This window comes from Trachypithecus francoisi, unplaced genomic scaffold (assembly GCF_009764315.1).
Source record: "Trachypithecus francoisi isolate TF-2019V2 unplaced genomic scaffold, Tfra_2.0 Lachesis_group3, whole genome shotgun sequence".
Classification (NCBI taxonomy): Eukaryota; Metazoa; Chordata; class Mammalia; order Primates; family Cercopithecidae; genus Trachypithecus; species Trachypithecus francoisi.
In genome coordinates this window covers 10889036-10961124 of record NW_022681468.1, presented here as the reverse complement: position 1 = coordinate 10961124, position 72089 = coordinate 10889036, and positions in this window count along the sequence as shown.

The following is a 72089-nucleotide window of genomic DNA, read 5'->3' as shown; positions in this document are numbered from 1 at the left end:
TCCTTAATTATGGGCATGACTTGAGAGTTACCTCTCACCAATAAATATGGCAAAGGTAAAATGGTGTCACTTCTGTGATTATGTTACCTAAGACGGTAATGTATTTCTTGCTAACGTGTTTTTTCTTGCTGGCTTGGATGAAGCCAGTGGGCCTGTTGGGGAGGCCCCAGTGACAAGGAATTGGGGGCAGCAGCCTCCAGTCAACAGTCACGTAGGAACTGAAGGGAGCCTCTGGCCAACACCAGCCAACAACAAACTCAGACCTTCGGGCCCATGGGCAACAGCACCCAATTCCGTCAACAGCCATGTGAACTTAGAAGCGGATCCTTCCCCAATGGAGCCTTGAGATGAGACAGGGGCATCTGTTCCCACCTTGATTACAGCTTGCAGATGAGGCCCTGGTGCAGAGGACCCAGCAAAGCTGTACTCAGATTTGTGACCCACAGAAACTGTGAGATAGCAAATGTATGTTTTTGAAGCCACTGAATTTGCGGTAACTTGTTATATAATAGATAAATAACATGAAGGGCATGGCCACTAAAATCCCTGAACCTACATCTCAAGCTTTGGAACCTGGGCAGGGCTGAAAACCAGTTTTTCTCCTTTCCTGTTGAAAATTCCTAATGAAGAGCTTTGATCATCCCAGCTTGTGTCAGGTATCCACACTACTAACCACTGAGGCCAGGGAGGTGGAAATCCGCAGGAGGCAGCAGCCTCTATTCTGGCTGATTGAATTGGATAGATCATTTCCCACGACAAGAGAAAAAGTGCAGTTATGGGCATGCCAAACTGTAGCTGCCCAACGCAAATGGTGAACAATGTACACATGTTCTTTGCCCATGATCAAGAGGCAGGTATACATGAGTTAATTGCCTATTAAAATCAGTTGTTTCTGTGCTGCAGTAAGGGCAGTACAGATCTTGAAGAAGGACATTTACACAAACTTGAGAGTCACGAAAAAAATATCCAGGGAAAGTGAAACTTAAGATAGCAACTGAAAACTGAGTGGGAGTAATCCAGGTAAAAAAGGGACAACTAAGAATGCCTCAGACATGGAAGACATCATGTGAAAAATGCCCAGGCACTAGAGAAAAAAAATGAAGTAGCTGGTTGGTTCCAAACATCTTTAATACACTCAGACCACAGAGTGGAGAGTATGCTAGGAAAGTGCCAAGAAAGAGGCTGAAGAAATTATCCAGGGCTGGGACATAAAATACCTGGTATTAGTCAAAATTCCTAGTGCCATATCACAGACTCCATTCTTAGTTGGCTCACAGGGTTAAGACACCATGCAGTCAGCAACTCTGCAGCCATGGTGATACCCAGCACACCAGAACATCATGGTTGCCCATTCCCACTGTTGGCACCAGTCATCCCACACTGGATAACAAAAGCTCTCCCGGAGAAATTAGATTTCCCACCCTTCTGCCTGGTGGGAGACTATCTCCCAGCTCACCACTGGGTCTGCTGCTTCAGGTAACACTTTGGCATCCAGCTCTCACAGTGGGGGTCTGATTGGAAGAAGCCTGTCTGAGCTTGCCTACGTCCAAGCTGCAAGGAAGGCTGGAACGTGTTATTGTGGATGCTGGGTTTATTCCATCATAAGAATGTGGGAATCATATATGGGAACTGTCAAAGTGTAGAGAGGTTGTTCAAAAGATAAAGACATCCATATATGACAGCTGCCCATGAAAGGCTTCATGAGCCAACTGAGAATTTTGCCTGTCTTGGGGGATGTCATCAAAGGGGTTTGGGTAAGGGAATGGCATGCTTCCTCTTATAGTTTAGGAAGCTCACTTGGTGTAGAGGGTGGAGGATGAATTGGAGGCAAGGAAGTCAGGTGGAAACCTGTTGAGGCACTCAGGTGAGGAAGTCCAAATGCCAGGAATAAAGTTGAGGCAATGGGAATGGAGAGGATACCTCTGGGTGGATCCTAGGAGGCACATAAAAAAGTATTTTCTCCTAAGTAGACAAAAATACTTAATAAATTACCATTCTTTTCTGCACACCCACTCCCCATCCTCCACCCACATCTTAGCAACACTTGGGGATATTCCTGTCTACCTAGGGTTAAATTTGGATTTTTAAATACATTTTCCCAAAGAAATATTACAGTGGTGGGCCATGTGGGAAACCTATCATTTGTAATATAGCTTCTCTGACAAATGTCTTTTAAATATATACTAAGCATGGGATCTTTGTCAAATGAAATCTAATATAAAGTCAGCGAGGGCAGACGTTGGGTGAGTGTTGTGTTTTTTGGTTCAGAACTCTGCCCTCCCTTTCTTTCCAAAACATCAGCCTGGAGGAAGCTCTGCAGAATCCTGGGGTATCATGTTGCATGGTTTGAGAACATGTGCCCCTCGAAAGCGTGTCTTGAGCTTACTCAAAAAGCAGAACTGACTCTCAGTTGCTGTTATCTGCTGCTATAAGTACTAGGTGGATTCACGGGGGAGAGAGAGGAAAAGGAAGACAGCAGCTACCAGAGAAGGTTTCTCGGAGGAAGGTGGCTGGTGCTGAGCCTCCAAGGATAAGAAAGATATGCCAAGGAGGAAGTAGCAATAGGAGTGCTCTATGAAGAGCTGATGCTGGCAAGGGCACCTACTGGAATTAGATGAGTGGTATGGTGGGCAGACTATAAGATGTCCCCACTGGTCCTTGTCTCCTGGGAGTCACACCCTCATATAATCTCCTCTTCTTGAATGTGAGCAAGATCTGCTTTTAACAAATAGAATATAGCAATGGTAATGGGACGTCACCTCTGTCATTAGGTTACATAAGATCTTGGTTTCTGTTTTTCTTGCAGCTCCCTTTTTGGTCTTCTGGCCTTGCACACTTTGATGAAGCAAGCTGCAATACTGGAGAGGCTCATGTGGCAAAGAATTGCCGGTGGCCACTGGCCAGAAGTCATCTAGGAAGTACCCTCAAGGAGCTAAATTGTGTCAACAAGATCCTGAGAAAAGGCCTGCAGTGGACACATCCCCTGTTGAGCCTTCAGATGAGCTCCCAGCCCTGGTTGACACACTGATTTCAGCCTTAAGAGAGACCCTGAGCAGAAAGCTCAACTGAGTTGTGCCCATCTAACTGTGAGATCACAAGTGTGTGTTGTTTTAAGTCACTAAGTGTTGTGAAAGTGTTACACAGCAAAAGATAGCTGATGTAGTGACTTTGGGGATGTTCTTCACAGTCCTGACCCTCAGCTTTCTACTCTGTAAGTGTGGGGGAATATGTGAACCACCTTTCAGGTTTGGTGGAGGGATTATATAAAACAAGACATGGAATGCCAGCATTCTGTAGAGCTAGTTGTAGATGTTCAATAAGCAGTAGCTACAGCCACCACCACTAACATCAACCATGCATAAAGGAGAAATAACCCTCAGTAGATTTTCGCAATCTGTGCCTGTCTGTCACTTACTGGAAGAACCAATATGGCCCTGTGAACCTCTCCCAGAAATCTAGCACTGGAATAAGAGCGAAAGACAAACAAAACATCTCTAGATGCTTTAAACCCCTCAGTTTCTAGGGTTGGCCCTAACGATGCATGCTTCTTGATCACACTGCACCAAGGAAATCCCAGGTTCAGTACCATGGCTGGATCTGTAATACACATTCATGAACTGATCTTATGTCAGGGGAGAGAAGGGCAACATTGTGCTAGTTTTTTAAGGCAGCATTCCCAAGTTAATGTAAAAAAAAGTCCGCATTTTCTTTATCATTCCTCCATCATGTTCAATCCCCAACGAAGATAATAACCTTCAGATATTAGTCACTCTCCAGTTGTAAGAGTTAAGATTAACAGGGTAAACAGATATTCTGTACTGCTTTACCAGAAAAGCTTGGCTGATCCAACAGATTTTTACTCTGTAGGACAGATTTTGCTGTATTTGTGCTTTCCTTTTTTTATTCTGTCTTCCCCAGAGGAGTATTAACTCAAAGTCATCACGAGAAACCCGTCGCTGCTTCCTGCTTTTTATATTATCGCTTGCATCTTTCTCTTTCATAATTTCTCCAGTCATTTGATTAAGCACACACACACGTGCACACACATACACACCCCGAGGATGCCATCCACTTCTAAAATGGCAACAATTTGATTGGAAAATGGAGAGTGTATAAAAGCATTTTCATAGCCACCCATTTCACTTTCATCTACCTTTCCTGGTCTACTCAAGCCAACAGCAGGACTTTGTTCTTTAAATGTAAAAGCTGCTATGGAATGCAGTTAGTGACTGAACTTAGAAAGGAATTAAGAAGACTGAAGTGGGCTGGAAACTAACAGAGAGGTACCCTTTGGACTTGTATTTTCAGTGATCTCTAATAAAAATGTGATGGATTTCAATGATGTTTTAACAAGGTTGCTGATACTTAAATCTTAAATGTTTAGAAAAAAAACAGATAAGAGATGAAAGAACATTTTTTTCTTTGTCCAAAGTAGATATGGTGACTGTGTTTTTGAGGTGGGTGAACTCTGAAAGTAACAGTAATTTGACACACCAGCCATTAAGAAGGCAAAGAGGTAAGTCTGTCAGCCACTGCTTGTTTTGTTAGTCTGAAAAGTGAGAAACTATTTCTTGAAAGTTCTGCATTTTTGTTCATTGATGTGACAGAAGGTGTTGCATTTTATTAGCAATAGCCTTTGCCTAGTCATATATACATATATTTTACTGTTAGCTTTAAATTAATGGCTTCTAACAATTGGAAATATTCATTAGCTAAGTTTGGATCTTTGAAGATTAAAAAATAGCCTTTTCCAGTCATTGCTTTTTCATCTGAAAACTGGGAATCATGATGTGTGCTTGTGGTAGTAGTATGAATTTTATGTAGAAATAATATACATGAAAGGGCCTGGCACAGAATAGAGGCTCAATTAATGCTGCTGCTGATGATAATAATGATGATGACGAAACTAAGCAGAGATGTATAATATCCTGATTATTCCTATGGAAAGCATAAGCTTTCTTTAATCAATGAAATGTCTTTAGACATTGTCCTAGATGGATTATGAATATGGTCACCCTAGCAATTCAACATTCCTGTGTTTCATGAGATATTTGTAAGTCATCAAAAGCCCCTCCTTCCTTATTCATTTAGAGGAATCTAGAGCAAGGGACTCCAGCTGGATTTGGCTTTATGCAGAGCTTCAGACAGGCCAAGTCGGCCTATGGCTGGTTTGTGAGAATAAACAGAAGTTTTAGGAAGGATCTAGATTGGAAAGACAAGATGAGGAGCCCTTTGCCTTCCTCATCATCCATTAAGAGACTCTCCTTCAACGTGACGGAGGCAATCATATGATGGTTTGCTTCAAACTTAGCAGATGACGTGGTTAACTGGTCGGGGGTGGTGGCTCGAGAAATGGTCTCTGATCCTAGTTCAGCTCTGTGGCATGTCATCTCTTAATTACCGTGGCTTCCCTGTCACTGGAGAATATTTGTCAGCTTTTAGAACAATTAACATTATGGAGAGTTGAGACTAAGAGGAAGAATGAGGAACTTCAACAACCTTTACATTTTTAGTAATTTTATAGGTATGTCTATTTTATGGACAGTCTCCCCAGCAGAACTGAATTACTACATTAATATTTATCCTTGGAATAAGGTAATGTGTGCTTGAGTGTACGCGGAGCAATTAATTTAACAATGCTCTCCAATCTTACCTTGGGAGCTGAAACCAAGCATGCTGACATCAAGTAATTATAAATAAAATATATAGGAATCATTTTGTTTGTACTTAACTGGGGACAAAGCTATTACTCTCTTGCCCCCTGTATTGTAAGTTACCATTTAAAAAAAAAAGAAGAACCACCTCTCATTTAGGAATTCAACACTGTCCAAGCTATGGCTGGGGGAGACAGATAAAACAAGGCTAAGGGTGGTGTGTCCTGTGGCCTGGTGGGGAGGTGAAAAGGGAAGATTCAGCTAGAGAGGAGACCTCAGCACTGAGATTAGACAATCTGCGTCACAGGCAAAAATGGGAATAGAAGATGAAGGAGCACTGGGCTGAGGGTATCCCTGTGAATACATGAAACGTCTGTGGCATTTTTATGTGATGCTTCTTTCACGTCGCACCAGGAGGACATCCCTGACATTTTCTGTGCTCTTTTAAAATTCCAAATAAACACAGCCACGACACCAAGACTTCTTCTATCGGGAGAGCAAACATGAGTTTGGTTCAAATAGGTTTTGAGCATGATTAAGTGACTGAGAGTGGATGTGTTAAGGCCTGAATAATATCGGAATGCTTCTCAGGTGAAAACCTCTTAGGGGTATCTGTCTCGCAGCTGGGGAATCCTGCCAATGGCAACCAACCACCTTGATTATCTAACTGTCACCTGCAAACAAAAACAGCAGCAAGAAAAATGTAAAATGTAAAAACGTAAAATGAGTTTGTTGCTGCCGTCTTACTTTGATGGGAGAAAGGAATGAAAACTCAAAGCAATGAGCGCTTTAGAAAAATCAGTGCCTGGAATTCACCATGGTGTGGACTGGATCGAGCCACTCACGATGAGGGAAGCAGTCTTTGCACAAAGACAGTAGAAACAGGAATTAATCAATTTGGCCTTTGCCGATGCTATTCATAAGGGGACATTACTTGTTTCTGGTTGGGAAATCTTGGCTTCAGCATGCAGGCTGTGGATTACTGCATAAGAACATTTTCTTTTGTTTCCATCACATCACGGTGTTTGCAAGACAGTCTGAGATGGGAAAATGGAACCTGTTTGTATTCAATCTGGTTGAGAGAAAGATAACGAAACGGCCACAGCCTTTTTTTTTTTCTAAGAGATGATTTTTATTTATTTATTTTTGTGCCTGTGATCCTACTTGGAAAGAAAGCAAATTTCAGTTAATAACATTGTGCAGTATTGTTACTTTGCTAGATAGATACACCACCGGCTGAGTATATCCCTCCCCCTGCCTTTGGAATCTACCAGGTCCTCATTACATTCTGGCCAAGCTAGGTGGGGCCGAGGTGACCAGCTCCTCAAAGGCAGGTGCTTTGTCCAGCTCAAGGTCTGGCAGCGAATTTGCTGAATGATGTCCCCAGACACACCAACAGAAGCCCAACAAAACTAATTTTGCTGGTACCATACCTCATCCCTTTCAAACACATAGTAATGTATGAGCCACATGGGTATAAAGGTGACCTAGAAATGATCCACGCAGTTATTCATTAATGAGCTTATTCATCAATGAGTGCCTCTTTCGCAGTGGGAGAGGCTTGGGTGTAAAAAGATTTCCAACAGATGTTCACCCTTGAGATTGCCTGGATTTGTACTACATCTATCTTGTCATATTAAACAGGCAGAGAAAGCCACTGCTCACTTTGATGGGCATTGGATACTGGTATGAAAACTGTAGTCCTGAAAGCCTGCGGAGGCTGCTTCATAGATTATTCATTTATAGTTGTGACTATTGTAACAGGCAGACAGCAAAGAAATTTGAATAATTGTCATTAACTGTTGGACTCTTACAATCTCAAAGGGACCTTATAGGTTACTCAGACCCTTTTCAACATCACCGCTTAACAAGGCTTCAGCTTTTGCTTGAATGCCACAAGTGATGGGGAACTCACTACCTACCAAGAGAGCCCATTTGTTATTTATATTGCTGTGAGTTAGGAGTTAGAAAATTGTTTCTGTAAAGGGCTGGATACTAAATGCTTTAGGCTTAGTGGACCATTCAGTCTCTGTAGCAAGTACTCATCTCTGTTCTTGCAGCATAGACAAGACAAAAACGAATGGGTGGGCACTAGAACCTTGTTTACAGAAGTGGTCAGTGAGTTAGATTTGGCCCATGAGCTGTGGTTTGCTGACCACTGTTCTAAGGGTAAAGGTGTTCTTTCTCGTCTTGAAACAAAGCAATTGTCTTCCTGGTGGCCTACTCCAACCTCTTTGGGCCACCTGTAAGAGCTAATCAAGCTCTGTCCTATAAGAAAACCCTGCAGCTATTTGATGGCATCCTCTTTCCAAATCATCTCTTTTGTGTTCGTCACTTCTCTCAGCTCTTCCCAGCTGTCCCAATCTCAATCTTTCACCACCTCCTTGGTGTGGTCAGTTGATGATCTCATTTCGATAATCTCTCGATATGGGTGTTGCACAGCAAGATTTCCGACCTGAAAGCCGATCCTAAACAAATGTTTGAGTCCTCTTCACTTCATTTCACCTGTGCTTTATGGTGCTCTTCACTCAGGCCCTGCCACTCACATAGGCTGTTCTACTCGCGTGAATGCAAATGAGTTAAACTGCTGCTCAGCCCAGAGGCTGCAGTCTGTCAAGCCCAGCCAGTCACCCTCCTGGCCTCCTGCTAACCAGGGGGCTCTGCTGGATAGACGCTGCCCCTCCCTGGATTAGCATTTTCTTCCTTCGAAGCTGGAGATGCTGACAGAGTCAAGTGAGCTCAGGAAGAAGGACATGCATTGTGAACTGTAAAGAGCGATGTGCAAGTATTAAAAATTAACAGGACCAGGTTGGGGGCGGTGGCTCATGTCCGTAATCCCAGCACTTTGGGAGGCCGAGGTGGGCAGATCACAAGGTCAGGAGATCGAGACCATCCTGGCTAATGTGGTGAAACCCCGTCTCTACTAAAAATACAAAAAATTAGCCAGGCGCAGTGGTGGGGGCCTGTAGTTCCAGCTACTCGGGAGGCTGAGGCAGGAGACTGGCGTGAACCCGGGAGGCGGAGTTTGCAGTGAGCCAAGATTGTGCCACTGCACTCCAGCCTGGGTGACAGAGTGAGACTCTGTCTCAAAAAAAAAAAAAAAAAAAAAATTAGCAGGGCCAGACCACCCAGGAGGAAGCCCTGGGTTCAAGTCACAGGGTCTGTCAGGTATCAGCTTTGAGACTGAGGAATCCTCCAGACCAAACCCCCATATATATGATGAGAGCCAATGAAATGTGGGAAATGAGAGGTTTTGAACACCTCAGAGCACCATAAAAAAATAAAACATCATTAACAGTATAGATACTGATTTTTAGAAAGGAAAGATGCTTCTAATCTTTGCTGAGCCATTTCTAAGGAAGTCCTTTCTCCCTCTTGGGTCCTACTATCCCCAACCCCATATCATACACTTATCTGACTACACTTCACGTAGTGTTTCTTCTCTAAAGGGAACAACTAGGTTTGACCTCTCTCCGTGGGCTCTATTTTTCAGTATTTGAAAGTCTTTGCAAGCGCTGCTCCTGGACTTGAAATACTTCTGCTCCCTAACCCCCAAACCATTTTCCTTTCATTTGACTGACTCCCACTTATCTTCCAGACTCATCTTAGAAATCTCCCTCACCCCAGGAAGGCTTCCTCAATCTCCTAGATCCAAGGAAGGGCCTCTTTTTTGTGCAACCACATGACCTAATAAGTGCTCAATTAAACACTTATTAAATGAATGAATGCATAAATGAAGGAATAGATTGTGGATCCAATAGGCTAATATCTGCAAAAAGCTGGGAACAGATGTACTATTTATGTGTCTCATGCAAACAATACACTCATTACAGACTGCCAAGCCCTCTCACACAGAAGGACCTGTGAAGTGTACTGTGTGCCTCGCCATGTCCCTGCAAAGTGTGGAGGCTGGTAGGGATCAGGACCCCATTGTCCTTATGAATGATGGGAGGAGCCTCAGTCAAGCACAGCCACTAAGTCTTGGCCTGGGTGGCTGTCTGGAGGCTGGATCCTCTTACAGCTACCTGCTCCACTGTCTCACACTCACCACCCCATAGGCCAGACTCAGCAGATGGCCTTGCCTGCTCCTTCAGGGAGGAAACCAGCATTGACAGGAGGCATGGGCTCCCCTAGCTCCCTCTCTGCTTGCTTCCCTGAGAGCTCAAAAGAAGGGCAGTACCTGCACAGTTTCGAAACTTTTCTTCCACCTGTGTCCTTCAGCATCCCTAGGACTTGCTCCATGTCTTCAACTTCTTGTCTACCTGCCTCGGGTCTCTTTCTCTCAGCTCCTGCACACGAGAGCTGCTTGTTACCAGCTCTGTGATTTCCCCTGCATATTCTTCCTGATTAGCTTGTTCTTGCTTCTGCCTTATCACTTGCCCAATATTTACAGATCCTTGGGGACCCAACTCATATGCCACCTCCTCTGGGCAGCCAGCTGCAGTCCCTGCAGACAGGTATAGTCACTTTCCTCTATGCCTCCAAGAATAGTATTTGGTAACCTCTATAAGATAGAGCATAACAATTCACAACAACTATGAGGGTCTAATGATGATAATAACTATCTTTTTATCAACAGCTCACTTTGTTCCAGGAACTATGCTGGAGACTCCACACACACATCTCATTGGCAATCCTAAGTCTCAAGCAGGCACTAGCTATGTTACTATTGTTCTTTTTTTCATTTAGCCTGGCAGACAGTATAGGAAGTTAGGAACTTGGGCTTGGGGTTAGGAAGACTGGATTACAAATCCCCAAGTCCATCATCGGCCAGCTGCATGACTTTAGGGAACTTACATCACCTTTTCGAGCTTCCCTTCTTAAGCAAAGATAATAGACCCACTTTACAGGGTTTGGTGAGATTAAAATGAGCTTTCCTAGATAAAACTTGTGGTACCTGGAATTCCTGACATGGTTTAAGCCCTCAATAAAAGCACCTATGAGGATCCGGAAGACAGAAGACTTATCTAAGTCATTTTTGCATCCCTGGTGCCTAACACTGTGCCTGACTTCAGTAGATACTCCTTACAAAGTCAGGGAGATGTTCTTCCACTGCATTGCTAAGGAACAATCCCTGTGTGGCCATAGGGATCATGGGCTTCCTCAATCCTGGCTTTCCTGTGCACTCCCTACTTCCTATTATTTGAGAAAAACAGGAAGAATGACTATGTAATGTAGGAGTCTTCCCTGCTCCCCTTTTCCCCACGCATACATACACCAATAAAAGATGTATGTGCCAGCTTTTGCTGTGCTCAGACAACATTTTTCAAATCTCCGCAAACCATGAATGAGACATTTGTGCCATCAAATCGCACTTCCTTACAGGCTGCTTTGTTTCCTGGAATAGTGGGACGCATGGAATCCAAGCTCGGAGGTTTCATTTATTGTAAGCACTGGGCTTCCTGACAAATTCGGTATCAAACTCTACCTGCAGATTGGGAAACTGGGGCTGAAGAAAGAGTCGGCTGCCAATTTGGCACCAAGAAATAGTCCAGCTCCCTGTCTGCAACTACCCATAGTAACTGGTTGGGAAATTCAGAGATATTGCTCCCAATTTCACTGGAAAATGTTGGAATGCAACTGTTATACACAGGCTGGGATGCAAAGTGCTTTTCTCAGAAAAGTGTGGCCTTTGGACCCTGATTTCTTAAGACACAAGGTTTCTGTTTCGATACACTTGCAGGGTTTTTCAACAGGAGTTACTGGCATCTCAATAATAATAATAATTGGAGGAAATGTCTTGTCACTAAGCCAACAAAAATCACTCAGACTCTGCTGTTTCCCAAAGCCCCTCATGGAGGTACTCTCTCCTGTAGAGCTGCAGGGCTAGGGTGTGGGTGTTCCTGGGCAGGCCTGATTCCCCTAAATCTCTGCAGAGTCTGTCCTCTGCATCTTTCTCCCCACATCCATACCAGAGAGGAAGACAGAAAGGCCAGCTAGGGAGGGTATGGGTTGGTCTTGTGGGTGAGGTGGCAGGTGATTCCTATTCTGTAGCAGGAATGGGAAGGAAGCCGCCTTTTGGTAGGCAGGAGGATCTTCTGGAAAGTAGGGGCAGAAGGTTCCTTGCACCATCCAACTGGGGAAGGGGCACAGCGGTGGGCCCTGGTAACCTGCTAACCAGGATGTCTGGGTTCTTCCCCTAGCTCTGCTTCTGAGGCACCCAGCGGACCTGGGCAATTTGTCCCCCTTGTCGTGTTTCCCGGCACTTGCCTTACCTCCCTGGAGGTTGGGGTGGATTTTGGTGAGGTCCCAGAGAATCAGGAGACAGGCTGCTTATCTTCTAGAAAATCATGTTCACATTCATGGAAGGCCTTGGGTACTAGTACTTAGCTATGACCTTTGGAGACAAGGACTCGATCTTCCTGAAGACGGTAAAAACGTCCTGCGTACTGCAAGCAATTGGAGGGGCCTGGATTTGAACCCCAGTCTGTGTCAGAGGTCCTAAGTCCTGAAAGCAGAAGGCGCCCTGAGGCAGGTTATAGGGCCTACGAGTCGGGCAACTGGACACGGGGGTGGGTTGGGGAGGGGCCAAAGGGCGGCAGGGGTTGGGGGTGTAGTGGTTTGACCACGACATAACTACCTTCAGCTGCCAGGCCATCCTCCTGTTCCGTGGAAGATAGGAGGAGCTGGAGTGGGGAACGGAGCAACCTGGGCTTCCATAATGAAGAAAGAGCGCAGGAGCAAAATGTCCAGGAAGGAGGGAGGGAGGGAGACCAGAGGAAGGAGGAGGCGCCTCTTTCACCCGCGTCCCCAGGTCCCCATGTATGCCACGTGAGTAGGAGCGTGTCCCACACATCCACGCACCCGCCGGGGCCGGGCTCACCGCGCGCCTCTGGGTGCCCAGCCTCCACAGGCCACGTAGCCGCCACCTGCTGCTGCATCCCCACTGCGGGGACAGGAGCACTTAGTGGCTCCCTCCGTTCCCCCGCCCCGCGCAGGCCTCCCATCCTCCAGGGCCAGGCGGAGGCCACGTCTTTCCCGGGCCCCCTCCCCAACGCGGAGAGGGAGGCGGAGGGAGGAGCTCGGCCCGCAGCCGCCAGCCCTCTCGGCACTGGAGCTCCCCCTCCCCTCCTTCCCCGCCCCTCGGCTGCCGCAGCCCGGCTCGACGCGCGCGTCAGCGTGGGCTCCCCGGAGCAAGTCGCTAGGTAACGGGGCTGGCTCCGCAGACCCGGGGCCAGGGAAGCCCGCGCGCGTTGTCAGCAGCGGCGCCTTGGGGCGGGGGGCGCGCAGATCCTCCCCCATCCCGGCCTGCCGAACCCCGCTCGCGCGTAGCCCCCGCGCAGGATGCCTTAACCCCTGGCGATCGCTGCCGCCGAGGTGCCCCTCCCCAGCAGAGACCCCGACGCAGCCAGCCCCTTCCTCCTTCCCCGCAGGTGCGCACTGCTCTGCGTGCGGCGGGTGGGCGCCCCGCCGCTGCGGTCGCGGTCGCGGTCGCCGCTGGTAAGCTGCGCTCTGGGGCTGGGGCAGGAAGCAGTGGGGGGCGCTCGAAGAGCAGGGCAGCTTCGGCCACCGCGGCCGCCGGACCGGCCATGTGCTAAAGTTTCTGGGGCTCGGCGCCCCGCTGGGCGCGCAGCGCGGGGCGCAGAGGCGCGGTGGGTGGGGCAGCACGGTCCTCCTGGCGCCCGCCCGCCCCCGGCCCCTGCGGGGCGCAGCTCTGCGTGTTCTCATGCCGACCCTCTCTCTTTCCTTCCTCGCTGCCTCCCCGAGGTCCTCCCTCCGAGCCCCGGCGCGGGGCATGAGGAGCCCCCGGGTGCCGCCCAAAGACGAGCCGGCTGCGCGCACACCTCGCCAGCGGCAGACGGGGACATGAGCAGCGCGCACAGGGTCCCGAGCCCGGCGGCCAGCCCCATCCGGCGGCGGCCCGCGGGTCAACGCTGCCGGGGAGAATGAGGCAGGAGCCGGCGGCAGCCTCCTTTTTTTCCTCCTCTTCGCCTTCCTGCGGCTCTGGCGCTCCGGACCCGGGCCGAGCTTTGGCTCTGCTGCGTGCCCCGCGCGCCCCCCAACCGGCTCCGGATGCGCTTCTCGGTAAGCCAGGCCCTCCGCCTCGCGAACAAAGCTCCCTTTGCAGGGCCCGGAGGCCGCCTCTGGGCCCCTGTCCTACCCTCCTTCCCCACTTAGAGCCTGGAAACATTCGGGGCTTCCGATTGAATCTTTCAGTTTCCCCTGCCCAAAACCCCGCCTGGAGGCTGAACTGCCGGGGCAGACCTGGTGCTTTCCTCTGCCTTCTGGAGAAAGATGCGGGCTTGACATGCAAGCTGGAGACCTGTCTGGTCTGGATAATGGCATGTGTATGCAGCTGGGTTCAGACTTAGCATTTGGGGGCAACAACTCTTATTTAGTGGGTGTCCAGGCCGTGCCGGGCAGTGCGCCTCAAAATCGCTCTGGGAAATAGGTTCCTGTTTCTCCTTGGCCCCGATGAGGAAACTGAGGCTCAGAGAGGTTGAATGACTTAATCAAGGTCACAAGGTTAGGAAGTGGGAGACCAGGATTGGAAACCAGGGTACTCTACTTCCCTGCCAGACTGTTCCCTTTGTAACAAACACACCTGTCTCCTTTCTTCTACTGACTGCTTCCGTCTCAAGAGTCATTGCATGTGTGTGAATATACTTGCTCCAATGAGTATCTGTTCTGATGAAATAAATTGCCGGTAGCATGCACTTTTTGTTCATCCTGCCATCACGTTGCTGCCAACCCCTAATGTGTACTCCAAGTATAAAGCTAATTTTTAGTTCAGGTGAGAGGATAATATGTTTTCCTAGGTGTTCTCTTTCGTGGGGTTCTGTTTTCCCAGTCCTCTTGAAGGATGGGAAAGACAGTGGTTCCTCCTGTGTGCCCAGCACATGCTAGGCCTCAGAACTGCATCCTAAACCTTTCCCTGGGGGCAGGGCTCATCAAGGTTACCTGCCCCTGGTTTTGTAAATCTTGGAGATGGTTACTTAATGGGAGCGGGGGCTGATCCCAGAGGGCCACTGTGCAGGGGCTGGCCCAGCGTTGGCTCATATTTGCCAGCCCTCAGTGTCAGCAGAACTTCACACTTCTGAGCCCAAAAGAAAGGGAGTTTTAATGCAGATCCGCTGCCTGATGCATGCCCCCAGTTCTCTGGCTTGCCGCTGTTAACTGTTTGCTTAAGTACATTTAGTTCAGTCCTGAAGCGGGAAGCCACATGGAATCAATTGATCCTGGTCTGAGGGGCTTGTTCCAATGGTGGAGTCACAGTGTTGAGCTCAGCTGTCTACACGTACATTTGTGTTGGTGCAGAGCAAGTCTCTTAGTAGTAGGGGCCTCTGTGTCTCTGTTAGTCAAGAGCAACTGTGGACTGACCGGCCCCTCAGACCCCCTTCAATTAAGTGATTCTATGAGTGAAAGAACTAGTAAGTACAGGCTTGAACTAGGGTGTCTTAGTCCAGTGATTTGGACAAACGTTCTACACTGAATGGGTTGTTGATTTCCAAGAAGAGTACTTGGTTTCCAGGGAGCTGCGAGATTCAGGTTCAGCCCAAAAGAGGTGAAGCTGAAGCTGTGCTTAATAGATTATTTATTGGGCTAACACATAGTGGCTATAAAATGTTCCAAGCTACCAGATTGGGGTTATGGGACAGGTTAGGCCTTTCAGTAGGAGAGATGACATTAACTCCTAAGAACTGATGACATATAATGCATTAACAAGATGCCCAGCAGGCTACAAAGCAGCAAGCTGGTGAGCTTTTCCTGCCCTTCCCAAAAAGAATCAATCTTATTTGCATAGGTAAAGCATTCCCAACGCAGACAATTACTGCAAATAAATAAAGTGATTTTTTTTTTAGACTCTCCCAACTCCATTTTTTGCTGAGTATATTAGGGAAGCCTGGAGCCTGCCTGAGCTTGGCTATAGAGGGGCTGGGGCAGGGAAGGTGGGCCGCAAGGGTATTCAGACTCTGAGTTAGTTTTTGGCTGTGGATTAGAGCTAAATCCATCACTTTGACCTATGGGCTGTTAATGGGGTTGTCATGGGTCTTTTTAAGATATGGATTAATGAACCTCTTAAAGTGTTGCCGAATCCCAAATGAAACGGGAGTGTCCCACCTTTTTCCCAGAAACTCAGCTCTCAGCGGGTTTTGTGACTGTTTTAAATTCACAAAACCAGAGCAAAGCTTTCATTTTTCACAGGCTCATACAGTCTGCAAAGGAAAAATATTGCATCTTGTGTGGGGATATTAATCTCCTAGCATTGTGTGTTTTAGCTTCTCATGATTAACTGGTAAGGGTTTGAATAAAAATGAATGCAGAGAAACAATCTTCATTAAGTTGCTTTTGAAAATGCTGAGGTAATTATGAAATAACGATTTTTGTGTCATAGATCATACTACTCAGAGCCAAAGCTGGATTACATCACAAAACATTACTCTTGTTACTGATATTTATTTTTTAATTCATTAGTTTTCTCATATTTTTTGCTTTTTTTCTCCCAGTGTGAAAATAAGCAATCAAGAATAAATTTTTCCTTTCCAGTTTTTCTTTGTCTTAAACTCAGGGTTTTTTTTTTTTTTTTTTTCTGTGAGATCCCTAAAGCTGAACTCTGCCACACCATGCATATTATGGCCTCATGTTAAAATATGTTTTAAGGGCCTCAGATTTCTTTTGGGAGAACAAGAGGGTTATGTGTAATAAGTAAATAACAACGATGAGACATTTCCCTTGTTTGCTTACTATTCTAAGTCAGAGGTTGAGACCATGCCCTCATGATTGCAGCAGCCACACTTAGCATCATGAGGACACAGCCTGAGTGCTGTGGCATTTCTGCCTCAGTGAAGAGGCACAGCTGGACTGATCGGAGTGTGGAGGAAAAGAGCAGCTTCCAAAGGCCAGGAAACCTGGGATTTATTCCTGACTCAGTTGTTAATTGGCTTTGTGGCCATGGACAAATTATTTCAGTTTGCTGGATCTGGGTTTATATATATGCAATGGGTGTGTACATTTGCATGTATATGTGTGTGTATTGGTACCAGCCATCACCCTCCAACTCTAAGTTTGAAGAATCCTCAAAATTTGGATATATCTGGTTATTAATAGCTCCAGAATGCTCCGTACTTTAAGGTTACATAACATCCCGATTAGACATTGTTATAAACAATAAGAAATTGGTGATTATCGAAGATATGCTGTTTATTACCCTACATGGAGACTCTGCACCCTGAATATGTGAAGGAGGATGGAGCTTTGATCTTAAAGGTGATTATGCCGGCTTCCCTATCAGAGTCCCCTTGCATGGTAGAGGCTCAGCACAAATCTGAGAGCACTAGAATGAGCATGACCCTCTCTAGGATCCACGTGGCAGAAGATGCAAGAACCATTATGTAATTTGGGTCAATGGGGTAAGAAGACTATGACATTCTATCTGTGTAGCTTTAGGGTTCAGGGGACTTGAAGATTTCGCCTCAATCTCAGGCTGTTCCTGGAAGGTAAGGAGGGGAAGTATGGAATTACTGTTTGCAGTTGTTTTGAAAATGGAGAGTACTTTAGTTAGAGCCTTGAACTCAGCTGAAGCTGGGAAATGGTGAGGAAGAAGTGTCAATTTGGCTGGTATTTTTGCCAGGTTTTGTGCGCAGGCTTCCTTGTAACATCTAAGGAAGTGTGTTGTCTGAGGTAGTCTCCCTGGCGAAGCTGCAGTCATTTTCAGATAGAGAGGGCACGAGAAAGGAACCACCAGCCCTTAAACATTTTGTCCTTGCGACTCTGCAAAGTAGACACTATGAACCCCGTGTTCTAGGTGAGGAGCCCAGGCTCAGAGAGCTGACGTGTCTTTCTCATTCTCTGATAATTATCGAATGGCAGAACCAAGCAATGTTTTAAATGGACTCTGCTGGGGTTTAAATCAACCCGTGCTGGACCTCATTTCCACTGTTGCTGCAGTGTGTCTGTCTGGCAACCAAATTGTGTCCTTCTTCCCCAGTTTCTAGATAACCATGGCACTAAAAAAAGCATGCAGATGATTTGACAGAAGTAACACATGGAGGTGATTTTGCTGTCAATAAACCTCTAAATTCACCAGGATTTTTGTTAATACATTAGATTTCTTTTAGCTACACGATATCAAACATGTCTATTTCCAGAAAGATCCCTAAATAAGCCAAGTGTAACCCTAAAAGCATTAGTGCTGGTGATTCTTTGGGAAAAGCTAAAGAATTCCTCTGTGTCCCACACTCATCCCCCTGGGGTTCTGTGGGAAGTGAACACGAACTGACATAGGCAACATCAGTCTGAGAAGTTGTCACTAGGCTGCACCTCCTGAAAAAGGGACACAATAAAAGTTATGTAACAGAAGCTTTCAAAAGAACTGTTTCTCCTCCTCCAGGATGCCCATGAGTTAAATCCTCCCCCAAACAACAGACTAGAGAAGGTATTCAGAGGAACATATGTAAGACCTTCACGGTTCATCTGCAGCTCTTAGGAGTTTCTGGGACTCGAGAGGAAAGGTAGGTGTCAAAGAACTTTTCACATTACGGAGTAGAGATGCCGTCGTAGCTGATGTTGGGGACGGCCTTCGGAAGGTCACCCATGTGAGTATAGCAGCTGCTGTTCTTCGTTGTAAGTATGTAGAGCTGGCCAAGCATCCACCGTTCCCAGGACTGGAGATTCCAGAGTCCTGTCTGTAACACTCAATTTACAAAGAGCAAAGGAAAATCCCTGAAATACTGTGTCGTCCCATCGCGTGGCTTTACATTCTGGTAATGATACTCAGGCTGGGTTTCTTCCCCAGCAGTTGAAAATGCTTCCGTCTCTGATGCTGGCCTTGCCTGTGTCATGCGAGTGACGTCTTCACCAATAGACCCCTCCTTCATCTCCCTTGGATCACTGAGCTACTTATATGACAAAAGCTTCAAGTTTCTTGATAGGTGATGAAGGAGGAAAAGCAGACAGAATGAGTTAGAAAGCTTGACTATGTTTCATCTACAATCTGCAAAATACTGACCACATCTCAGCAGTCAGCACAAATTTTTGTTTTGGTAAATGAGTAATAACATTGCGTGTCCTCAGTGTGGCCCATGGAATCTGCATCTTCTGCCCCCAAACTTTAAGAGAACAGGTGCCCCGTGGCTTCAGCTTTGGGCTAGATTTCTAATATGTGTAGTTATTAAAAAGTAGAAAACGCAAGAGTAGCTTTGCAGAGTCACCAGAGAGGATGAGATAAGAGGACAGAGAAGTTCATGGCCTCTGATACGTGATTACTGCAAACACTTATTTGGGGCGTGATAGTAGAAGCGATTTCACACTTGTTTCCAGCAACAAGAATCACAGGATACATTCACTAAGAAATTTAGGTGTGTTTCTTGTTGTCTTTGTATGTGGCTTATGACAAGTGCAGATGGCACTTCGTGTGGTTAAAAACCTCCACCTTCCCAAGTCCTTCGGGGTGGCTAAGAGAGGCTAGGCTAAATGCCTCGGCGGACCCAAATTTTTGAAACCTGAATCCCAAGGTCAGGTGGTGGTCTTGGTGAGGGTCAATGTATTTCCAGGTGCTTCTGTTTCTTAATAATCTATGATGAGCTGCTGTATGTACCTCATTTAGCATCACCAAGCAAAAGAGCAAACAGAGAATGCCCAGGGCATTTTCCCAGCCTGCCACGTTTCTCCACCTCTATCTGCTAATATGGTCTCGGGATCCCGATCCACTTCTTGATTCTTTTAATTCAGCAAATGGATGATAACGACAGTCATTTTTAAATTATCAGTATTGATAAGTCTTATATTTTTAAATAAAGTGAATACCCCGGAGAGCATCACGTGCAAGTTTAAAATGATTTATGAATGGATACAGTATCCTTGCTCAGAGGGCTTTATTGAATACTTCTAAAACAGTACGCCCAGTTTTTCAGTGTTAAGTCTAAAGGTAGAAGTGAAAGCCACATTCTGTGTTCTTCATCTGAAAAGGAGGAGTGGAAAAATACACCCGGCTTCTGAAAGGGAATGTTGAGACTGTTCCTCTATCAGTTTTACTGACAAGACAACATTGCTTCGGTCTGAAAACTCTCTGTAGGTGCAGCTTCTATACCAGGGCTGGTTGTCCTCGAGTCTGTTCGAGGACATCCCTGTGGCGGTTGAGAGTGGCTCTGTCCATCTGTGCAGGCATGGAGCCATCTCCTCCACAGAGCATGCCTCTCTCAGGTCCTGTCTGATTGCTAGGATCCACCCCCTACACACACCGTCATTCTTTCCTCAGTCAGGGGCAACGGTTTAGCAAACAGTTATGGAGCACTAGCTCTGGCTGAGGCACTGCTAGGCATTGAGGCTGCCGTGGTGGACACAGACAGCTGTAGTGTGTCATAGGCTGCTACTATCATAGGTTGCTAGTGGGGCGTCACCCTCTGCCCTTTTTAAGGGGTCTGTTCAGAATCTGGAGGACTTAGCTGTTGCAGACTTGGAGGCACACGAGGACTGGTGGGGAGAGCCCAGGCTGGGAGGCAGGGGGCCTTCTCTCTCCTCTCACCTTTGTGCCTAGGGCCAAGCCACCCCCCACTCTGACCCTTCTCTGGTTTCAAGTGCAAAGATTGGGCCACTGTAGGTTTTTTCCAAGTGTGATCCAGGGACCACTTCCGTGGAAACACCAGGTGAGCTTATTAAAATGCATACGGGTGGACCTTGCTGCAGACTTGCTGAATTAGAACTCCTGGGATGGGGGGCCCAGAATCTATATTTTTAACACACTTCCAGGTCACTCTCATCTCAGGCACAGTGGTGTTCGAGAATCACTGGTTCTCACAGGTGACGGATCAGTAATGCCCCTCCCTGCTTTAAAGGACTCAGAATGTGCCACTCACCCCCACCCCCGCTGGCCACTCTTCCCACCTTCACCCACCGCTGTGCTGTCCGAGTCACTTGACCCTCTTCACGGTGCTTCCCACTCCTCCTCCTCTGCGCACTACCGTTTCTTTCCCATATGGTAGCCAGGATGGGCCTTTTAAAGGATCTCATTTCTCCTCGACTGGGAGAGCTTCAGTGCCCCCTGTGCCCAATAGCCAGGGACCTTAAGGTGACCCTCAGGGCCCTGCATGATCTGGCCCTCCATCTCACCTCCTCTCCCACCACCTCCCTCCTTGCTTCCCTCTTCGTGCCACAGCGCTAGAACCCACCCAGTTGCCAGGCATTCACTCCAAGGAGCCACAGGACCTGGGGACTGGCAAGGCAGGGTGCCAGCCCCGGTAGGTGGGGCACAGCCCTGTGAAGCTCTGTTTTCCATCCCGCCACCACACTGAAAACCGCTGCAGACTGATACTCTTAAGCCCAATTGGGCAAATCTGTTTCTGGGCCTGCCCACCACCATAGTAAAAATAAATTGCAAAGGAGCTCTTTAATTCCGGCACCGTATTACAGGGTGACTCATCATGGGACTGCATTGTCAAAGTGGCTCTAGAACTTTTTTTCAGAGGAAGTTTCTGGGTATAGACTGCAGCCCTCTTGGGCTGAACTGTTAACTCAGCCACTTTTGATCCCAGGGCCCTGTCATCCCTCCTCCTCTTCTTTCCACAAATATTCACAAGACACCTGCTACATCCAGGCACTGCGGTCCTCGCATTATGTGTCTGCGTGGTTGTATCTCCGACTGCCGCTCTTGCTTACAGATGAAACTGTGGTCTGGAAAGTATTTCTCTGGCCTTTGTTTCCCCTCCTACCGAGAAATAGTTGCTCTGGCCTGTGTATCAACAGCAGCCCTTTTGGGGCCTAGGTTAAGCAAACTGCACTCGAAAGTATCAATCCCTTGGCAAGTAGGGAAAGATGGACCGTGTTGTGGGATTCCCCTCCGAGGTGAGCTGAGCGCGACACTGGAAGATCCGTGGGGTCTCTCAGATGGGACGCGTGCTCAGCGTGTGGGGCCGGGGCTTGGTTTTCTGAAGGCCAGCCTGCCCAGCAGTGCAGACAAGTGAAAAAGGCCGGGACAACTTCAGACCCTTTTGGGTCTGACGTTGCAGATGCTTTACCTTGAATCGTAAGGAGGGAAGCATTTTCATTCTCAGCATCGGTCTTTGGGATGCTTTCTGTGGACACGTTGACCAAGCCTTCACTGAGAGGCCATTAGCAAAGTGGGGTGGAGGATGAAGGTAGAGATATTCCCTGCCTTTTATGGATTCAGAGACAGTTGGGGAAAACATGTTACGTAACTACCTGTAGCTAATTAGAGTGATTGACATGCTCCGAGAAGGCAGAGATGGGAAAGATGGGTTTGGCCAGGGGAGGGTGGAGGCGTTCGACTGGAGTCCCGGGAGATGAGAAGGAATTTCTTGAGCAGAGATGAGCGGGAAAGGCACTCTAGGTAGGAGGGCAAGTGTGAGCAGAAGCACAGAGCCCTGTTTATCAGGGAGAGGGGACTGTGTTGTAGGTCTGTAGAGTCAGGCTGAGGCCACGAGGCAGAGACAAGGCTGGGTCACTCCTGCTTAGATGGGAGTGGGTCTTGAATGCTAGATTAAGGAGGGTTCCACGTCTTACAGGTGACAGGGAGCTGTGGGAGGGGTTTGACTGAGGATTTGCATTAAAAAGATAGCTGGTAGCCCTGTTTATGGCCCCCCATACCCTCTATATTATAGGAAAGTGAAGATGTGTAAAATGTTCAAGAAGAAATACTGTGCGGGAACGAGCATGCTTGTCCCGGGTGTAACCTCAGGCACCGTTTCTCTGATTGCAGTGTCTCTGCTTGTCTGTATCTATTGACTGATCCTCTGGGCCCTGCTGCCCAGACCCCAGCCCGCCAACTCTGCTGAGGCTCGGAAGGAAAGCAAGGTAGCCACTGGCTTCAGCACTTGCTGCCCAGCTATTGTGGACTCTAGCCAACAGGAAATGGAGCAGGCAGTGTCCCAGCCTGATTCACCGAGCCGTGGGTCTCCCTGTGCCTCTGCAAATGCATTCAGGCTGCTCCTGGCCTAAAAACAATGCTCCCAGACTTACATCCACAGCTGAGAGAATCCAGGGCACACACTGGCTGGTCAGCTTCCCTGAGCTTCCCCCAGCAGTGGGCTCAGTGGGTAGGAAAGGGGGTCACAGTCAGGAATTAAGGCGTGTGCCACTCAGTGACCATTTTCTTTGAAATCCACATGCTTGGCAGGGCTGGTGACTTTTGTAGAGCTGGCTGGACAAAGGGAACATGAAGAAGGGAAGAGTGTCTCAGGGTCATGGGTGGTTTACTACCCTTGACCTTCACTTTCTTATTGCTAAGGAGGAGAGAGAGAGAAAGAGAAAAGCATGTTCCACAAGCCGGTGGGCAAATTCTTAGCTGGTTTCTCTGGAGTGTGGGCCTGGCAGAGAGCCCTCTTCATTACTGGCTGACTGCCAGATGGTGCCAAGGGCAGGGCATCCTGGGCAGTCAGCCTCCTGGTGAAGATTGCCACCCTCTGGAGGGTTCCTCACCCCAGGACGTGGGCCCGGGAAGGGAATGCAGCTCCATTCTCCATGGGTCCCATTTACAGGTCAACAAATTGAGGCCAAGAGAAGTGAAGCGGAATTGTGGCCGAGCAGGACATGAAATCATTCTGGAGTCGGTCATGATCCTTGAAGCCGGCCAGTGCCCAGTGCCCACTGCTGGCAGAGTCCACCTGGAAATGGACAGTTTGTCTTCACACTGTCTTGCTGCCCACCAGGCACGGAGGACGTGGCTTTCTCCTTGTTCATCTGTCTTCCCTCTTGGAACCCAGGCCCAGAGCCATGGGGCTGGGCAAGAACCCTAGATGTCTGGCCCTTTGTTTCTTGGTTTCTGAAGCTCGTGTGGAAGTTGAATGCAAGCAGAGAAAGGAATTCAGTAGCAAGTTATCAGAGCAGATTAGAATGGTTGTCAGGATCTGGGCATGGAAGTCGATGGGGCTGAGTTCTCTGTTTGGAGCTCTAAGGCTCCTGAAATGCAGCATCAGGTCCTGGGAAAGCCTTTCATCCTGGTTCTCAGAGCCCCTCGTGCACACGTGAGATCATCATCGCTGGCCCCTTCTCCTTCTCTCAACTATCTGTTCCCCGGATCCTCAGTACCTGGGGCGAACCTTGCTTGGCACCTGGAAGTTACTCCTGGCCTGTTAGTGACTGGACAGAGCATGCATTGTGCAAAGGGACTTGTGCAGCGGTCAGTCTGGCTGAGATTTTGGGGCAGCCTGGCGCTCCTGACTGTGTCTCACCTTACCAAGTAGGTTCTCCTAAATGCATGAGAAGCTGATGACAGCCTTGCTGGCTGACTTCAAACAATAAAACCTTCAGGGCTTTATTAGGCAGATCTATAAGTACAGTTCCTGCTCATAAAATGCATCCATTACAGCCCCGTGGGACATCAAGGAATTGTTTGCAAACTTTCCCAGGTTGTTACCCCCAAACTTAGTAAATATATGTATTGGATAAATAATCTTGGGAGGCCCATAAATTATTGCAGTTTCGGACAGAACTAATCTACCTGTTGGCACATTTCATAGGTTTCGCCACCTTATTGACTCTCATTTTAATGAAAGAGGAGAGCAAAGCTATAAAAACTATCCTCTTGGGTTGGGGACCCGACCAGATGATGGATGACAAAACAGTGTAGAAAATGTATGAGTTCTGTGTGGTGATTCAGGGTAATTATTATTAAGACATTTTGAGCATCTGACCTCAGTTCCTTTTGTTTTCCTGGGCAAGGACCTAGTACCTCCCAGATTCTGCTGCACTTGGCTGGCGACTCTCTGTGCCTACAGTCTCACCATTGGAATGGCAGTTCTTCAACAGGATTTTGATGGCTGTCACAGTCACTTTGGGGGACATGCACCTTTTATTTGAAGCTGTTCTTCGAGTCAGATTGTGAGGCACTGGACAGACCTGGATTGAAAGCTGAGCTTATCCTCTAACTCCCTGTATGATTCTTGGACAATTTTCTTCAGCCTTTGTGAGTCCTGTTTTTTCTTCTGAAAAATGGGCATAATAACAACAATTAATGGTAATCCCAGCTTTGATTAATGTTTACTGGGTGCTTACTGGGGTGGGGACCCAGTGCAATAAGTCCTTTCCATGGACTCGTTCACTGAATATGTACAACAGCTTGATAAAGGAGTTACTTTTATTATTCCCATTTTACAGATGAAAATACTAAGCCTTCAAGTATGTATTGGTGCATACAAAAACACCTCAGATAGTGGTTTTGAACATGGGTCATCACTTATTTCGCTCAGCTAGGTGGCCTTGCTGCGGGCCTCATGTGAGGTTGCAGTCAGACTGGCTGGGCTGGAATCACCTGCGAGGCTTCCTCACTCAGATGTCTGGTGCCTAAGTGAGAAGGGGGCACAGCCTAAGGGTGGGAGTGGGGAGGCTGGCACAGCTGAGACTCTCCATCGCTCTGTGGATGCTCCGTGTGGCTGGGTAGCTGTACTGCCTACCTGTAGCCTAGGGCTCCATTGCCCCAAGAGAGAGCAGGCAGTTGTAGGAAGTGGGGGTGTCTGTATCCTCTTTGGTGATCAAGCCTCAGAAGTCACATAGTATCACTTCTGACAGATTCTTGGAAGCAAGTCCCTAAGGCCAGCCCATATTCGAGGGGATGGGGGACAGTGAGACTCCATCCTCTAATGGGAGGGGTACCGAAGGGTGCCAGTACATTTTAAGCCACCACGGAGTGCTCAGTTGCTTTACACAAGGTAGACCATTGCAAGACAGCAGAGTGGGGTTTCAGATCCTGAGCATGGCCGTCGCCCCTCTGCAGTGTAAAGTGTGAAGCACCACAGGCCCCGTGAAATGGGACCTCTGTAAGCATGTGAGCTGTTTCCCCTTTGGATGTCCTTTCTGAAGAAGGAAGCAGAGCTGTGTGCGGGTCCAGCTGCGGCTCCTCAGCTTCAAAGAGGCCCTTGGCACCAACCCTTGGGGCAGACCATCTCCCCTCCCCTGCTGTCCCTGGCCTCCCTTCTCTTCACCCGGAGCCACGTTCTCACTTTCCTGGGTCCTGGGCAATTCTATTTTCATGGGCCTCTTCCTCCATAAGAAGAAAAATTAAAAATTATTTCTTAGGACTGAGCTGATATTAAAGATGAACATATTAATGTTATATATTAAAACATTTTCTTCTACCCAGAAGTTCATTGTTTTCCTTCTGATTTTAAATTGGAACATTTCTGTGGGCCCTGGGCACTGTGCCTGCTGCATCTGAAGGAGAATTTGGCTTCCCCTTCCCCCTCCACCCCCACCGCCTCCTCTCCCTCCCCCTTTTCATCTTCCGCCTCCACTATTAACTTTTCCGCCCGGCCACCACTTAGCAGGCTGCTGTTCTCTCCTACGCTGTGAACTTTCAGGTTCTCCGAACCCCGGGCAAGCCCCGTGACTGGGAGCTGACTGTTCCCAGTAACTCTGGCTTTCCTGTTTCCTTGTCCTTCACCAAGAGTAGACCTCCCTTGTGAGGAGGAACTTAAGCAGAAACTCATCTTCCCTGTAAGCCCACAGAGCTGTCACCCCTGTCTGGCTTCTGGCTGGTCTCTCAAAGCAGAGCACCAGAAGGGCCTCCCTGTGCACCTGCAGGGGTGGTGGCAGCGCAGAGATGGCTGCTCTCCTGGCTCTTGTGTCTGACGCCCCAGCCAGCCCATCCATCCATGAGTCCTCCACTCAACCATTTAGGAGACAGCTTTTTACTGGTGAGCATTTCATGAGGCCTATCTTGTCTTCTTCCTCATGGAATTTAGAGGGACACAAACTAAAAAAAAAAAAAAAAAAGAAAACCAAAAAACCTGACACATGATTCTAAGCAATGGGAGATTTTTTCCCCCAAGGGGTGGGGTCTCACTCTGTTGCCCAGGCTGGAGGGCAGTGGCTATTCACAGGCGCAATCTTTGCACACTAGAGCCTTGAATTCCTAGGCTCAAGCAATTTTCCTTTTTTAGCTTCTCAGCAATGGGAGATTTTTTGTAAGAAATTGACGTTTCATGGAAATTGAAGCAGGAAATGCATTCTGGCTTGTGAAGGAGAAATGAAGCCATCAGTGACCAGAATGTCTTCCTTCCTGTCTGTCTGGAGCCCCAGGTCTCACCATCTGGTACCCTTTGTTTCTAACTTTGGTTTTCAACTTTGGGTTTTTCTTCTTGTCCTCTGAGCATATGGCCAAATAATGGTCACCCCAATATGGCAGTCCCAACCCTACATTTGTGTGGCCTTAAAGCTCACTGTGTCTCCCCAGGCCTAAATTCCCAGGAGAGAAGTAGAGTGGCCTGGCTTGGTGAGGAGCCCTCTGCTCTAAACAGCTGTGGCTGGGAGGTGGTGTCACATGGTAGGGAAAGCTGTCCCTCGAGGCTGTCACTGAGATAGGTTCCCCAGGTAGGGTGTGCCGGAGGGGAGAGAGAAATAGCGCATTCCCCACGCCTTTGTCTCAAAGCCAATTCCTGGTTTAGGGTGGTGGTTGCCAGCCTTTTGATGTCCACAGAAGAGGATATTTGTTTAGTTGGGAAACTGGTATAAGATTGCCCAGTTTTAATCTGCCTTCTCTCATCAGCATGTGATAAATAATTTAGAAAACAGGAAGACCTTAATATTAGAATTGTAAAAGTATTTTAAATTTATTCTTTAATCAAATTAATCAAGTGTAATTAAATTAATCAGAGGGTATTGTTCTTGGTTTTCCCATTTCACCACTGACAGTTGAGACTTTGGTCATAGAGCTGAACCGGTCTGTGGGCTTACGCCAGGCCCCACAGCACTCGGAGTCCTCAGAGATCATTTTTAACAATAATAATGCCACCCAGACAGGAGCAAAAAGAGTCGACCTGTGTCTGGAGCCTGCTGAAGTTGGGGGACAGGGAAGCGACATGATCTAGTCTGTGATTTAGAAAGAGCCCTTCGGCCATGGGGAGGTTGAACTAACATTCACCAATTAGAAATCTGTGCTGGCAAACACTTTTAAACAGAGCAAATGTTTGGCATATGCAGACACACTCAAATTGACTGATTTCTGAAAGCGCATCCCTGTTCAGAAGCTAGAGCCAAGGTCCCACCTCCTTGGGGGTTTTCCCTGGAGCTTGAGAGGAACCTGTCACGTGCCCACCTCCGAGTCTGAAGACAGAGGCCGGCAGCAGTCGTGTTCATGACGTCAGCTTTGACAGTTGATTCCTTTTTTGGAGAAAACCACTGGCTTTTGGAATAATTTTCGCCCTCTCTCCACAAGAGCCCTGCGATTCATGTAAGTTCTGTTTATAAAGCCCCTTCATGGGCACAGGTCAAATTTAACAAGTCTGGAATAGGTGGGCAAGGCTTACTGGCCCAAAATGGCAGATGAGGAAAAAGGCTCAGACTCCCTCAGGAGCCTGCCCAGGGCCACACAGCTCCGAAGAGATGGAGCAGGAATTGGACCAGAATCTCTGCTGCCAAGTTCATCTCCCTATTACTATACACTCGCTACACATGCTGCTGAGAGGCTGTTCCTGATCTTGGCTCTGTTGTCTGTTATGTGTCCTAGCTGGGTGCTTAGTCTCTTAGGGTTGCCATAACAATACCAAAAGCTGGGTGGATTAAGACAACAGAAATGTATGGCCTTGTAGTTCTGAAGATGGGAAGCCTGAAGTCCATGTGTCAGCAGGGCTGTGCTCCATCAGAAAGCTCCAGGGGAGGGTCCCTGTCTCTTCCTGGTTGCTGGTGGTTACCCACAATCCTTGGCATTCTTGGCTTGTAGCTGCACCACTCCAGCCTCTGCCCCTGTCTTCGCATGACCTTCTCCCTGTGTGTCTATTTGTCTGTGTCCAGATCCTCTCTTTTTCTGTTATGAAGACATTAGTCATTGGGTTTACTCACCCTGACTCATGTGACCAGATTTTAACTTGATTCCATCAGCAACGATGCCATTTCCAAATGAAGTCACAGGTACTAGCAGTTAGGACTTGAGCATATCTTTTTGGGGGACACAGGTCCGCTATGACACTGAGACACTGCCAGGGGGCCCCTAGTGGACCACGCTCTTACCCAGAAGGTTCTGTGCCTGGTCAGTGTTCTTCCCTCCCTGGGTTCTCCTCAGTCCCCTGCTCAGGCCCATGAGGTGCTTCCAGTAGGGGCTGTGCTCATGAGTCCCTCTGCCAGGAGGGGCATGAAGTCAGCTGCTGCCAGCCTGGGGACGGGTTGTGCCGCTTTCGCATGTGTTTGAGATGCTGCCAGTGCGTGGCCTCAATGAGTGGGTGGCAGTGCGAGCACATTGTGTGTTCTGGGGAGCGGGGCCACCTCTGGCTGGAGGTGTTGACTTCCTCAGGGCTCCTGGCAGCACCTGGTGCATTACTGGTCAGGGTATCATTTTGACCTCAGAGTGGCTGAGGGAGCTATGTTTAGGGAAGTGGCATGGAGCTTAGACATTCGAGCTGGCCTGGTTCTTTTTCCCCCACCAGATGACAAGCGTCTCTAGGGCAGGGATGCCTGGCCATCTCTATTTCCCCTCCAGCAGTTTCGGGCTCATGGGAGCTGCCATGTTTCTGCAGCTTTAGTCCCACATTGCTGTGACCCTGTGAGGCTCCCCTGGGCAAGTCTCTTCACTCTCTGAGCACCCTGCAGGGCTGCTGTGGGCTTCCATGAGACGATGCATATTAAAACCATGCACGACTTGAAAGGCCTCCAAGTCCACAGCTTTCCTTATTATCTGGGAGATGCCTCAGGATGAAGTGGCAAGACCTGATTGAAGAATACGGTTGAAGACAGCACCTCGATATGTCTGGTGGTGCAGGGATAGGTGGCCATGTAGCCCCAGTAAGAGCCAGTGATAGGAAAAGGTGGTAGATTTGGGCAAGGAGGTGGCCCCTCCGAAAACTTGTTGCAGTTTCAAGTGAATTTCTGAAGACACATCAAGTTTTAGATGTGCTGAGTCTGCAGTGACCATGGCCAATGGGATGGGAAAATTTTCTCACTAGAGACCAGTGAGAGGGAACGTGGACTCTCCAGAGAGTTTCATGAGTGTCCCTGCCAAGGACTAGTGGAAACCCAAGCGGGTGAGGACAGGGATAGTGGGAGAGGTGGGAGGCCACCTGCGATCTTGGAAAAGAGGAAACTTCCTTTTGGCAGTGTGGGAAGCAGGCTGGGAAAGTCAGGGTTGCAGGATGGGAATCCAGGGTTTTAGCAGACAGGAACCTGGAACAACCTGGCTGGGCAGTGCTGTCAGCAGACCTAAGAATATTGACTGTTTGGCCTATAAAGGAAAAGTTTGTTGCAAAGTGGAATCGAAAGTGGCCAGGGGCCAAGAAGGAAGGGGCCGCCCTCACTCCTTATGGCTCTGAGGGGTTGGGTCTGTCCTCAAGTCCTGTGTGTGGCCCTGATTCCTAAAGCTACCTGGCTACTCCCTGAGAGCAGGAGCTGCTTTCTGAAAGACCATGGATCCTCCCCCACCCCACCCCCCCACCCCCGGCAAGCAGCCAGCGGAGTGCCAGGGGCATAGCACGTGCTCAGTTAACGAGAACCGACAAGACCCGTTGCCAGAGGCGGCTTTTGCTCCAGTGCTGGAGTTCTCAACCCAGCTGTCTATGAGAATAACCTTTCCAGGAGCATTTGAAAAGTACTCATGCCCAGGCCTCCTCACTCTGTATTAATGTTGCAGTTGATCTGAGCTGGAGCCTGGCACCAGGCATTTTCAAAGCTGCTCATGGATGCTGTATTCATTATTAAGATTCACCACCAGCTCCGAATTGTGGCTGCATTATGTGGGCACATGCCCAGTCTTTCTGGGCCTGTTCAGTCATTTGCAAATAGCCTTGCAGAAATATACATGGTGGGTCCCATGTGTGCCTGGCACACAGAGGCACACTGGCTAATGCTGATTCAGAGTCGCAAGACGATTTTGCCCTGTTTTGGTGGGTAGCTGCCCTGTGGAGATGACTGCTCAGGGAAGCTGGCAGCTTTCCAGAAGAGAGAAGAGGAACAACCATTGCTGATTAGATCATCCAAGCTGGGTTAGCATCTGTCTGGCTTTGAGCACTGGTTTAAGGTGAGCGTTAAGGTCCCGTGGGATGTCAAGAGTGTTTGAGGAGAAAGAACACATCTTCTTGGTCTAGGTCGCCTTTCAATGAAAAAATGCCATTTTGTCAGAAATTCCCCTCTTTGGGGTTCAGGCCATGCATTTGATGTTAACGAGCTCTCGTGGAACACACGCTATGTGCTGCATCTGTGCAAGGGCTTGGGGACCCCTAAATGAATTTGACAAATTAGACAAAGTCATGCCCTGTTGGAGCTCAGCAGCTTTCGGGTTCCCCTTCCCCAGGCACCTTAACCCAGGACAGCCACACTAGCAGGAGGAGGGCGGGAGGGAGAGATTCACACATGAGGGTCAGGATTTGAAACGCTGATGAAGAACGGGATTTGCGGGGCCCTTGTCAACAGTTCTGCTCATCGAAACATTTTTTTCTTGGTATAAACTGTTGCCAATCGACTGAGAAAGGTGATTTGGAACCAGGCCCATGACCTTCTGCAGGTGCTGTGCTATAGGGTCTGTAGATTGTTGGGATGTTACATAAAACAAAAAGCCCCTAAGGCCATGCCTGGAAGAGCAGGCTTTCCCACAGGCCAGCCTCCTTCTCTGCATATTGCAGAGCTTCAGGAGATCTTAAAAGAAAGGACTCTTTTAAGCAAGGGTCAGATGGGATAAGGATGACGCACAGGGAAGGTGCAGATGCGGTTGCAGTGAAAGAGAGAGTGAGGACCCAGAGACCTCCTGTCCTCAGCCACAGGCAGCTTCCTCTTGGAGTCCGTGGCACGTGCATATTGGTGCTGGGCACTGCGGGATGGAGTGTTCATCCCAGCCACACGTTCCTGCTGGGCACCACCTCTCTCCTGGTGATAAGTTGGAGCTGAGGGCACAGAAATGGCCAAGGCGGGGAGTCAAGCCAGACAGCCAGCATCTCCAGAGAATGGTGACAGATGTTGTCTGCCGGGTAAGTGCAGGAAGTGCAGAACCAGCCTTGAAGCTGGACGAGGGTCATACAAGGTGTCCCAGAGAGGGGACATCTGAGCTGCACCTTAAAGGAAGAGTAGTAGTTGGCCATGTGCAGAAGGGTAGTCTAGGCAGGAAGAACAGATGTGTCTAACCCAGGAGGACAGCATGGGCCAGTGGGAGGAGAGCATGGGCCAGTGGGAAGGGCAGGAAGCTAGGACTGGGCAAGATAGAAAGATGTGCCTGCTGGTTTGATAGGGTGAGGGAAGTGTGGGGCCCCGTTTTAGCCCAGTAGTCAAAGACCTGAGTTCCAGCAAAGCACACATGTGTGCATGTTCTTAGAGTGTGTGTGCTGCGTGTGTGTGTGTGTGCATGTGTGCATGCATGGGAGGAAAGGGAGCGGAGAGTTGTCAAATGAGGCAAGCCAAAACTCAGGCAGTGGGATGGTCATGTTAATATCTTTTACAAGGGAGTTCCTGACGCATCCTCCAGGATCATGGTTCACTCAACCTCACATTGCTGCAAAGCGGGAATTTTACCAATGATTTAAAGCCCTTTCAAGGGTGTCTGATCTTCCTGGCATAACTCTCTGGCATCTCCCTCACCCTCAGTGCCCTGTGCCCCAGACCTCAGGAAGGTGTTTCAGGCCCAGTTTTTTCTTCCTTTGAGCCAGGGCACGTGCTGTTGCTTCCACTGGAACACTCTCCCACTTCTGTTCCTCCTTCAGATCTTAACCCGCAGTTGCAGTCTCTCTGACCCTGGTCCCTCCCACTGCAGGCTGTGCTCCTGTGTCTCTGGGCTGCTCCACCACACGGTGCCTGCCCATCATAGCATCCACCACCAGGTGGCCTTTTCCTTGGTAGGTTCCTTACAAGCATGCAACATGCTTTGTGCACCTCTCAAATCTTCAACACCTTGCATGGTACCTGGCCCCAGGTGGGCACTTGGTCGAGTATTTGTTAAATTATTGAATCCTTTAGAAAGCCCAAGCTCAGCAAGGTTAAGAAACGTTTCTGTCAGTGAGTAACAGAGTGGACATTCAAACCGGCCTTCTTGCTGGTCCCACTCCTGTGCACCTCTCACTGCGCCTACCCAGTTGCTGCCTTTCTTACCGATCTCAACGATTATGCAGTCAGCTGTGGGAGAAATGGGGCTCAGAGTCCAGTCTTCTAGAAGATGGAGTGAACCAGGCAGGGTGTCAGTGTTCAGGCTCAGTGGGGAAACTGAGGCAGAGCCCCAGAAATAGAGATTGGGCCGTTCCAGTTAAGTAGGGGGAGTGCACAGGCATGACCCTGTACCCACTGGAGACTTCATTTGTGGCAACAAGACTCACTGCAGCCCCACCTCCTAGGGCAAAGCACCTCCTGCCCCGTTTTGCGTGGAATAAAGCTGGGACTTCCATGAAGGGACTGGGCCAGGTGTGACCGGCCAGCCAGGAGCTGCACCACACCCTCTGGAACTCTAGAGGCCATTCCAAGCCTCACTTGTTTTTCTTTTCGCAAAAACGGAAGCAGAAAGCCTCTGCTCTGTTTGCCTTACTCTGCAAATAAAAATGGAATCAGGAGAGTAGCAGTTTGAATCCCACTTGCAAGCAGTTTGTAAAAAGTGCCCAGGTGCCCCAAAGGGTGGAAACATTTATTTTCCATTTGCAAAAAATAACACTTTGTTATGTCGATATCATGTGGCAGTAGAGTACTCTGCAGTTTGCAATTTGGGAGTGCAAAGGGCAGGGTCTTCTTGCAGGCCTGGCTCTGGGAAGCCTCCTCACCATAGCCCTCCATGTTTTCTGTGACACTCTCCAGCTCCCAGAGCGGGCTGCCTTGCCTGCTTAGCAGGCTCTAAAATCGTACTTTACAGTTCATGCCGTGATTCGGGCTTGCATCGGAATTTGTTCTTTCAGATAGCTCTGTTTGGCGTATCTTTTTATTTCACAGTAAAACCATTTTTAAAAATTAACACGTGCACATTGTCAGAAATCAAATTGTATAGGCTAGTGTATCATGAAAGCCCTGACAAATCCTGAATGCTTGCTTTGTGCCAGGCACTGTTCTGGGGATGTTTTTCCTGTAAACTCATTTAATCCTCATCACAACCTTGTCCCCACTTTGTTTGATCCAGGATTTGCATCCAGACAGCACATTGATCGTCTTTGGACCCCAGTCATGGACTTCCTGATGTGGAAGAGGAAGCCATGCCATACTACTGGCTCTTTCTCCTCCTCTCAGTTTCATCTGTGCTTATTAAAGTGCTTCTATCTGTTGCTTTTTAATCTTTAGATACATTTTTCTCCAGCACCCTTGCACAGTGCGTCTGTCTCCTTGTTTCGTAAGGTGAGGTTGTTAATCCATGTTGTTTCTTTTGTCTTTCCTCTCAAGCTTCGGTGCCACCCACCTACTACCTTCAGGCTGACATTCCTTCAAGATTGCTGAAGTTTGCATCCCGTCCTGAACGCCCTAGCATATGCATTGTCCATAGCTTGACTCTGAATGTTGAGAACAGTAGGTGACATTGCTGTAATCATTGCTACATTAGAGGTGTCTAATGCTGGGTTCGCTCATGCGCTGGGATGACCTTTTCTTCTCCAGAGATCAGTGTCAGAACCCCTAGACCACTCAAAGCAGAATGGCCCAGAACAGACTCGAGTGGGTTCTGCCGCCTACACAATGTCAGTTGCTTGGAAGCATGCCATATTGTAGTTTGCTTCATCTTTGGATCATGACTTCATTGTGCAGGATATTTTTTCTGGGATTTCTGGTTGCCTTTCTTTTTTTCTTCTTGCTTTATGTGCCTTTTTCATACTCTCCCTTTTTTCATACCACCTGTTCCATTGAGCCTTTCCCCATTGTTTTGTTTTGTTTTGTTTTGTTTATTTCTGGAGAGCTAACCCCTTTCAGGATGCTCACCCCTGCTCTACCCAGGGTACTGTATCCTCCCCAGGACTGCTGCCCCCAGGTCATCTTGGGCTCGCCATCATTGCTTTCCTGGGTTGGAGGCTCTGTTTGCTCAAGTTACTTCCTTAGAAAAGGTACATGGAAAGTAAACTGTCTGAAAATGTCTGTATTTTATGCTCACACTGAGGGTCGATTACCAGGTTCTAAATCACTCGTCTTTAGAATTTTGAAGACTTTAGAGTTTTCTTTTTTTCATTTGCTGATGAGAAGTCTGATTCCTGGTTCTTATAGATTATTTATTTTCTGTTTTTCTCGTCCAGAAGATTTTAAGAATTCTTCTTCATTCATGGGGTTCATGTATTACGTGAGGATAGTCTCCAGGGTGGGTCTTCATTTATTCATTGTTCTGGTCATCCAGTGGACCCCTTTCATCTGAAAGCCCACGTCCTTCAGCTCTGGGAGATTCTAATGGAACTGATTGTTTAAAAATCTTCATTTGTTTTCCGTTCTCCATATCTGAGCCCCTTACTTGTCAGCTCTAAAATCTTCCAGAATGAGATTGTATTCTTCTACATTTTTCTCATTTCTTTGCCTTTTTGCTCTTTATTCTAGATTTTGTTGACTTCATTTTCCAGTTTGTCATTTTGATTTTTTTTAACTCTTAAAAAACATGTTGGCACTAACATTTTTAACCTCTGAGAGCTTTTTCTTGTCTCTGATCATTTCTTTTCCTAGAATCTATTTTTGTTTTATAGCTACTAGTACACTGAGTGCTGGAATAGTAATTAGAACATTTTGTTTGTTTGTTTGCTTTAGTCCATGAATTATTTCTGTCTCCTCTGTGGTCAGTTTTTGATTGTTTTGACCCTGCTCTTCCTGCTGCTTACTTTCTCATATGCCTTTTTGTTCTGAGTTGAAAAAAGTCTAGCAGCTGTTGTGAGATTCTTCTTTGGCCAATGAGTAAACAGGCTGAGAAAGACTGGGTAACTGACCAGGGTCACGCAGGTAGAAATGTGTAGCTGGTAACCAAACCCCAGCCTTCTGATTTCTACTCTGCTTCTCTTCCCCCCAAAACTTGATTGATTTCAAGTAGATTTTAGGCCAAGACTTGTCCCACTTTGCTGAATGCATAGAGGCTGGCATCTCTTGGTTACTGGGGCCATGGGAGAAGCTGACTTTCCCATCACTGGTCTGTGACTCATCCGTGGTATGCTGGAGGCCCCAGGAGCTCTATGGTTGTCAGGAGACCATGCAGCCACATCTGGGATGGCTGGTAGCTTCTCACTGGCCTGATGTCCTTTGTCAAAGATGAGGCCCCAGAATCCACTCCCAGGTATCCCACAGCCCCCACAAAAAGCTCAGGCTTCTCTCTCTCAGAACAGGAGACCTCTGCTCTGAGATGGGGACCACAGTGGAGCAGCACCCACTAGAAGGACTCCTGGGTCCCCCAGGCTTGGTTAGAAGTAAATCTTCACCTGCATGCGGAAGAATTCAGGGGGGTGTTTGACTGCAGGCGGGCTGCATGTCTTAGTCCATTTGGGCTGCTATAACAAAATAGCATAAATTGAGTGGCTTCTAAACTACACACATTTATTTCTCACAGTTCTGGAAGCTGGGGATTCTAAGATCAAGTTGCCAGTAGATTGAGTGCCTGGAGAGGGCCCGCTCCACGGTTTACAGATGACCTTCTTCATGCTGCCTCCTCGCCTCTAGTGGAGGGAGATGTGGAGAGCTGTCTGGGGTCCTTTTTATAAGGACATTAATTCTATTCATGAGGGCTCCACCCTCATGACCTAATCTCATTCCAAAGGCCCTACTTCCTAATACCATCACCTTGAGGGTGAAGATTTCAACATATGAATTTTGGGGGGGCACATTTAGATCACAGCAGTGCAAAATTAGGAAAATGTGAAAGAAACCATTAAACCATAGATACTTTAGCTCATGTCACCCTCATCTTCTGCTCCTGCAACTTTCTCCTATAGAATATTCCGACTTGCAGAGAGAAACAGTGAAATCATTCAAAGGAATTTCTCGGCCCTCCAGCTTTGGGATGCTCCTTAGATCACATGGAATCTGAGACTGAACCAATTATTGGGAGCTTTTCTTTATTCCTTTATTTTTTTTCCATTTATTCAGCAGATGTATATGAAATCTTCCTGTAAGCATAAAACGGTGCTTAAATACAAGAGGTGAGAAGGGTGCAGAGTCAATTAAGATGCGGTGTCTGTCCTCAAGGGCCCTGCAGCTCAGAGGGAGAGACAAACGTGTGAACAGGTGCACTGTGAGGCGGAGGGAAGGCCGCGCTGCTGAGAGGTACAGTTAGTGGGCTGCGTGATTGCGGGGAAAGGAGTGATGAATTGTGCTCAGGGGAACTGAGGCAGACTGGTGCAGAGACGGCACCAGGGCCGGTCTGGACAGAAAGTTGAGTGTTATTAGATGGAACCAGTAAAGGGGGCAAGGCACGGTTTGAACAAGAGCCAGGAATCAGAGGCTCACAAGTGCCAGGCCTGTCCCAGGGCTGCTGGCTCCAGTTGGTGGGAGTCCAGGGCAGCAAAGGACTTGGCCATGTGAAGGTTTGGGTTTCTTGTCTGGTGAGGGCACAGTGCTTCCTTCTTAGGTCTGTGCTGGGGAGTAAATGAGCCAGCCGGGGCAGGAGGTGGGCTCCATACTGGTTGCATAGTAAGCCTTAATCCAAGTTAGCTGTCATTGCTTATGACAAGGTGGCCAACGGTTCCACCTGGCCTTGGAGTGCATACTAGTTTGGAGAGCAAGTGGTGCCAGGTTTCAAAGAACTGTGGGCATTAAAAACAGTTCATGGCAAAAGGGGAGAAGCAGATGCCCTTAGAAGGGGTGCAGCCACCTTCTCCACATCACCATTTTGTGGACAGGCAAACAGAGGCTCGTAAAGGAAAGATGTAGCCCATTTATGTGCAGTGAGACAGGACTGAAGGCATGTGATTTATAGATGCCTTTTACTTCTTTTTTGTTTATTTAGTTGGTTAGTTATTTTGCTCCCTTTACCTATTTTTTAAGAGCATATTTTTGCCTGCTTTTTGTTTCAGTACTCATGTATAGATTTCTTTCTTTTATTTTCTAGCATAATGTTTGAGATGGGTAAGAGACAGTCCAGGCAATAGCTTCAGAAGGTGTGTATTTAACAGAGAAGCAAGCAAGTGCTGTTGTCTGGCTCGGCGTAAGAGCTTTCTGACTAGCAGAGCTGACAGGAGCCATTGCTTATGGACTGCTTTGGGAGGTGATTCATGCAGCCCCGGAAATGCTCAAGCAGAAATCTGGGCAACCATCTGGTGAAACTAGTAGAGAAGGGAATGAGGGTTCAATGAGTGGTCAGACTGGAAAAGCCTGAACATTCTCTTCCTCACCAGAGAGTTGGGGACCAGGGATTCTGCTCATGTATTCAGACCCTCCTGCTGTAAGCATTTTGTGAGCCTCTCCTGGGTGCCAGGTCTCATATAGATGCCAGTAATAAGGATGTTAAGGGACAGAGGCAGGAGAAGTAAATTTTCTAATGTAGAGCACAGGAGTTAATCTTGTGGATTTGGGCTCAGGACAGTCCCAAGGGTTGACAGCCCTGGCGCCTAGCAGTGCCATCGTGGACAAATTACTTAACCCCAGGGAACCACAGCTTTCTTTTCTGGAAAATGGGCAGATATTTATTCATTGAGCCTCTGCCGTACAGCATTGTTCTTGGCACAGGGGCTGCAGTGAAGGACATGATTGTTGTCAAGTGGCTTCTCTTCAAAGTAGGGAGGAGAAATGAAAAAATAGCATACTTTGGAGTAGGGGATCCTACTTTTTTCGGTACTTCGATGAAATGAAGTAGGGCACATAGCTGAAGAGCGATGGGAATAGGGGACCTTTATAGGCAGGGTATCCTGGAAGACTTTTGCTGCAGGGACACGGTGTCTGAGCAATCTGAATGCTGTGATGGAGCCAGCCAGTGCAAAAGTTTGGGCAAAGTGTGTTCCAGTAGAGGAGACAGCCAGTGTAAAGGCCCTGGGGTAGTATTTTCCAAAAAGATCAAGGATGTTCAGTCCTTTAGTTGTGATGGGATTGACAGAGAGGGAAGAGTAGCAGGAATTTAGATAGCTAGGCAGCAGTAGTATCATGCATATTTTTCCAGTGTAGCACCTTATAGCAAAGTCGTTTTTTTTAAGTCTTTTTTTTTTTTAATTCCTGTTAGTCTGGACATGTATTGGATCAAAATTGTAAGCTTGACATCTCCCTGCATGTTAGCTGCAGTTTCTTCAAAAAGTTATCATTCAGAAGGATGCTATTTCCAGCCTGGACAAAACACAGTTGGAGAGATCCATATGCAGAGATGAGAATTTTTGTATCTCAGAGGATGGTAAAACCCACCCAGCTGTCTAGTCATGTCGGAAAAAATCACATTAAAATGCAAATGCTCCTGAGTAAGTGAAATGTAGATGGGTGCAGCCCGCCAAAGAAATATATTCTGAAATACAGGCTGTTGATCCATGGCTAGCATGGGCCAAGCCATTTGCTCAGCAAGACCTGAGTGCTAGGAAATCGCAATTATGGGAGCTGTTCTGTGCCCTTAGCAAACCCTGATCTCCCCAGGGGCAGTTGGAAATGGGGACGCTCAGGTGCTGGGTAATCATGGGATGGGGTGGGGGAGCCTGCTTCGTAAAAGGACAGTCTGACCACATCCCTTTCCTCGTCTGTTTGAACCTCTCAGCATGTACCTTGGGGACAAAGACTAGAGACAGTGTCACCTCCACCTTCCCAAGAGGAGGGGATCTGCATTTCCCTGCATTGTTTAACTTCTATTTCTGATCCTATCAGGGACTCTAAGCTGGAATTCCTTAAAAAGCATTCTCCTTTCATGGGTGGGTCTTTGAAAAAGCATTGAGAACATAGATTTTCTTAGTAAATATCTGTTATTTGCAACTTTGAGCCATAAAACATAGCAGTGGAGAGAGAGAGAAAAATGTGTACCAAACAAGATGACTGTTTCCCATTGAATCCATGCAGCAGTAATCAGGTGGGCGTTATTATTCCATTTTGTAGACAGGGAAACTGAGGCTCAGAAACAATAGAGTGGGGCCGTTCAAAAGATGGCCTTGGTGAAAATGAGAGAATCCCAGCTCTCTCACACCCTGAGAAATGGGGAGACGTTTCTCCCACTCACTGACTCCACTTTGCCCATTTATAAAATGTGATCGTAGTGCCTTCCTCTCTTCTGTTGTTGCAAGGATTAAAATTGTTGATGGATATAAAGTGCTTAGAACATTACCTGGCCCCTGGGAAGCCGTCAGCAATGCTAGGGGCTCTGCTGACTGCTTTAAATGTGACCACGGTCACTCAGCAAGCAGGAAGTAAGAGGTGATGACATCAGCATGACTGTCCCTGTGCAGGAAGACCACGCTCGAAGCCCAGAGACCCCCTGAGATCACCCGCGACAAACATTCAACACAGATCACAAACGAGCATTGTCCTGCTCACACAGTTCTTGCTCAGTTACCTGTGGAATTATTCTCCCCACTTTACAGATGAAAAAAATGACATTCATAAAAAAAAAAAAAAACCTTCTTTTCCTTAAGGATTGCAAACAAAAGCCTCTTTCAGCCAGTGTTCTCGTTACCTACTGCTGTGTAACAAGCCAGCCTCAAACTTGTGGCTTGAAACAGAAGGTTGTTGTTATCTCGTGGGGTTCTGTGGGTTGACTGGACTCAGCTGGTGGTTCTCATTTTGGGTCTCCTGGGTATTGTGGGCAGATGGTGCCTGGGGCTGGAGCCACTGGCTGGCAACTGGGCTGGGCTGGCCGGCAGAACCAGGGCTGTAGGTCTTCTCTGCCCCCGTTTCTCTCCACCTGGCTAGCTGGGGCTTCCTCACAGCAGGTGGCCTCAGGGGAGTTGGATTCTGACATGGCAGCCAGCTTCCGAAGAGGGAGTGTTCCAAGACACAGGAAATGGAAGCTGCTGGGCTGTAAGGCTGGCCCAGGAACCTACTTGGGCTCTCACCCAAGGGGAGGGAGCATGGACCCCTGTCTCATGACTGGAAGCAGGGAGTGGCCATCTGTAATCCCCCATCGCTGGGCAAGGTGGATTTTGCAGATCCTGGAGGGCTACATATGTGTAATAGTTCACTCCCCTGTAACATAGGTTCTGCTAGGTCCCTCAGCACAAACCTGGAGCCTTGCTTGATCCTGCTGGAGACAGAGGCCATCACTGACTCCTGGTAGGGGGCCTGGGTGGTTGACTTAGACCAGAACCTGCCTCTTTGGGGATCTGGGAAAAGGTCATTCTGGCAGACAGACTGAACCCAGGCAAGCAGTCAGCATTCAAGGCCTGTGGAGGACATGCTGGTGACAGGCAGAGCACGGTGGGAGGGAGTGGGAGAGTATAAGCGGGCCCTGGAAAGATTCAGGAAGGCAGGCAGGCCGACCTGCAGGCCTCAGGAGCACAGCCAAAGCCACCGGGCAGGCGCAGGGCAGACCACTCTGTCTGGCGGGTGAGGGACAGGCATGAAAGTCAATAACCCAGGCCAGGGTCACCAAGCAGGTTCCTGGGACAGGAGCTCAGCCAGAGGCCGAGTCCTAAGAGGTGGGCCACAGCTGTGTACTGGTAAAGCCCAGGTGTCATCTCTGAAACACAGAAGCTGGTGTTCCCAGAACCCAGAGCCCTTGAGGCTCAGCCCCAGAGAGGTGAGGAGTCCTTTCCAGGCCTCGGGCCCTGATTGCTTCTGAGAACCAAGGCAGGTAAGGTCTGCAGAGAAAAGTCCAGGAGGTGGAGGGGCTGCCCGGGCTGGGTACTGCACAGTGCCTGTGTTTATATCCTTCCCCTCAGGACACCAGCCCCGTTTGAGGACCTGTGCAGGATGTTCCAGAGCTCCCTTCAGTTCTGGGATTTTCTGTAACCAAAGACTGACCCAGAGCCTGTCACCAAAACCAGCTCATTCCACCAGGGCTCTGGAAGCTCTGGTTCAAATCCAGCACTCCTTAGCCTCTGTTCCCTACATCTTCTAGAGGGATTGATACTGGAGCAAATTCTTAAGTAGGACTTAGCAAAGACCCTGGTGGTTTGGCCTAAGTGTTTGTGAAATCATTGAATAAGGGACTTAAGTATTACCCCTTTTTAAAATTTTGAGCTAATGTAGAAGTAGCTTTTGCACCCAGTGTCCCCTCCAGTGAACATCTTATATAACCCGAGTGTAATCAGCAAATTCAGGAAGTTACCAATGTGCAATACTATTAATTCAATTGCACACCGATTCAGATTGCACCAACTTTCCCATGAATGTCCTTCCGTTCCGGGATCCCGTTCCAGATCCCACACTGCTCAGTCACCATGTCTTCTTATTCCCCTCCAATCTGAGGCAGGTTTTCAGTCTTTCTTTGTCTTCCATGACCCTAACACTTCGAAAGAACACTTGTCAGTTATTTTGCTGAATGTCCCTCAGTTTAAGTTTGTCTGAATCACTTTTTTGGACTGAGGTTGTGCATTTTTGGCAAGAATCCTACAGAGCTGATGTTGTGATCTCCTTGGTGCCCTATATCAGGATTCATGGTGTGGACATCACTGGTGACATTGACCTCGATCACTGGGTTAAAGGGATGTCTGCCAGGCTTCACTGTAAAGTTACTGTCTTTTCTTCATAATTGATAAATACTTTGGAGGAAATACTTTGAGACCATGTGAATCTCTTTCTCCTCAAACATGAGCTCATTAGTTTTAGCATCTATCGGTAGATCTTGTCCACAATAATTATTACTGTCATGAGTGCCTCCTGGTGATTTTTCTGTTTCTCTCTCTTTGTATTCCTACATTTATTTATTGGAACTCTACTGTAAGAAAGAACTGGTTTTTCGCCCCCATTTATTTATGTGATTATTTATTTATGTCAATGAAAACTCATAGACATTTCTTTTATCCTATGATTTATAATCTAAGACTGTATTTATTTATTTTCTTGCTCAAATTGTCCCAGCTTTGGCCATTAGAAGTTCCTTCAGGTTTGCTCCTGTGTTTTCAACCAGCCCCTCCACCCCCACCTGTTTTTGGAACACTTCCTTAACTTTCTGGTATCACAAGATGTTCAAGGCTTATCTTTCTTGTATGTTCCCTTCCTCAGCTCTGGAATCAGCCACTTCTCCAAGGAGCCCAGGTTGATTTTATTGGAGAATGGCATAGAGAACCAAAGTTTGGGTGCCAGGTATGTTTATTGCTACTGAGCTGTCATTGCTTTTAGGCCTTTTAGGGGACATCACTGGGAATGACATGGACAGGCACTAATCCACACGTGCACACTCATCTGTATTTCTGTGTCTGCCTACCTGGATGTATATTAAAAACCATGTGTTTATATTGGTATCTCTAGTTCTAGTCCAACATCACAAGGCTCATTTTAACTTTTTCCCTTTCTTGAAACTTTTTTATCCAACAACAAGAAACCCAGCTTTTGTTAGCTAAAATATATTTATTTAATTCTAGTATACACTAAAGTAGTTTCAGATTTGTTAACCCATGCCCCCATGAGAAGCACATTTACCCAATTACTGAGTAGGTGATAGTGTTTGTGTACAGTCTTTTTGTCTTCAGCCTTATGCTATCCAATCAAAATACTGTTTTCCAAAATTACTTAGGTAAGTTCTTTTCTTTCCCACCCCCTTCAGTGTGGTAATACTATTTATATGTAATAGTTTGGTCCATTTATTAATGTTTACATTCCTTTCTGGGTTTCCTTAAGGTCTTGGTTGGTTTGAATTGTTTTGTGTGGACATATGAAAGACATGCTAAACATCTCAATGCTCCTGAGTCAGATCTATAGCAAAAGATACACTCAGAGAAGCATTACTTCCTCCCCATCCTCGCCATTGTGATCCTATCCCCCTCTTCTCTGCATCCCTTTCTCTCCCACCTCCTCTAGTCTCTTTAATTTCTAGTTTACCTTTCCTATATTTCTTTTGCACAAGTGAGCAGATGCATGCATGCATTGTTGTAGCCCCTTTCTTCCATGAGGTATAGCATGCACTTTGACACTTTGCTTTTCTAAGTTAACATTGGGTGCTTGAAATCTCTCCAAGTCCATTCATAGGGTCCTTCCTCCTTCCTTTTTGCCACCACATCATACTCTATGTGTGGACGTGCCGTAGTTTTTTCAGCCCTTCTCCTATATCTCAGCATTTAGGTTGCTTTTCATATTTTTGCATTTATAAATGATGCTGCATTGGATGAACTTGCATGTGTGTTTTCATAGCATTGGAGGTTATCTTCAGGGTAGAGTCTAAAAAGTGGAGTTGCATAGTTGGAAGGGAAATGTATATGTGGTTTTGTTAAGTGTTGTCAATTTTGTTTCCAGAAAGCTTTGCTTTCAAGGATTAGAAAATATTTGTTTCTTGTTGGAAGTCAACGGTAAGCATAAGGGGCAAGGTGGGGGTATTGCTACTCTTGTTACGGGATCTTTAGGATGTTGCTTTTCTAGCCAGAAATCTCTGTGGCCAGTGGTGCCTTTGCCCAAGTTCTTGTCCCAATGAGGTGTGCAGACAAGTGGACGGTGAGCAAGATGAAGAGGTGCTTTACTGAGTGTTACAACAGCTCAGGGGAAATCTGCAATGGGTAGCTCCTTTCTGTAGGCAGGTCATCCCGTTGAGTGTTCAGCTCTCAGCAGAGAAGAGGCCCTGGAGTGAGTGGCTCCTTTATGCCAGCAGGTTGTCCCACCGTTTCTTCAGCTCTCAGCTGAGAGGAGGCCCTGGAGAGGGTGACTCCTCTTTGCAACTGAGTCTCGACATCTCTGCAGATCTCTGAAGCCCTCAGCAGACAGCATAGATCCTCTCTGCAGTTGGTCCTCCTGTGGTCTCTCTGTCCTCTCCATCCTCTGCCCTGCTCTGGCTGACCCTGGGGCTTTTATGGACCTCAGAGGAGAGGAAGTGTGTGCCAGGTGGTCCATGGGCAGTCGTGGGTGGGCCTGGAAAAGGCACCACAAGTCCCCAGTTCGATCTGCAGGACTGGCAGCCTGGTCCCCAGCCTTCAGGCTCTCCCTGGCCTTAAGGTGGAGCCTTCCTAGGGACCCACCTCCTTCTGCTCAGGAATCTGTCTGCCTCCTGATGCTGTTCATGGTACCCAGGCCGGGTCCCAATTTTGCTCTGAGATCAGAGCAGATGCCAACAGCAGGGAGAAGTCAGACAGTGGGAAGAGGCACTTCCAAGGCTGTGAGGCCAGGGGTGACTTCCCAGGTCCCCAGGAGTGCAGGGAGGCCTGAGTCTGCAGCCATGGTTTGGGCAGCTGCAGCAGCACCCAGTGGGCTGGGGCTCCTGGCTACTCAGCCGCTCCAGATGGTCTGCCACTGCCGTCACTCTGATGGAGGCTCTTTCTCACCAGGCAATGATCTGTCAGGCAAAGTGCGTCCTCCCATCTGTCCTCTCAGCATAGGAAGGGCAGATGCTGGTCTCTCCCTGACAGCTTACTGAGGGCTCTCCTATACGCCGCCTTGTTTTGTCCTCTAACAACCTCATGAAGAATCTGGGCTTACTCTACTGTTGGCTCCATTTTAGAGGCAAAGAAACTGAGGCTAAGAGAAGTTAAGAGATGTTCCCTTGGTCACAGAGTTAGTTGGGATCACAAGAGTCTCAAATTTAGTTTTCTCAGATTATGGCCTTTTTCCCCTCTCCATGTACACTATTGGAACCATAAGAGGCCTTGGCTATCACCCAATTTGAGCCCATCATGAATCCATTACAGATGAGGACCAGAGAGGGAGGTTGATGTATTTTAGATGACACAGCTCATTGAGGGCCATACCTGGAACCCAAATCCCTAGGTCCTTCCCCTACTCCCTGTTAGTCCTGGGAATTGGAGGTAGAGTCCCCCTGGCAAGTGGGGTCCATGGCCTGGTGGAAGTGGCAGGCAGGTGGCGGGTGACGTTGCTAGGGTGGAGGTCTGCTCCATAGGCCTGTGTCTCATCTCCACTGTTGAAGCATCCTTGCCTCAGAGATACCTGGTGACTTGTGTTCCTCAGGGAAGTCTAGACTAACAGAATTAACCTTTCCCACAACTGAAAAACGTGTTCTCATTGAGCAAAGGAATTACTAATTAATTTACCCTTAAGTGTCAGTACAGGGAGCTGTTTTTTCTCTCTTTAGATCAGTGTTTAAACTTTTCTCACTCAACACACAGTAAACTAATCCCTCCTTTCCATCAGACTTCAGGGGGAGAAAGAAAATAAACAAGGTTATCCTTGCTGCCATCTCTTTTTTTTTTTTTTTTTTTGAGATGAAGTCTCACTTTGTCACCCAGGCTGGGGTTCAGTGGTATGATCTTGGCTCACTGCAACCTCCTCCTCCTGGGTTCAAGTGATTCTCCTGCCTCAGCCTCTCAAGTGGCTGGGACTACAGGTGTGTGCTACCACGCCTGGCTAATTTTTTGTATTTTTAGTGGAGATGGGGTTTCACTGTGTTAGCCAGGATGGTCTCAATCTCCTGACCTCGTGATCCACCTGCCTCGTCCTCCCAAAGTGCTGGGATTACAGGCATGAGCCACCACGCCCGGCCGCTGCCATCTCTTTATAGAGAAGTCCAGCTTGGAGGGCTGGGCTAGGCTGTCCCTGCCCCCCATCTCAGCTGCCTCTCAGAGTGAGCCAATGCATGCACTCACTCTCAATACAGAACACCGTGGCTGCCCCAGGCCGGGCTCAGGGGCCAAAGAACATGGAGGTGAATCAGACCCACCCAGGCCTGACCCTCCAAAGGAGCTCAGTTTAGTGGGGGAAAGACCCAAATCAAGAGATGGTCACAGGATAAGGCAGGAGTTGCCCAGACATCCGAAGACGGGGTCCTAGGAGATGCTACCAATGGAATTGAGCCTCAGAGGGCCAGCAGTAGTTATCCAAGCCAAGAAGAGCATGTGAACAAACGCACAGAGGTTAGAGCCGCAGCAGGCGGTGGTGGGACAGGAATGTGGTGGGCATTTGAGGGCAGGCAGGAGATGGGCAATACCTGAGAGTCATGTCGGCTGCGTGATTTAAGTCGCAACTTAGTTTATGATCATTTCTTTACTTTTTTCACTGCCATATCCCTAGTACCTACAAACTTCCTGGAATGTTACAGAGGTTCACTAATTATTTTAAGACTCAATTCCTTATCTCTAAAATGCAGATAATGCTTATTTTTGTCTGTGCTGTTGCAGTGTCTCTAGAATAGGGTCTTGGCTGGGCATGGTGGCTCACTCCTATAATCCCAACATTTGGTGGAGGTGGGCAGATCACTTGAGCCCAAGAGTTTGAGACCAGCCTGGGCAGCAGAGTGAGACCTCATCTCTACAAAACAAAATAGAATGGGGCCAGCATAGAGTAAGTACTAAATAAATATTTGTTGAGTGGGTGGATGGATGGAGGAACTGTGTATTTACTAATTAGTAGCTATGACTTTTATCATCATGTGTGGCTGGATAGTAGCTAAGTAGCTACTAGCTCCATCATGACAGATATCAAGTACAAAGCCAGATCCAGCAACATCTTAGCAATTAGGGAGGGGAAGCACTGTAATTAATGCTAATCATTGTGAACCTTCGTTGATCAGACTAAATGCTTTACAGATGTTTTATCTCTTCAGTGGTCCTTTGGAACTCTTGGGAGTAATTCCTATCACCAGGGATGGCCTGGCTGCCGTCTCCCTTGAGTGGCCGTCTGATGACAGCCAGGCCATTCTGTGGCTGCCTGTGCTAGGCATGGGCACATGTGGAGGAGTTTGTCCTTTGGAAAATTCTTGCCCAGCCCCTGATGAAGACCTTGCCTGGGTTCAGACTCTGTCACTCAGAGACTCCCAGCTCATTTCCTAAAAGCCTGGAAGGCAACTGTGGAATGTTGCCAGAGCTGGCAGCCACCCTGTCCAGACATTTAGTCCTGGAGAGCCGGTTACCCATTTTACTTTCTGTGGTTTGATTTTAGGAGCCAAGTGAATTTCAAAAATTCAGTATAAAGTATCTAATGCATACAAGAGTATACATAGTGTATATGTGTGATTGAGAAAATAAACAGGAATTGAACATCCATGTACCCATTGCATCTAATGAATAAATTCCACAAGTGCCTTGCATGACTTACAAGGGCCTCTGTTCTAGTCCCTGCTTCCCCCTCCAGCCTCAGCTCTTAGGACAACCCCCTCACCATGCTGCTGCGCCAGTCCTCCTCGATGCAGCATTCCATACTTGCACATTTTCTTGGCATCTGCCAGTCCCCTGCCTCTGCCCTTCTCCCACCATCATCTGAGATGGTCCTACTGGCCTTTGATGTCTCCACTCAGACCTTTTATCTTCTGGGGACAGTTCACTGCATGCCCTCTCTGCAGTGCCCTGAGCCCTCATCACCATAGTGATCAATTTGTGTTTTCCCCTCCCTGGGCTATGAGCTCGTTGAAGGCCAGAGCTGTTGTCTTCCGTTTGTATATGCCCATTGCTATGGGCGGCTGTGTTTCAGGTGACCACTGAGGTCTCTTCCTCGAGGGGAGAAGTTGATACTTCCTCTGTGCCCTGGCCTTATCTGCTAGATTTGTCAAACAGCGATGCTCAATTTCCAGGCAGGAGCTTGTTCTTGTAGATAGGATCAGCGTGAACCTTCCCCGCTCCAAAATATGGAAATGTTCTCAAGATGGAGAAACACTTGGAATTACAATTGAGCCTGAGCCACTCCATTGAAAGCAGGCAGCAAGCGATGGAAAGAATTTGGATAGAATAGTCCCTGTCTTTCTTTTCCGGAATGTCTGGTACCTTTTAGCACATCAGGGAGCACAGATTTAGTTCTGAGACTGACATTATTTTGACAAACAAGTTGGTACTAGAATTAAATGACACAAAAGCCAACTCCCATTCAGCCTGAACATCTCTGCTGTATTATAGAAAAGCTGTCAGAACCTCTCTCATTTGTCATTTTTCACATATAGCAACGACCCCTTTTGGTTTTCAAATTCCAGCCTCTCAAGCAGAGAGATACTGACACCAAGATTTCTCCTTGCACGCTGGAATTGTTCTCGTCACTTGGCTGGTGAGGTTCTTCGAGGATTGTTGGAAAACAGAAGCACTCGTAGTCTTCGTAGTTTTATTTATTTATATATTGATTGCTTTGAATGTGATTAAAGTAAATTAACATAATCAACTATGTTATAGAACATTTCTGATTTTTCCCCCAGCGTGTTTTTCCTAGACAAGCTAAGTTTTAAAAATCTTACTTGCACTATATTGTACTTTGTATTTTTACTTTAGTCCCTGTAATCATGTTGAATTTATGTGATCATTGACTTTATTTAATATGGAAAAGCTAGTTTCTTCTTAAATTTACATTATCTAATATTCTCACTAGCTACATTCTGCATTCCACACTGCCTTTTATTGTAATATTGTCTAAATAGATGCAGAAAAATGGAATTTTCTCTATTAAAGTATTTTACATTTGAAGTATAAAAGAACTAGATAACATTTTTCTGTTCAAATGTGTTTATTTTAACATTGTTTGGTTAAAAAGATAGATGAAGTTCCAGTCAACCACTTTTTCCCCCTGAAATTTCAAGATAATGCTGTACTAACTGTTCTAGATCTAACATTAGCTTATCCTTCCCTCTGATAACATTGTTTGAACTTACTGAGAAAATATTCCCATCATTAACAAAAATAAACTATTTAAATAATTTTACAAAATTATTTGCAGTCGTAAGTAGAACTGAATTTTAATATCTTGTGTTTTTCCCCTTATCACATCATGGACATCTTCCTTTTGTTTTTGAGACAGTCTCACTGTCTGGCCCAGGCGGGAGTGCAGTGGTGCGATCTCGGCTCAATCCAAGCTCTGCCTCCCAGGTTCACACCATTCTCCTGCCTCAGTTTCCCGAGTAGCTGGGACTACAGGCGCCTGCCACCACACACAGCTGATTTTTTAGTATTTTTAGCAGAGACGAGGTTTCACTGTGTTAGCCAGGATGGTCTCGATCTCCTGACCTCGTGATCCACCCACCTTGGCCTCCCAGAGTGCTGGGATTACAGGCATGAGCCACCTTGCCTAGCCAGGCATCTTCCTTTTTTTACCACATGGTCTCTGTCACCATCCTTTTCTTTCTTTCTTTTCTTTTTTAAATTTTACTTTCAGTTCTGTGATACATGTGCAGAACCTGCAGGTTATTTACATAGGTATACATGTACCATAGTGGTTTGCTGCACCTGTCAACTCATCATCTAGGTTTTAAGCCCCACATGCATTAGGTATTTGTCTTAATGCTCTCTCTCCCTTTGTCCCCAACTCCCCGACAGGCCCTGGTGTGTGATGTTCCCCTCCCTGTGTCCATATGTTCTCATTGTTCAGCTCCCACTTATGAGTGAGAACATGCGGTGTTTGGTTTTCTGTTCCTGTGTTAGTTTGCTGAAAATGGTCACCATCATTTTCAACTGCCAGGTAATGCATCAATGAGTCGTAATCACACGAATTTTTCTTTCTTTTTTTTTTTTTTGAGACGGAGTCTTGCTCTGTCGCCTGGGCTGGAGTACAGTGGCCGGATCTCAGCTCACTGCAAGCTCCGCCTCCCGGGTTCACGCCATTCTCCTGCCTCAGCCTCCCGAGTAGCTGGGACTACAGGCGCCCGCCACCTCGCCCAGCTAGTTTTCTGTATTTTTAGTAAAGACGGGGTTTCACTGTGTTAGCCAGGATGGTCTCGATCTCCTGACCTCGTGATCTGCCCGTCTCGGCCTCCCAAAGTGCTGGGATTACAGGCTTGAGCCACCGCGCCCGGCCCTCACACGAATTTTTCATTCCCCAGTTTACTATTGATCACTGAGTGGCTTGGCAAAGGACGAACTCCAATTCTTAGAATTGGCTCTGAGAAATTGGTCTAGAGAAGTAATAAAGAGGAAACTTCACCAGCAAATAGAGGCTGCAGAGAGTGCCAGGACCCAGCATCTTGGATATCGCTCAGCCATGGTCTGTCCAGCAGGGTCACTAACCTAGCAACCTCTAAGTCCTAGATGGAATTTTTTTTTTCTTTTGAGACAGAGTCTCAGTCTGCCACCAGGCTGGAGTGCAGTGGTGCGATCTTGGCTCACTGCAGTCTCTGCCTCCTGGGTTCAAGTAATTCTCCTGCCTCAGCCTCCTGAGTAACTGGGACTACAGGTGTAGGCCGCCACACCCAGCTAATTTTTGTATTTATAGTAGAGATGAGGTTTCACCCTGTTGGCAAGGATGATCTCGATCACTTGACCTCGTGATCCGCCCACCTTCACCTCCCAAAGTGCTGGGATTACAGGCATGAGCCACCATGCCCGGCCGCTAGGTGGACTTTATAACAACCTTGGAGAAATGTCGGCTGGAGGAGAAGGCAAATAGTAACCAATTGACAGCCTTGGAAGACTGCTAACGAGCTAGTTGGTATCAAGCTGGAAACCTAGTCAAAAACTGGAAGGTGAGTCATTTAGACAGCTGTATGGAGAGTGTGCACATCCTGTGTGTGGATGATCTGAAGCTGGGAGGAGAGTGACTATGTAGGAAGACAATCATCTGGGAACCAAGGTGAACTCAACAGATTGGCACAGTGGGCAGAGGTCAGCCCCTTGGACTGTAATGTAAATACTAAGTCCTATTCTTGGGTTAAAAATGCTCACCTTCCATGAACAGGAGGGAGCAATTTGGCTTTGCAGCTTCATGAGTCACGGCATGCTGTGGGGGCCCCAAAGTGAAGTGGTTCTTATTAGCATCCATGGATGTGCCACATCCAGGAGGGAGAGGACAATCCTGCCCAGTTTGGGCTCAAAAAACTTTCCCTGGAATAGTGTTTTCCTTGTGCGTGCTGTGATTTTTAGGGTGGGCCTTCCCAGGAGAAGGGATCATGATTAGGGGTGGCTGTGTGGGCAAGTAGGGAATAGAAGGTGCTTAGCTGGACAAAAGGGCTTGTGAAGTCATGAGAATGAGCCTGTCATCATCATTGTCGTCATCATCATCATCACCACTTAATCGTGGTGGCTGCCATTCATCAAGCTAGGAGACTTACACCTAATATCTTTAATCCTACAAGCTATTATCCCTACTTTATAGATGAGGAAACTGAAGCTCAGAGAATGAAGCAGCTTGCCCCAGTCACATAGCTGATAAACCACTGAGACAAGGTTGGATCCCAGCTATATCTGAAACCAGAGTTGTCATTCCTTCAGTATCAGTTTTTCAAAAACCGTGGTGCGACCTTGCAGAGGATAACAAGGACTTGCTTTTGTTTAGTTCCTGGTTATAAAAGTAGTTCCAGTGGGTGCAAGCTAAGCAAGAATATTTTGTTGTAAAGTAAAGGGCTTTCCTGACTGAGCTATCAGCTGGTAGAATATACTTCCTGAGAGGTGGTAAATTCCAGAATGATGGGAAGTCTTCAAGAGGAGGCTTGGTTAGCATTGAGTATTCTTCTAGGGGGAATTCAAAGAAGCCAACAAAATAAACTTGAATACCCCTTCTGTACAAGTAAAAGCTCATTGGTTGCATGCAACAGATACTGGTAAGAAATGGGTTCCAGCTGCCTTAAGCAAAAACAGTTTTGTTGCAGGGATATGGGGTAGTTCATGGGATAGAAGGAAATGGTGAACTGAGCTTTAGAAAGGGCAAAAGTCAGCCTGGCTCCAGGCATCCAGGCGGCAGCAGCTAATGGAACCTCATTTCAGCACCGTGGCTAGGATGAGTCAGTGTTTACGGTTAACCCACCTGCTATCACCCTACCTAAGACTAATTTCCAGAGAGAGAGCATCTTATAGGCTTAGCTAGGATCCAGACCTATCCCCGTGGCAGCTTGATTGACAGCCTCCATTGGAAAGGGTAATTTTCCAGAGGAAAATCAAGACTCTGATCCCAAAAGAAAGACCATGGATGCTGGGCAGACCCAGTGAGCCATGACCTTGGTGCCTTCTAGCCCTGACTGGCTGGGATTCCACACTGAACCCTGAGTCCCCCTGCAGGGCTCTCCCCAGCTGCCCTGCAGCCTCTGGGCCCAGACCACGCACAGCACTGTGTCACTGTATATTCATGTGGTTTATTTTCCAAGACATGCATCCTAATTAAGCAAATGATTAAAAACTCTCAAGTGTGCTCATTGGAAGCAGCCCGGCAGAGGACTGGCTTGCTGAGAACTGTGCTTGAAAGTGAGTTGCCCATCGCCTTGGCACAGTAGGGGTGCTCATGAGGAGCACTATGTCTTTCCAGAAAAGTGGCTCCCTTCCTGGTTACCATGCAGGGCTTCTTTTGGCATTCAGCACAGCACTTAATATGCCCAGTCTTTAAAACCCTGTGTTTTTTTAAAAAATGGTTTTTGCTAATTAGTTATTTGTTTTAATATCAGTATTGTTTTATTGTTAATCATGTAGTTAACTAATAAGTATTAAATCAGCAATTGACTTATTAAATATGGAATAGATATGAGAAGCATATTTAGAATGGAAGTATAAAGAGCAAGCGCTCATGTATCCACCACCAGCTTGAGAAATATTACCAGTGGCTTAGAGAGTCCCTGAGCATCCTCTCCATCCTGTCCACTCAGTGGGAACCACTACACTAGCTTTGGGGTTTATTATTCTCTTGCTTTTCTTTGTGTTTTTATCACACTTGTATCTCCATATAAAATATTGTTAGATTCTCCCTGTTTCTGAACTTCCCACCTAAGTGGGAACATCCTTTCTGTGGTCTTCTGCAACATGCTTTTTCACTCGGTATTGTATTTGCAATTCATCCATGCGATGGCACATTCCAGCATTTCATTTTTTCCTCAACGCTTTGTGTTATTCCAGCATGAGAACCTACAACAGTAGATCCAGGCCACTGCGGATGGCCATTGATGCTGGATTCAGCATTTCGCTTATGCTGACATTGCTGTCTTTAAATGCTCTTATCCATGTACCCTGCTGCGCATTTGCAGGTGTACTTGGTGTGTATCTCAAGGTGGCATGGCTGGATCACTGGGGTGTGAGTATGTTTGGCTTTATAAGATAATGCCATCCTGTTTTCCAAAGTGTCAGTATCCACTGATACTCCTGCAATAGGTATCTGGAGAGTCCCTGCTACTCTACAGACTCTGTCAGTGTTCAGTGGTCTTGTCAGATGTTTTAGTTCTTGCCAATCTTATGGCTGTTTGATGGTAGCTCACTGTGTTTTAATTGGCATTTCTCTGATACTGAGGTTTAGGTTCTTTATGGCTATATACTTTTTTGAGAAATGCCTGGACACGGTTTTGCCCAGTTTTCTACTGGATATTTATCATTTTCTTACTCATTTGAGACTAGAATGATGTGTAGTATATATCCCAGTTTGTGGCTTAACTTTCTGCTTTTGATGATACTTTATTTTTTGATAAACAGATATTGAATTTAAGGTTGTCGAATTTCCTTATAGTTTGAGCTTTTATGTCTTGTTAAGATACCATTCTCTACCCCAAGGTCATACAGATATTCCTTTATATTGCCTTGTAAAAATTTTGAAGTGTTCTCTTTCTATTCTTATCTATAATCCATCTGGAATGGATGAGCTACTAGTTTGACTTCATTTATCCTTTCATACAGATACTCAGTTATTCCAACATTGCTCATCAAAGACCCATTTCCCCCTGTGGATCAGCAGTGTCCATGTATGTGTGACTTTGTTTTTGTTTCTTTGGCCTATTTGTCTAAGGCTTGTATAAGCCTTAGACACTAAGACATATTGATGTTTTATGAGGCAGATTTCCCTACCTTATTCTTTAGTAAACATATTGGCTGTTATTATCCATTTGCTCTTTGATAGACATTTTAGAACCTACTTATCAAATGACACCAAAAAGCCAGTAGACATTTTCACTGGAACTACAACAAACCTATAGAACACTTTAGGAAAAACTGATGTTTTTAGGATATTGAATCTTGCATATTGAAGCTGGCATTCCATGAAGATGGTATATCTTCCTTTTCATGTTGGTCTGCTTTTATGTCTTTCAGTAAAGTTTACAATATTCTTTATAAAAATTCACACGTCTTTGTTAGATTTATTTCTGGGCACTTTATATTTCAGATTATATTGCAAATACTGTTTTTAAAAAATGAACATCTTGATTGAGATATAATTCACAAACCACAAAATTCATCTATTGGAAGTGTACAGTTTCATGACTTTAGTATATTGAGTGTATTTAGAGTTGTGCAACCATCACTAAAAATCTAAGTTTAGAATATTGTTATTACTCCAAAAAGAGATGCCTTTACTATTATCAGCCAATCCCCACTTCCCCCTCCACCCAGCCCCTGGCAGGAAGAAATGAGTAAATGACTGAGTCAATAAATGAATGTATATACCTTTTAGCAGACGTTATGTCAGACATTGACTGGCCCCAGCCTTTGCTTGTTTTTTTTTTAATTTTTTTACTTTTATTTTTTAAGTTTTAATTTTTGTGGCTACAAAGTGGGTGTATATATTTATGGGGTACTGGAGATGTTTTGATACAGGCACACAGTGTGAAATAACACATCATGAAGAATGGGGTATCCATTCCCTCAAACATCTATCCATTGAGTTACAAACATTCTCATTACACTGTCTAATTCATTTTAAAATGTGCAGTTATTTTTATACTTGTTGCTTATTGTTTCTGTTTTCCTTTCCCATCTCTATCATTGCTCTGGTTTCTAGGCTAATCTCCTGGATTCTGTGAGTCTCCTCCATCACTCTTCATCCTTCAGATCCTGGCCAGACAACTTTTTCCAAAGAAAACAATATTCTAACCACTCCATTTAAGGAAGCCCTCAGTAACTCCCCGGGGAATCAAGCCACACTCCCAACATGGTGTCTACAAGGGAATTCAAGTTTCCAAGTTGACGACTTAAGCAACTTGGAAACAGATGCTTGAGATGCAACTCTTCTGTGAGTCGGAGAAGGTCTCTTCTAGGTCTTTGTTTGCTTCAGAGTCCTCAGAAAGTAAACACAGCTGACCTGATTATTCCCCTCCACTTCCTCCTGAGTCAGAGTTATCTCGGGTTAACTCAGGAAAGAGGCTAAATTAAGCCTTGAAACGAAGCAGCCTCCATGACAGGCACTTTGTTTTGCTTGACTGACTGTGATGATGGGTCTTTGGTTATAAAGGCAACATTAATTGCATCTTCTTAAACCAACCCTGGCCATCTATTCCCTGGCCTGCAGAGACTGGGAGATGCCAGGTTGCCCCAGAGCACCCACTCATTCATTCAGTCACTCATTCATTCACTCATTCAATTTTCTTAAGTTCCTGCTCCATGCCCGGCACTACGCTTGGAGGTGGGGATTCAAAAGTCCTTCCTCCAAGGGCTTGCAGTCTTTCTAAGAAGATGAATGATAAACCAGAGACTCCATTAAAGAAATGACTAGTGCTTGGATAGACATCTGTCCAGGGCAGTAAAGGGAGTGGATTTCTAAGGTTCTTACGACCAACTTCTCATGACTTTGTGCAAAGTTTGAGCCATGGAGTCGCCAAAATAAAAATAGGGGATCCACTAACACCTACAAAGTAGCAAACAGACACAACCACTTTGAAAAGCTGTTTAGCAGTATCCACTACCGTCAAACATATGCATACCCTGTACCTGGCAGCTCTTTTTCTAGGTATGTATGTAGTCAATAGGAAATGCACATGTGAATTTTACATTAAAAGAGAAAACTGTAAATAAATACTGAACTGTAGTTAAAACATGCAGCATGCTTCTGTGTTTAAGGGCAAGTGAAATAATATCTGCAATTTAGGCTAAGCATGGTGGCTCACACTTATGATCCCAGCACTTAGGGAAGCTGAGGCAGGAGGAGGATTGCTTGAGCCCAGGAGTTCAAGACCAGCCTAGCAACATAGTGGGACCCAGTCTCTACAAAAAGAAATTTTATTAGGTGGGCATAGTGGTGCACACTTGTGGTACCAACTGCTCGTGAGGCTGAGGCAGGAGGATCATTTGAGCCCAGGCAGTCAAGGCTGCAGTGAGCCGTGATCACACCACTGCACTCCAGCCTAGGCAAAAGAACAAGAGCCTGTCTTAAAATAATAATGATAATAATAATAGTAATAATGATATATGTAGTTTAAAGTGCACCCAAAAAAGAAGATAGATGAATAAGGAATGGGCAGATATGTGACAAAGCAAGTATGGGAACATGTTAGTGATGGATTTGAGATGATGAGTTTATGGGTGCTCACTGTAAAATTCCTTCGAATTTGCTGTATGTTAAAAAACTTCATATGAAATATTGGGAAAGATGTATGTATATGCTTGCCCAAAGATACGTACAAGAATGTTCATAGCAGCATTATTCATAATAGCCCCAAACTTGAAGCAACGAAAATGCCCATCAGCCACAGAATAGAGACATAAATTTTGGATGTAGTGATCCAGTGGACTACTGTTCACATATGAGAGTGAATAAGCCACAGCTATACACAAAGATGTGAGCAGATCTCACAAACACAGTGTAGAAAGTAAGAAATCAGATTCAAAAGAGGACATACTGTATGATTCCATTTACGTAGAATTTAAAACCAGGCAAAACTCATCAATGGTGTTGGAAGCCACAATAATGGTTTTCAGGAGGTAGGGATAGTGACTGGACGGGGTACTGTGGGAGGCCCCTGGGTGCTGGAAGGCTCTGTTTCTTTATCTCAGTGCTAAACAGATATGAAAATGTATCAAGCTGTACACACTTTGTGGACTTTTCTGTGTGTTTACTATACATCATTAAAAGCATACGAGGGGAGAAAAAGCAGGAAAACCAAACGAATCCAACTAGAAGCTTTCCCTAACTGAGCTATGGGAGTAGGAACCCACTGTAGGTCTGTCTAGTAAACCAAAGTTGTGAGGAATGTGAAACTTGCCTTTAGGGCATTCCTTTGTTCACTTATGCACATTTTCGTGTTGCATCAGTTCCTCCATTCTTCACTGATGTGCTTGCCTCTCCTTCGTACAGATGTTCATTCACATATGCTGTCCTCCGGATCCAGAGCCGCTCTGTAAGGTGCGAGTGACCCAGCCCTTTCGGGGCCCACGTGCACGGAGGGAGGGGCGTGCAGGCATTTCATTTCCCATTTCGTTTCACATTCCCACATTCCTGGATTCCCATTTGTGATCCTTCCTGGATGTGTGTCCTAAGATAGCTTTTGAATAAGAGAAACAGAACCAGTAAGATATATATATATAGGTGTGTATAAAGAGATTTGTTATACAGAATTGACTCATGTGATTTTGGAGACCAGCAAGGCCTGAGATCTGCAGGGTGAGTCAGCAAGCAGGAGACCCAGGATGGCCGGTGGTGTGGTTCCATCTGAAGACCTGCAGGCTCCAGGCCCAGGAAGAGCTGCCTGAAAACCAACCGTTCCAGTCCAAAGGCAGGAAAAAGCCATTGTCCCAGCTTGAAAGCAGGCAGGCAGGAGGAATTTGGGGGAATGTCAGCCTTTTTGTTTCATTCGGGCCTTCAGCTGATTGGTCCATCACCACGCACATGTAGGAGGACAGTCTGATTTCTTCAGTCTCCCAACTCAAATGCTAATCTCATCCTGATCCTGACACACACACACCCAGCATAACGCCTGACCAACTACCTGGGCATGCATGACTCAGTCAAGCCAACACATAAATTTAACCATCATCAAACCCTGAAGTATGAAAAGCCTTCTGGCTCTAAAGGTGCAGCCCTCCAAAGGAGGAAATGTAGCTATGGGGCTGGTCTGGTGCACACCACATCACAAGTGGACGGGCCGCCACCACCACACACACTAGTCCTATTTTACTTATGGTTTGGGCCAGCAATTGGTGGAAAAGAAGGCTTTGACTGCCCAGTCTGCCTCCTGGATGGCCATATTTTTTGTCTTCGAAAATAAAAAGTTATTTTGATTATGGCAATATGTATCATGCATACAAAAAGAGTCGCTGGAAGATATGCCGGCAGTTTAAAGGAACAGTTTAAAGCTTAACAGATGGCAGATGACTAGTATCTGAAGGCCACTGGTGCCCCTCCTTCATGGCAGCCTGCTCCGCTCTTGCCTGGAGAAAGCCACTCTCCTGAGTTTTACGCTAGTCATTTTGATGCTAATCATTCCGTTACTTTTTATGAAAATCAAAGAGCTCATCTCTAAAACAATAGATGACTTGGTTTTGCCTGTTTTGAGCATTTATGAATCAAATGCTGCTGCACAAATTTGTCTGCCATGTGCTTTTTCCCTCCGTTAAGTGTCTGGGCTTTGTTCTTCCTGTTGCATGTAGCTGTAATTCATTCATTTCACCATCATATAATATTCCATTGTAGAGACTGACCACCACATGTTCATCTGCTCTCCTCTCGGTGCATATCTGGGTAACTTCCAGTTCTCTGCTATGGCAGATGAAGCCCATGGGAACAGTCCTATGTCTCCCGGTGCACAGAAGCGAGGCCTTCTCTAGGGTATACACCTGGCAGAGCAGGTGCACAGAAGCGAGGCCTTCTCTAGGGTATACACCTGGCAGAGCAGGTGTCCCGTGGTAGAATATGTCTGTTCACTTTTCTGACTAATGCCAGGAAATTTTCTGGAATGATTGTAGCAATATCTATTTCTACCAAGGATGATGATCATTTCTCATGGTACTACTCATTCACACTGCGTAGACCCCTTACCATCCTGCCTGGTCTCCATGAATCACCTTCCCTGGCTTCCAACCATCCCTACCCATACCGCAGTCAGAGCTTTAGCATGGTAGGACCGTGATTCCCCCTACACACCTCGTGGATACTCAGGACAGCACGTTTCTTGGGTGTAACCTGATATGTGAGAGTGTGTGAAATTCCCACCGCCAGGACGGAGGGCACAGACCTTAGTTTCACTGCAGTGCAGCTGACCCAGTTTCTCCTTCAAGGGAAAGGGGGAAAACCAGCTCAACAAAGTGGGTGGTGCCCAGGTAGACTTCTAGGCTCTTCTCTCTGTACCAGTGTCAGGACGCTCATCTTCTAAACCGATTAGCTGTGTTCTGCCGTTTTCCCATGGCCAAGAGCAAGGTATCCCAAGATAGGATCCTTGTGTGATTTGTCATCCCCGCAGCATGGTCTGACCTGCAAGCAGATCACCACCCACTGCAGATCTGCCTGGCTATGGAGGGCGTGCTTATAAGTGATCATCTTTTGTGCTGCCTCTTTCCAATTACAGGTTAGCCTGGTGAGGAAGATAAAGACATTTGCAACCAAGATGGTAATCACGAGTGGAAATGATGAAGACAGAGGAGGTCAAGAAAAAGAAAGTAAGGAGGAGAGTGTCTTGGCAATGCTGGGGATTATCGGGACCATTCTGAACCTGATTGTGATCATATTTGTCTACATATATACCACCCTGTGAATGGCCCAGAGCGTCCTCGGAGGCCTCGGGATGGCCAGAGACGGAAGTCCTGCGTGTCCGCGTATCACTGACCAGACCCTGCGAGAACCAGCAGGCTTGACCCACCCACACCACCCAATCAAATGCACCTTCAGACTTTACAGAAACTGATCCTGCTGCAGGGAGCAGACACTAAAGCACAATGATTCCAACAAAACTCATTCACAGCACTAGGAACTCAACGTCTTTGGCAGGGGGCCCAGAAGAATGCTTGGACAACCAGCCTCTGACACCATCAGTGAGCGGATGGGTGCAGAAATTCATTATTCCAGATCGCTGACGGATATCACATATTTGAAAAGATGAATAGGGCGGACACGGCTCAGATGTGTGTCTCCCAGGACAAGTGTTTCATCTTCACTTGACGAGCTATTTAGTGGAAAAACCACAGGGGCAGCCCTTTGACAGGCATCCCATTCATCAAAAGTGTCTAACTATTTGATACCGGGGAGATAACTTATTTTTCTTTTTTCATTGGCTTGATGTGTGTATCTGTTCATATCAAGGTTTATAAATATATATTTTTAATAAATATGCTGTATTTTTTAGCATGAACCAAATACTTGGAAAGGCACTCCCAGATCCATAGAGCTTTCCTTGGTTTTATGTGCTTTGTCCCTTCCTCCCCCAACTGCAGGTGTTCTCTTGTGGAGCCATTCTAGTCCTCTTGTCTCATCTCGAATCTTTTACTTTTGCGCTCTTGTTCTCTCTCTCTCTCTCCTTCTCTCTCTCTCTGCCTCTTTGGTCTGAAGGACATTTTCCCATACTACCAGCCATGGTTTTGGTTGGTGCATGTTTCAAGATTGTCTATTGAGTGGCTTTTTGTTGTTCTCTCGGAGATGTCAAACGATTGTGGGCATGCAGACCTTAGATGCACCCTATCTTTACTGAGAATTATGCATGAATAAGGGCTGAGTGATAGATCAGCTTAAAATTAAAAGGACTACTGTTGAGGAAGAAGAGCGTGGCTGTATTTGCAGATGAACTTTTGAACAGAATATTCAGCTTCTTATTGGCAGTGTTATTGTTTCATTCTTGTGACCATTCGTTTATCAGATATTGATTTTAGTGGTCATATACCGTGACAGTTGGGAAGAACAAGGCGGAAAGCTCAGAACTAGGTGCATTACTCCTTCCTTGGCAAGATACCTGGGATCCTCTTCAAAAGTGGGTGGGGTGTAAATGACATAAGAACTCCCCCATGAGAGCTCATGGTGGTTCAGGCTGTGAGGACAGCCTTGTGACAAGTGACTTTTCAGGGGCATAACGAGGGGATTTAATGATTGCCCTAAAGGACTGCTGCATTTTTAAAGCCCCTGGTTTACACCCACATGAAGCAACTTCCTCTCTGGCAGGGATGGTTGCATAAAAACAAATTGGCTCCCTGAAATGGGCCCTTGCCTGGCTACAGTGACATGGCCTAAAAGAGAGGGTTAGTATTCCTTCTGCCATTGCCAGCTGTGTTAATCTGTTTTCACACTGCTGATAAAGACATCCCCAAGACTGGGCAATTTACAAAAGAAAGAGGTTTATTGGACTTACAGTTCCACATGGCTGAGGAGGCCTCACAATCATGGTGGAAGGTGAAAGGCACGTCTCACATGGTGGCAGACAAGAAAAGTGAACATGTGCAAGGAGACTCCCATTTTTAAAACAGATCTCGTGAGACTTATTCACTATCATGCAAACAGCATGGGAAACCTGCCCCCATGATTCAGTTACCTCCCACTGGGTCCCTCCCACAACATGTGGGAATTCAAGATGAGATTTGGGTGGTGTGACAGCCAAACTGTATCACCAGCCTTGCCCCTAGGCAAAAGCAGCAGCAGTCTGCCTGGCTGGATTCCAATGATTCTGAGGCTTCTATAGTCTATGCCTCCAGATCTCTCCCTCACCCATGCTGTGGTGTCTGAAATTCCATCATTAGAGAGTCATTTCTTGGGCTCTGTTAAAGGGACCAGGCTCATTTATAAAGCAAATGCTCCTGAGCAGCTGGCTCTGGCATTGATTTATCAGATATCTTCTCTTCCCTGCCAGAAGGAAGGAAGCTAAGGTGCAGGTAGGGCGTACCGTGTGCCCAGGCACTGTGCCAAAAGCTTTGGATACTTGGAGTCATTTAATTCTCGTAGTAACCCTGTGAGAGGGGGAGGTTTTCCTCCCCCACGTTGTAGAAGAAGGGAAAGTGGTTCAGAGAGATCAAGAAATGTCCCTGAGATCACATTGCTCCTGGTGGAGTCAGGATCCAAACCCAGTGTGTCTGATTCCTTAGCCCTTGGGGGTCTGGAGGCTGCTGAACAAGAGAGAAGGTGGAGAGGAGAGAAAGCCGCAGGAATACCACTGTACACCCTTCTCCCTCCCCTGTAAAAACAACCCTGGGAACTCCTTGGACACTAGCAGAATATCATACACTAAGGACAAGGGATGAGAGGAGGCTGGTTAGAAATAAAGCAATGTCAGGGGAAAGGAGCTACTCAGTAGGCTCTATGTGATTCTAGAAAGACTGTATGAAAATTCTGAACATTGAACAGAATAAACAATAAAGGTGCAATGGAAAAAAATACTCGATGTCTTTTCTTTCAACATTGTGGGATATGAAACATTTCAATGTCAGTCCTTTGCCTATGCATAGTGTTTATTTATTTTTTTTTTTTAAAAAAACTGAACGTGATGCTGTTAAACAGAGACTGTTTTGTGTGGATTGTAGAAGCCTCCGTGATTTTTCAAGTATACGAATTTGAAATGTATTGAGGGGGAAAGTGCCTTTCCAATCCTCTGCTCCCCAGGGTGGTTCTTCCAGGTTGTCCTAATCCACAGCCTGGAAATAAAGCTGCCTGTTCAATGTTGAACAGAGCAGTGACACTCTTTCCCACAGCTCCAGCATGCCCTGTCTTATTTCCTTTCTAATTTAGTAGAGACCATGAACACACACTGGGCAAACTCATAGCTTCCTCCAGATCTGAAGCCACCGCGGAGGGACATGGAAGGGAGAGGCAGGCAGTGCCCCTCCATCCTCAACATCTGAGGTTGAGCCCCAAGCCCAGCCTTGGCTAGCAATAGCAATACCCAAAACAATGCCAGGGCCATATACTCTACCAAGCACTTTCTACTTACCTGTGGGACACAGAACAATCCCATGAGATGTATGTGTGTTTATCCCCACTTTGCAAGACAAGGAAAAAAAGACAATTGACTTTTCTGAAATTGCACAGCCAGAAACCAGCAGAATCAGGTCTTTGCCCCACGTCCACCCACCGTCAGCACCTTGCCTGGCCCAGGTGGTGTGATGAACCATCTGACTAGCCCAGTCACAATATACAGATTCCCATCAACTCTGGCACTTCTTGATTACAATACAGTTGGCCCTGTATTGACCACAATACACAGTACAACTGATCACAATACAACTGGCCTTTCACCTCTCCTCTGGGAAGGCAACTTTGAAAGGCTGGGTGCCAGTAGCGGAGAGCCAGCCGGGCTGCTGGCAGTGTAGCCTGGTGGTTTGGGGCCGCAGAACACTTGCCCTGTGGCCAGAAACCTCCTGGTCCTGAGTCCCATCTCTTCGTCTTTCGATCTAAGTGATGGCGGGCAGCTCACAGGAACTCTTGAGTTTCAGCTTTCCTCATCTGTAAGAGGGGATAACCACGGTCCCGCCTGGAGCTGCTTTGTGAGGATTAAAGGAGCCTGACCAGCTGAAGCTGCCAGCACCACCAGGCCTGGCCCATAGCTCATGCTCAAGTCATGCTAAGCTCCTGCTGCTACATGAAGGTAGTCAGGGAGCCGTTGGACATACCTTTTGGGGGCCCCTCCTGGCCTCACTCTCTCCAGTCTGCATGGTGCCCTTGCCTGCAGGGAGGGCCAGAGAGGGGCCTTATGCCATCGACAGAAAGGGAAGTTCACATGGCAACTCGGTCCTACTCTTCTTGTCTTTTCATAAATCACACACCCATTGTCACGGTCAAAAAATTATTATAATTCTAAAAACTCTCTAAAAGCATTTTTAAAAATTAAGGTAACTGCCAAATCTCACCACCCAGAAGCAACCACTATTAATATTTAGTGTGTAATTTATAGAGCAGGTGGCTTGCATATCTGTTTGGTGAGTCCATTTTTTCTTGAATTTTGAAATCTCTTTGTCTTCAGGCAGGGCACACTCTTCGGCCACTGCTCCCATGGCCCCTGCAGTCTTACAGTGGACAGCTCTCTACATTTCTGTAACTTGGGTCACAAGATGTTCTGGATGACATCCTTGAATGGCCGTCCAGACATTGACCTATAAATAATAGATTGGATATTGTAATTTACAAAAAATGGCCTCATGCTATGAGCATTGCCCCCAAATAATTTTGTCATTGGCAATGATGAATATGCTTCCATATCAGTGGATCTATATGGGCAAGCCCTCATGGTGTTTGTTCAGTGTTCTGTGGTTTAGACATACCATCACAAATTCCCCTCTTCTCTTACTGCTGACCCTTGTCCATGTTTTGCTACGAACCATGCAGCCTTGCTCTTTAAAGCATCCCAAGCATTGCCCATATCTCCTCCATGATCCCCTTAGAGTGGTCTCAGGTGGTGTCCTTTACAGCAAGCTTCAAGGACATAACCCTCTCTCCCTCCCTCTCTGTCCCTCTCCCTCCCTCCCTCTCTCCCTTTCCCTCCCTCCCTCCTCCCTCCCCCCCCTTCCTCCCTCTCTCCCTCTCCCTCTCCCTCCCTTGCTCTCCCTTTCCCTCTCTCCCTCTCCCTCCTTTCCTCTTTCCCTTTCCCTCTCCCTCTCCCTCCCTCCCTCTCTCTCCCTCTCTCTTCCTCTGTCTCCCTCCCTCTCTCCCTCTCCCTCTGTTCCTTTCTCCCTCTCCCTCTCCTTCCCTTCCTCTCTCCCTCTCTCTTCCTCTCCCTCTCCCTCCATCCCTCTCTCCCTCTCCCTCCATCCCTCTCTCCCTCTTCTGCTCCCTCTATCCCCCTCTGCATCTCCCTCTTCCTCCCTCCCTCTCTGCCTCTCCCTCTCCCTCCCTCTGTCTCTCTGCTCTTCCTCTCCCTCAGTCTCTCCCTCCCTCCCTCTCTCTCTTCCTCTCCCTCTCCTTCCCTCACTGTCTGCCTCTCCCTCTTCCTCTGCCTTTCTGTCTCTCCCTCTCCCTCAGTCTCTCCCTCCCTCCCTCCCTCCCTCTCCCTCTTGCTCTAACCTCTTCCTCTCCCTCCCTCTCTCTCCCTCCATCTCTCTGCCTCTCTGTCCCTCCCTCTCTTTCCCTCCCTATCTCCTTCTTCCCTTCCTCTCTGCCTCTCCCTCTTCCTCCCCCCTTTCTTCCTCTCCCTCTCCCTCCCTCTCTGCCTCTGCTTCTCCCTCTGTCCCTCTCTTTATTATTCCTTCTTTCTCTTTCCCTTTCCTCCTCCTCTAAACACCAGGGCCTCAGCTCACTTTCCTCTCCTTTACATGTTGCCACCCCCATGCTTAGCTCAGGGCCCCCTTCCCACCAGCTGCCTGCAGAGCATGAGAAAGCCTACCCCCTTCCCTGTCGCACTGTTCTCCACACCGACAACCCCACTGGCCATTTAGGCACTTCCCTACCCGCATTTCATGAGCCCAGACTGGCCAGGAGCATGCCACACATTAGGAAGAGAAAGTTCCAGAGGCCAAATTCCTGATTCCTCTTCCAAAAGAGCTCACCTATGAGACTCTGTGGCCTCCATCTCCCTAAAGGCAGGACCCCTATAACAGGACACCTCCAGAAAGATCCCCTTGTGGACCCGGAGACCCTCTGGCAACGCTATGCAATGATTCCTCCCTGTCATGGGAAGCAGATGGGATGAACAGACTGTCAATATTTTCTGTTGTTCGTAAATATGTTACATAAAACTGTGGATACTTTTCCCAGAAGATGGGCTACATGTTGCCATGAGAAGCAAGATTACATAGCTGTAAATTTTCTCTTAAAAGACTCTTCAAGGCTGGGCGCGGTGGCTCAAGCCTGTAATCCCAGCACTTTGGGAGGCCGAGACGGGCGGATCATAAGGTCAGGAGATCGAGACCATCCTGGCTAACATGGTGAAACCCCGTCTCTACTAAAAAAAATACAAAAAACTAGCTGGGCGTGGTGGCGGGCGCCTGTAGTCCCAGCTACTTGGGAGGCTGAGGCAGGAGAATGGCATAAACCTGGGAGGCGGAGCTTGCAGTGAGCTGAGATCCGGCCACTGCACTCCAGCCTGGGCGACAGAGTGAGACTCCGCCTCAAAAAAAAAAAAAAAAAAGACTCTTCATTAAGAGCCATATTTGTTTACTTTCTCCACTTCCATTAGGGAGTAATGGGGCAACTTTTCCAGAATGAGGTAAGAGTCATAGTTGCATGTCTCCATGGGAAAGTAATAAAAGGTCCTCGCACCTCCCTCCCTGACACAGCAACCCGCCAGGTACATGGACAGATGCTCAGCTTCAAAGCCGGTCCATCCAACAGTGTCATCCACCCCTGACTACCAAGAGGACAGCACAACTCAGCATCCTGTTGGGGCAGTGGAAACATCCCGTCTTCCAGCCAAGAGCAGGAAGCAGGGGAGTCATAGCTGAATAGCCCTAAGTATTGTCGTTAATCAGAAATAAGACGACAGTGCTTTTAACTGGTATCTGTCTCACTGGGACTAAAGGAATCAAAGTTAGAACAAACACAGAGAGGTGAGTCAGCCTTAATTCTGGCAAGAGCCAAAGCCTACACTTTATGTCTCCCTTATCTCATCTTTCTCTTAACCAGGAAGGCATTGTTTCTAGCACAAAAGGTCAAAGGCACAGATTGACTGACCCATCCGTGTGGCCCAGCCACAAATCAAAGCTGCCGAGATGCAGACAGGCCATTTCATCTCTGAGACCTCGAGCCAGAGAAGGTTGACTTCAGGCGCTTCCTCAGGAGCCTGCGCATGCCAGAATGAACAGTGGTAGCTTCTATTGGAGTGGATGCGCGGTTAGCTTGCCTAGCCCCTCAGTCAGTTTCCAAAGAGATTCATAATTCTCACAACAGAAACTAGGCAGCCGCCACAGTGTGGCGTCCTGCCCATGGTTACCATCACTGTCTCCCCTTCTCTCCACCCAAGCCTCTGTCATCCCAGCCTCTGGAGTCACTGCCTGACGAAGGTTGGCCATGTTCTTCTTCTTTTATTTGTTTGTTTGTTTGTTTATTTATTTTTGAGATGGAGTCTCACACTGCCCTCCGGACTGGAATGCAATGGCATGATTTTGGCTCACTGCAACCTCTGCCACCTGGGTTCAAGTGATTCTCCTTACTCAGCCTCCCGAATAGCTGGGATTACAGGTGCCCACCACCATGCCCAGCTAATTTGTTGTATTTTTAGTAGAGACAGGGTTTCACTATGTTGGCCAGGCTGGTCTCAAACTCCTGACCTCGTGATCTGCCCACCTCAGCCTCCCAAAGTGCTGGGATTCCAGGTGTGAGCCACCACTCCCAGCTGAGGCCATGTTCTTTCTTTGGTAACTTTGTTTTCATTTCTAAAGAGCCCTCTTTAGTGTTTTCAGTTCTAAAGACTGTACTACAGAACTTTGGGTTCTGAGGTTCTGAGACTGCCTCAGTATTGAAGAGTCATGTGAACTCAGCTTCAAGGGGCTGTTCTGGTTTGATGTTGGCTTGGCCACCCAAGCTGCTGATAGTTCTCACCTATCCCATTTTCCTCCAGAAGAGTTGGTGGATCATTCCATTGCCTGTGAATACTAAAGCAATACATGTGTGCAGAAAGCCAATCCTCACTCCTCAAGGACCACTCCCCCTTTTTTTCTGAGGGCCAGGAAGTTATCCAGAAATGGAACTGGGATTCAGAAGCAGAAAACCTGTGTTTAAGTCCCAATGCTGCCACGTATGGGCTGTTGCTCTTGGATCACACCCGCAGTGCTGCCGAGCCTTCATTTTCTTGTTTTGAGTTTAATAATTCTGGTCTCTCAGTGTTGTGTGGATTACATCTTTATATATCATTTGGGGAACTGAGAAATGTGTGCTTCTGCTAGCAGTTAATCACAGATATTACAAATTATATAGAGATGATAGTTGGATAAATAAAAAGTAAATAAATAGCAGAGATGAAAGAATGTATAGCGATAGATATATTTAGACAGATATGTGTATTTAAGTTTTTTCACTGAAGAATGATAAAGATACAAGATTCAGATGCAATAATGTTTCAAAATCCTTTTATTGTCAAAATTAAGTGTGGTTTCACCTGGGTTGGTAGCAGAGCTCTATGTGACTGGAAAACTAAATATTAGGAATTTGGAAGTAGCTACATATTCAAACATGAGTGCAATGATCTCTTCATCAGTGATTTGAGATTTGAACTCTGCCTTCTATCCTCAAAGAGAACAAGCAGAGATATATTTATTCATAAGGCAAAGGTGTGTGTGTTGCAATTTCAGAGCCCTCTGTGTAGACAGATACCTTAACCCCTTTGTTCCAGGGGGTCCTCAGGAGAATCTTTGTGGAGTGGATGGGACAGGACACCATGCGTCAGTCATGGTCAGAAGTTAGCCACATCCTTCCTGCACTCCCAGGCCAGTGCTCACGTCTCCTCCTCTGCCTCTTTACTTTTGCAGAAGAAGACAGAGATGTAATCAATCACTGGAAGAAGAATTCTGGAAGAAGTCGCCATAGTGTTCTGGGTCTCTGTGCCACTAGATGACTTTTATATTTCTGAAGTTTATCATTTCTCTGGGCCTCAGCTTCATTATCTATAAAATGGGATGCTACCTGGCAAGGGCTTTCTAAGGATTTGTAGATCATGCATGCCCAGCACCCGGCATGGTCCTTGGCACATGCAAGGTGCTTACTGAATGAAAGTTATTATCATTATTTCCCAAAGACATAGGAGTAACAGGCTCCATTCAGCTCCTTCAAGGTTAACCTGAGTAACCACCTCTAACCACCAGCGTGTCACTCTAGATCCCTCTTGCTAAGTGAGCTCTCACTGGAAAGTGTATGGGCCTGAGTGGTTCTACCACTTACTAGCTATGTGGATTTAAGACAAATGAATTGTCTGAGCACTTTATGCCTAGAGGATGCGATGATATCCAAATAGAATACCTAGAGATGGATAAAAACACACTAGATTAATCGTTCCTCTTGCAGTAAAAATACTCCATATTATTCAACTATATCTCCAATAAGTTAGGTACAACAAGGTTTGGGAGTCTCATCTTAGATCCTCCCTTCTGTTTCCTTTCCTCCTTCCAGAGCTGGTCTTCAGCTGGTAGGAACCAGTACAGATGGGCTGGGTGTCATGGCCGACACCTGTTCTGATTGGTTAGTAGCTTGTTCTTATTAGCTGGTGCCCATGCCATACAGGTGAGTAGATGTTTTAAATATTGCTTTGTTCCTGTCTATTATCCTATCCCCAGGCCTCCCAGAAGAGGCCAGTACAACTCCCTCTTTTGCAATATTCTCCATTACTACTTTCCCAACCTCTGCCAGCCCCGGCCACCTCTCATGCATCCTGCCAGGTACAAGACTCTTTGAGGCAAATACTGCTGTAGGAGTTCTTACAATTCACGCAGTAGTGCCCTTTGTGATGTCATCCACACCCAACTTCCTCTCTCTAGTGGCAGCTGTCTCGCCATTGGGAAGTAATCTGCAGGAAAATAGTACCAGACTCTTGTTTGCTCAAGTACAGCCACTATTTTGGTCCAAGGATTGATGCTTGACCCAAGCTTTGACCTTTCCATTGACAGTCTAAGGACCCTTGATGTATATAGTTTGGCTTAAAAAGATGGGCTGAGCCAATCCAGTTTCCAAGAGATATAAATAGGAGTTTCCAGTAAAAATCTAGGTCAGAAGGGTGAATATCTTGAGAGCGCCTGCGATGTACAGAGGAATGGGAAACTCTAAGGGACTATGCACAGCGTAAAGGCTTGAGTAAGGTGACCAGAAGAGGAGCAGAAAACACGGATGGTGTAGTAGATCCAATGATTGGTTCTAACTCTTCATAGTAGTATCATATATTCTCCCTTTCCTCATCTCCCATGGCCTAAGCATGGCAAAGTTTAAACTCCCAGCTGTCTACTTTGGGTTTGGCTGTATAGGTTGCTTTGCTAAAGGAGTGTTAGTGGACATGATGCAAGCAGGAGCTTGGCATGTGCTTTTGCATTTGGATTTTTCACTTTTCAGTTTTTGACATCATCACGAGAGAATGAATTCTGGGTGCTGCTGCTGCAACCTGAATCTGAAAATGACACACTAGTGTGATGGTTAATATTCAGTGTCAACTTGATTGGATTGAAGGTTGCAAAGTATTTTTCCTGGGTGTGTCTGTGAGGATGTTGCCAAAGGAGATTAACATTAGAGTCAGTGGACTGAGAAAGGCAGACCCACCCTCAATCTGGATGAGCACAATCTAATCAGCTGCCAGAGCGGCCAGGGTAAAAGCAGGCAGAAGAACATGGAAAGACTAGACTGGTTTAGTCTTCTGACCTACATCTTTCTCCTGTGCTGGATGCTTCCTGCCACTCCAAGTTCTTTAGCTTTGGGACTCGCACGGGCTTCCTTGCTCCTCGGCTTACAGACAGCCTATTGTGGGACCTCACATTGTGATCGTGTGAGTCAATGCTCCTTAATAAATATATACATATGTATATATTAAGCTTATATATAATATATAATAAACATATATATATGAGAGAGTGTGTGTGTGTATATATATATCCCATTAGTTCTGTTCCTCTAGAGAACCCTAATACAATCAGGATCCTAGTTTTTCTAAGAAACTCACACAACCACCCTTGTCAACCCAAAGATGTGAATGAGACATGTTGAGCCACCTCCCGTCAACCCAAAGACATATGAATGAGACATGTTGTCTACCACTGGGATTCTCTGGTTGTTTTGAGCACTAGCTGACTCACACAGGCGGAGAGTGGTGGATACACCATGACAGGGAGAAGCTTACACAGGCAGAGAGTGATGGATACACCGTGACAGGGAGAAGCTTCCACTTCAGGCACTTCTAAGTTGGAATTGTCCTGAACCCAGCAGCACCCCATTCCTCCTTACTGGTTTCTGTGGAAGCTTCTCTTATGCAAATCACACTTTGCCATAAGTAAAGAGAAAAATGAGATCTATTTCAGAAATACAAGGTTAGGCCGGGCGCGGTGGCTCAAGCCTGTAATCCCAGCACTTTGGGAGGCCGAGACGGGCGGATCACAAGGTCAGGAGATCGAGACCATCCTGGCTAACACGGTGAAACCCCGTCTCTACTAAAAAAATACAAAAATCTAGCCAGGCGAGGTGGCGGGCGCCTGTAGTCCCAGCTACTCCGGCGGCTGAGGCAGGAGAATGGCTTAAACCCGGGAGGCGGAGCTTGCAGTGAGCTGAGATCCGGCCACTGCACTCCAGCCCGGGCGACAGAGCGAGACTCCATCTCAAAAAAAAAAAAAAAAGAAAAGAAATACAAGGTTAGTTTAACAATGAAAAATCAGTCAATGTAGTTTATCATATTAACAGAATAGAGAAAAGCATAAGCTCAAATTATGATGAAAAACAAAATGCTTCCCCCACCAAATTGAAAGTAAAATATCAATGCCAAAAATGTGGAACAATTAAGAGTAAATTTTAAAAATATGTCTAAGACTTGTGCATGAAAACTATAGATCTTTGCTAATAAACATTTGATTGATTGATCAATTGATTGATTTTTAGAGTCATGATCTTACTCTGTTGCCCAGGCTGGGGTGTGATGTTATGATAATAGATCACTGCAGCCTTGATTTCCTGGGCTGAAGGGATTCTCCCTCCTCAGCTTCTGAGTAGCTAGGATTACAGACATGCACCACCACAACGAGCTGATTTTTTTTTTTTTTTTTTTTTTTGTGGAGGGGGTCTTGCTATGTTGCCCAGGCTGGTCCTAATTGATTCTCCTGCTTCAGCCTCCCAAAGCGCTGGGATTACAGGTGTAAACCATCATGCCTGGCCCAAGAAACATACTTAAAAATCTAAATAAATGAATATTATTACACGTTCATGGATCAAAATACTTAAGGTTTCAGTTTTCCCTAACTTTGGTCTATGCATTCAGTACAATCGCAATCAAATCTCAGCTGTCTTTTTGGGTTGGAACTGAGAAACTGATTCTGAAATATGTATTGAAATTCAAAGGATGTATAATAACCAAACAGTTTTTTAAAGAACAAAGTGTGAGAATTTATAGCACTTAATCTCAAGACTCACTTTAAAACTACAGTGAACAAGATGCTGTGGCTTTGGTTTGAAGAGAAACACAGGGATCAATGGAACAGAAAAGGAAATCCAGAAAGAAGCCCATACCTAATAGACCAATTGATTTTGATGACAGTACCCATGTAATTTAATAGGGAAATTAGATTTTTC